We start from the raw sequence: 70819 nt of genomic DNA on the forward strand, positions 1-70819 counted from the left end.
TAATTGTTCGACAAAGATCTCGTTCCATTTTTCTCACAGTTTCGCCCTTTACTTTCCTCGAGTTTCTTTACTACCTCCTTCCTGAAATGAGTCATCGCACCAGTCGAAACAAAACATTCTATAAAACATTCTAGAATCATTTATTTCTCAGTGCGTGAACGAAATTGTTGATAATAGAATCTCCCGAGGAGGCAACGTGGACAGGTCGCGTGGACCATATTGGAACGTGGCCCACATGCTGTTGCTAGGAGGCGCTGTTGGAGACCGGAAGAGTTGAAACGATGATGATGGGCAACCCGAGATTGAGAGGAGAAATATAAGGTTCATGTTGTGGCCGCACTTTATTGTTTCACCTGCGACATTGGCGCGTCTCCCGTCGGGAGAAAGGAAAGGAGATATTACTTTTTCTTCATTGTGAAGGTAAGAAAGCGGTGACGAGCAATTGGTACTGTGTAACGTTAACAGTTAACGTTATCAACTGTCATTCTTCCAGGGCACATCTGTACTAAAACGTCTTGATGCCGTAAAATCGACTATCTCTTAGATTATACCTTCAAAACTGCCGGTATCAAGCTTGCTCTGTAAAAGCCGGATACAAAAAGAAACCCATTCCCACCTCAACTGTGCTGTCACTGTTCTGTGATGAATCAGCGAGGTAGCTACTGTAATTAGGCGACTGAAGACCACTAGGTTACTGGCACGATCCCCAGGTTGAATTAAAACCTAACCGAGGGATGGCCATTTACTCTATAGAGAAATTGACACTTATTACAAAGCTGTATTCATTGAAATTATGTTTTAATTTCATCCATACAACCGCTGTGCGCTTAGGCTAACGCCCAGTGTCACACTACCTGTCTGTGAAGGATCTGTGCTGTCCATTTGCTGACAGACGTTTCAGAAATAGAAACTGCATTGATTAGACACACGATTCCTCATGCATTTCCATGAGACGCGGAAATGGAAGTCAGTCACCAGCAAGGTCTGATAGAAAGGAATGGCAGGAATGTGATGAGTGTGATAAAACCACTAAGGGCAGACAGACCCTCTATTGTTGTAGGCGATTTGTCCTGCTCTTCCACGTATCCCAGATGGTTTCCTCTAGTGATCCACACCCATTGCAGTCTCAGCTCACATGTCCATTGACGTCCATATAATTCCACACTCTCCATTTGATTTAACAGCTGGGTGACAAGGCTACATGGTGAGTGTTTCCTATTCAGAGTGTGGATGTGTGGGTGTCCAGAGATGGAAAGCTATGAGGAGTTCTGTCTGCGGAGTTTGGCCATACTGCAGGAGGAGGGGAAATTCAAGAAGACAACATGTGAGCCGCATTGGTCCCTGAAGGCTCGCTCTGTCATCCGCTTCCATGGAAGAGCTGTACTTTCGCCTCTGGTAAGGAAGAAAATAAACAGACACAATAACTCATGCTGAAGGGACAACACAAGATGTAGCTAAACCAATTAAAGTTTCTAAAGTTTCTTTATCAAAAATAGTTTTTAAGAGGTTTGCAAGTAGCTTGATATCCAGAGCAAGAGCAATAATTACAAAATGTTTGTTTGGTTTCCCTAGAGAGTCTGTATATCTGTCACTGTCCCGCTATGGCTGCATGTTTGCTCTATGCTGCATAGTAACAGAAGGCTTTGCTTACTCTATTCAGTTACAATGAGGAGGATGTTATGATACATATTTTAGACATACAACACAGACATGCACAGAGATACATAATCGCACGGTTTAAAATAAAGGTAACATTTAAGGAAAAACACTTACTTTTTTGAGGCCTACATGATATATCTAAAACACGTAGGCTGACTAGTCCCAATTAGATCAGCAGTTGGCAAGGGAAAGAGAGGGGATATCATTGATGACGAGGAACACCAAGGCTATCTGATGTTAGTCAGGAGAATCCATCTGCTGGTGACTGCTGACAAAATGAGTTTTCAGGGACAGCCACATGATGGAGAGGCCAGGGTGAGGCTGAAGATTTCTCTGCCACTCAAACAAAGGACACACAAACATATAGTGGAATAACTGAAAATAAATCACAAACAATCAACATACATTTTGTGAATTGGAAACAAAGAGTTCTTGACTTATCTTTTCTCATGTGTTATTGCTTGAGCCTGATCACGCAGAAAGTTAAATTGGAGCTCAAAAGGTTTTACATTTTTTGAATCAGTGTTAAAAATAGAGTCTGTATTTTCTTTTTCCAGTTGAGTGCTGAGCAGCGCAGTGAGATATGTGACCACAGACGGAGGGCAGTCCAGCTGGAGGTGAACAGGCAGAACCAGCAGAGGAACAACCTTTTGGCCCGGGTTCAGGACATACTGGAACAAGCTCAGGTCAGTAGCACGGTATTGTCCTGGTCACATGCCTGTGTGGTCTGGATCAGGATCCAGAGGAAAAAGAAATATAAGTTTGGGAAATCAATATGATATTGTGTAGGCTTAACAGTGTGCATTGAAATTAAAAAGTTAGTCTATCAGTCCATTACATGGAAATGTTAGTTAATATGCTATGACAGTCATACAACAAACAAGCCACTTTATTTGTATCTTTCTATAAACATGCTTCATCTAAAATTCTCAAATATGCCCATATGGGAAATAGGTCTGTGTGTCGGTCCCACGATAAAGCACAAAAACTGAATTACAGGCTTGTCCCAGAATCTCTCGTGACATTTGCAGACTTGAATACAGGTTGTCTGACTCAACACTTTCTCCGGTAGGCTGTGCTATTATTACCTGAAGGTGGCCCTTTTTTGTCATCTCAACGTCCAAAGCTATATTGTCCACTTGTAAATCAGCTCTGGTTATGAAATTTTGTCTTTGAATAATTGTAATTGGCCAGTCACTGTTTGTTGTTACTACTGCCTCTGTGATGTGTCTGTACCAACATCAAGCATTCAGACTGAGCTATTTATTAAGAGATCTGGACACATTTCAAGTGTGTCAGTAAAAGAACTTCAGGTGATTATAGGTGTGGAAATAGCATGTAAGCATTAAGTGTCTTGGTTAAGATCAATCTCAGGTTTGCTTAGATTTTTCGTGATGGAAGTGATGAGCCTAGGGCCAGGTTAGGTTTACAAATTGGGTTATTCTGAATTTGGATAATATACTTTACAAGTGCCTTTTTCATTTTAGGCACCTCACATTTAGTTGAGAGACAACACTGGACTGTCTGATATTTATTTTCCTTTTCATTGTTTGTATGCCAGTGATGAATGAACTGCTTTAAACCACTGCAGTTTTGGAGAAAAAGGGCATATAATACCATCAGGTAGTCATTCTTTATTGTTACTTATTATCTCTGCACAGACACATAAAGCACCAAGTGAAGAGGTTGAAAAGCTGCCAGTTTCTAAATCTGCAGCAGTCAGTGGCTACACCCTGGTCACCGACTCTCCTGGACTTCCCAGGGACCCTGGATTTGGGCCTCAGACAAAGGATTGGCCTGCCACTCCATGCTCCGAGACCCCCATCCTCAACGGCTACAAGGCAGTGGAGGAAGTGATGGTGGAGAGGGAAGAGAAGAGTGAGGAGGAAGAGGAGGAGGAGGACATTAGTTTGGACAGCCTTCTTAAGAGATCAAGAGAGTATGTGAAGAGAGAGCAGAGTCAGCAGGGGTCAAAAGTTGTCCACACTGTCACCAGGACTCCCCCACCTGAGACTGTCTCTGACAAGGAGAATAAGAGCGGCAGTCCCATGGGGGACACGGGCATTGAGTTTGGATTCAGTCTGCACCATAGCCCTATTGGCCCACCTCAGACCCAAATCCAGCATCAAACTCTGCCCGACCCCAGTCCACAACAGTCTGGCTGCCTCTCACCTAGTCTACCTGACCGGTATACTCGTCTCCCCAGTCCAGAGTCCAGCATTAGTCCCCGTCCACAGAGACGCAGACCTCGGCCAGTTTCTACAGGGAACATCCATATTTCGTTTCCCATCGGGCCAGCAGACCTTATCCCCCGAAGCCCAGGAAGGTCAGGGGAAGGAGCTGACATGGCAGATCGGGGAGAAGCTCTCTCAGGAGCCACAAAGTCCTCCGATTACTGGGGCTCAGTGGGGAGTGAAGGTGGGTGCGGTGTTAGCAGGAGTGACAATCGTCGATCCAGCCACTGTGGTACCAGTCCAGTGCAGGAGACCTGTAGCCCTGTTTGCACCTCAGGGCCAAAACCGAAGGGACACCTTGACCATTTCGCTGCAGGATTTCGCCGGCGCTGCCATACCCTGGACAGCCAGCTGCATGCCTACCACTCTGGAGTGGAGCACATAGACCGCAGCCAGGAAAGGGTTCCTCGCTTCATGGCAGGAGTTACACGGTTTGCTCCAAGTTGGCGCACCCCTGCAGCCCCTTTAAACCAGTCGTATGAGGTAGATAACCCCTCACCACCTCTGCTGAGGCCCCGCATGACTCCTGACCTGGCTCAGGTCACGCTCAGGATGGAGCCTGATGACCCTCAGGGGACGAACAATGGGAGGACAACACCAACTGTCCTCAGAAATGCAGCTGAGGCACAGGGCAGCAAGACAGGTGAGTCTCTTTGGAACAGCTCCTGTAATGCACATTGTGTTCACTAGTTAAATTGTGTCATTTCCACTGAGATCACTGTTTCTCCCACTGCAGCTTTTAGGTGAAATATTGTATGAGAGAGAGGCAGGGGAAGTAAAGGAAAAGGATACAACCTTTCAAAGATAAATAATTTTATGTGTATTTATTCATGCACATCAACAGAGGAGACCCAGAGGAGAGCGCAGGCTCTGGAGGACATGCAAAGGCGTCTGGAGGAGGAGCATGCTTTGCAGATGTCTCTGCTCCTGGCTGAGCAGGAGAAAGAACAACAGCGCCTCTGTCTGGTCAGCACATGGAATCACACATTAACTATTCTAAATAGACGTAGATCAAAATCAGATCAAAAAATGTAATGTTTATATGTTGTTAAGTGTGAATTTATTTTCTTTTGCTTAAGACAATAATGTACTTTGTGCACGTGTATGTGTGTTTGTGCATTAACATTATATGTATATGTATATAAGTACTGAAGTGTGTTTACTGTATTGTGTTTAGGAGCTCGAGGAGGCAGAGAGAAGACTGAGTGGGGATGCTTGTGGGTGGAGTTGTAGGTCTGTGAGTGACAGCTGTCCTATTGTGAGCCCCGCCTGCCCGGGACTAAGCCCTGCCCACACACCATCTGAGCGATCACCTGGACACAGTATAGGTACCGCTTCACCAAGCTCACTTATTACTGCGTTGCAGTTTGTAGGTCAGTGGTGACGAAAGACTACATGCCCAAAGACAGAAGAGTGTTGTAGTTCATTAACTCTCTCATTTTTCTTTGCTCTTTTTGAAAACCTAAATCATAATACTGGAGCTTTCAGTCCATATACCAAGCTAAATTTGTATTTCCAACTATACAGGACAGTAATGTTTGAGCAACTCTTCATTAAACACTTAAACAGGATAAATTGGCTGCATCAAAAGAAGATATGTTTATGAATGTGTCCTTAGGATAAAAAGGAGTTCATCCGTTCTTTACAGACTGATGCTTCACAGGTAAAAGATAACACTATTATTTTGTATGCATTTAACAATTACACTTCCCACGAAACCTCATCAGAGCTGTAGATGTTAAATGCTAAAAAAGTAGTCACACAAGGAAAGGTAGCAGGACTTTTGGCTCTTTATCACCACCAAGTTATGCCAACTTAAAAAAAAAAGATAGTGAAGTGAAAGGTGAGTGTACTTTATTGCAGTTAAGGATGGGGCAATAATGGTTATAGTTTTATATCTTGGTAAAGGATATGATTAGTTTTAGTTTTTATTGCAAACCATCTATTTTACATTTATTTTTATGAGGAACTTCTACTTTTTACATTTTCAGTAAGAGTGTTTTTTAAACTCAAAAATGATATTGTTACATGCCTGACTGCAGTAATACATACTCTTATAATTCACAGACTGTGTCTTGTTCCCAGGAATTTCTCAGTAAAACAGCAGTAACTACTAAAAGTGTAGTGCATATGGTACCAATTCTAGCTGTATGTTAAAATTGAACGTATTTGTTTGTTTCTCTAGGTTTTCCTAGTCCTGTAAGTTCCAGGGTGTCCTCTCCCTCTGTCCAGCCTCCCGTCTATCTGTGGGGGCCCACATGGGCAGTTAGCAAACCTCGAGCGAGGCTTAGTCTGGTGGGTATGCCCAAGTAGATAGTGTGTGTTTGTACAATAAATGGACGTTTATTTCTCAAACCCTCTCTATGTCCCCCTCTTCATATTCCCATCTTCCTGCGTCCTTGTCATGTGCTCCAGGTTCTGACCGTAGAGCAGCAGAGAGCGTTCTGTCGAATTGGTGCCATCGTTCGCGGCTTCCTCACACGCAGACTGCTCAAAACAGAGAAGGTCAAACACCTGCGCCAGACCATCGTGGTGAGATTACCCTCTCACATAAACACAAAACACACACACACACTAAAAATGTGAACAACCAGTCGAAAACACTAATGTGAGTGTAATCAGAGTTATTTAATAAGTGAATCACCATGTTAATGATTGGGAAAAACCTGTATGTTTATGAATGTGTGCGGTATATACGTGTGCTTAGGATACACAGGAGTTCATCCGTTCATTCCAGACTGAAGCTCGACAGAAGCGAGGCAGCTACTCAGCACAAGATCGCTCCCTGCAAGAGAGAGTTAGAGCCCAGGTACGAATGTGTAGTTACTGTCTGTAGACAGCAGAGGTCCACCTTTCTTTGTGTTTATGTGTGCATCTTTTGTCCCTCAGTTACGTGCAGCCCTTTATGACATCCATGACATCTTCTTTGAAATGCCTCTGGAGGATCGATTGGCATTGCTGCAGCAGGACAGGGAAGTCCGAGCAGAGAGGAAGCTACGAGACATGGTAACCTGAAAATACAGGCCTGTAATCAATCACATAGCCATACTGAATGAGAAGAAGGTGACATTTGTTGCTCTTCAAATTCAGACATCTTTTCAGTCTTTTGTCTGTCAATATACTGAACTTGAGTACTTGCGCTTGGTGAGCAGTGAAGGAAGTTCATGTTTTTTTTTTGGGTGGGGGGGGGGGGGGGGGGGGTAAAATGCCAAACATGCATTTGTCTGGAGGTATAAATCAAGACATTCATGGCTTGTTATAGTCAATAATATAGTTTTAGTACCAGCACAACTGCACAACTGGTGGCACACAAATAATCATGATGAGCTTTATTTATGTAGCACCTTGATCATGAAATTTACAAAGTGACTTAGAGTTAAGCTTATAACATGCTTTGTCTTTTTCTGTCAATGTCTGTTCTTCTATCATAAACTATGTCCTGCAGGAGAAAGCCAAGTGCCCCAAGGAGCGAGTGGTTCTGTCCGCTGCCACACAGAGATCTATGGACAGGAAAAAGAGGTAAGATAGGAAAGAGGAACACAGCTGTACATAGCCTTTAAATCTTAATGTGATCCAGCAATCACAAGTCTTTTTGTTGTGTGCATTTCTTTCAGGGTTGGTGAATCCCCAGCACAGGCTAGGAAGATGCAGCAGAAGCCAAAGAGCCCCACTACCAACAGGTGCCAAACACAGCAGTGACAATTTGTTATCACATTTAAAAATATATATATTTCGTGCCTTATATTGTCTGGTTTCATTCTCTATCCTGAATTTTCCTGCATTTATTGTCTCCAGAAAATCCACTGCCTACATACAATCTTTTTTCCTTTCCCAGAGTCCTGAAGCCGAGCCAAGGCCAAAACTCTCCTGTCCCAGGTCAGCTGAACCGCCAGGGGTGAGTTTCTACTTCCAATTGTGCCTTATCTTGCTATCATAAATCACATAAACTGCCATATGTAATTTAGTTGGAGACATTCATGACTCCTCTACTGAGAAAATGTTAATTGTCTCCCGCCCTGACTAACAATGCAATTGCACGCGATGCAATAAACTTCATATGCTGTTCATATTTCACGGATCAGCAAAAACCATGTAGTGGATGACGTTTTACTTTGCCGACTTGCACATTAAGTTTTGCCGATTTAGATAATGAACCTGCACTATCACCTCTCGCTAAAGGCAACAGTGTACATAAATGTATGGATTTCAGCTTTTCTGGATGTCTGTAAAGTCATCACTGTGTGACAGTGGCTGTTTCCTCTCAGGAGCTGGTACAGAAAGACCCCAGAGGAGAGAGTGAGGCGCTCAGACAACCTGAAGAAGCAGCACTCTCTGGGTTAACGGGTGACTCAACATCCCCTGACCTGTGAACTTGAATTTTTAGTATTTTAATACAAAACTTGTGCCACTGAAACTCCAGTCAGCGCTGCTAATAACACGATTGTCTTCAGTCTACCTTCTGAAATTCAATTCAAAGGATTGTATTCACTACCACGCTCACTGATATACACCATCACAATGCCATTGTTTTTGACTGTTGTAGCTTGCTGAAATAGTTTTTAGTGGCAACAACTGATTGTTACACACAAAACTCATATGTAGCTTGATACTTGTGTGGAGTATTTAATGATTGGGTAGGTACATCTTACAATTTTTTAAAGACGTATCTGTACTTAAATGTAAGCTCGAAGAAGGTCAGAGTTAAAGGGAAATAAGTCAAAATGTTTTATCTGTGCCTAAAGAACTATTCCTGCATGCATATATTTACCCATTGTGTTCATAAACATCTAGTGCTAATAGCTGTAAGTGAATTTACAAAGTCAGTTTCATACTGACAGTCATATAATGTAGTTGCCATGAATATACAGAGGATTTAAGTGTATAATTCAGTTACTGGAGGTTTTTGTTCAAGGGCTTTGAGTACCTGTTTGTGCTTTGTTTCTTTATTTAATGGTGCTGAGTTTACAGTACTCATTTCAGTGTATTTCAACATTTGGCTTAAATCAATGCCAAATAAAAAAAACAAAAACTAAATGTATTTGTTTACACACTGGCGTGCTACATTAATGTAGCTTCACATAACACTAAGTAAGAGAGTAAAAGTAAATTGTGAACACCATATAAAATGCATGCCAATTTCTCTAAACTTTTCCCTTATTTTCCACTGCCCATGTCAGGAATAAGGGGTCAGACTCTGAATAAAAGAATACTTACGTGAACATATTATCTAACCACATGGTAATGAATTGGTACACCCACTGGTTCACTGCGATACCACATTGACTTTATACTTCTGCGTCAGTCGTGTTCATTGTGTTGATGTTGTTTACCAACATTGCTGTACTCTTTCTTTTTTTTTTATTGAAACGCCAAATTGTCATGTTTTTTTATGACCAGAATAAATTCTGCAAGTATTTGAATTGTCTGGACTCTGATTTTGATAAAATGGAGCGATATTTAAAGTGAAACTGCTTTGACTCAACAAGTCACACAAGGGAGTAAATGGCAGTTAAACATCTCATGATACAGTGCTGTTGACAGTAATATCATTTAATCATATTTTTGGGCCTCTAAGGCATCAGCCATTCTCAGTGTTCTTAATGTCCAAAAGACTGGCACAAATTTAAAACATATTTACAACTACTTGGGCACCAAATAGATAACAGACGTAGTGTGTGTTACTAAAAATACTTTGGTACTGTAATGTAGATTTGTGTCAGGGAAGCTTTTAAGAGCATTAAGAGCAACAAAAAGCATTTGTTTATCTTACAATAGAAACTGATGGGAGAACCAAGAGTGGCTGTCGGATCATTTTACAACAGAAACAATAAAGAAGCCAAACTACATGTGGCACTTTCACTTAATAGTGAACTTTATTGACGTTAATTGGACATATACCATATCAAATATTTATATGCATTTGGAATCAATGTAGATTAAAACAAAACAATTGTTAGGTAAATAACTGAGTGTAAGCCACTGGTTTACTACTATACTACGACTCTATTATATATGAACACACAAAAAACATTATTTTGCAGTAAGCAACACTTTTGTCCTTGAATATGAAAGAAAAGAATAGCAATTTAAGACCATTCTTTGAAAAACCTGTCTATTCTAGTCTATTATCTATAAAATCGGATCAAATCCAACCTACAGTAGCTGTAATCAAGGTTCAAGGTTTAATCTAGACACTCAAAATCATTGAAACTGCAACTCCCCCATCCCAATCACCCAATCATCTCATAAAATTAAAACATTGACTAAAAACATGATAATGTATTCAAGAACAAGAAAACAACTGTTACATCATTAAAAACAAAAAGTCTCTGGGACATCATAGTGACCTAGTGGCTAAGACCTCTACCATGAAAACCACAACGTTCCTGGTTTGACCCCCCCCCCCCCCACACACACACATCTTAATCTTTAAATCAAATCAAATTCATTTCAAGAGCATGTTTAAAAGCAGTCCTGCTCAGATTGAAGTGAACAGCACAACAACAGTAAGTAATTTTATCAATTAAAGGCAAAATGGCTTACCAAAAAGGATCTAAAATCGATCTACATGCAATTCACAACAAGCAAACTCAAAGTACATATCAAAACAAAACTCAAAGAGTACAGGGATAACAGCTTGACAAAATGGTTGAGACTTCACGTCTCCAATCAGCGTGCCTACAGGGACCGTCAGTGGGGAATCTCTGCCGTTTCTCTCCACCGAGCAAACCTGAAACGTCCACCAGAGAGATAAACAGCGAGGTTGTGAACAGTAAAGACAAACAGTAGGGCTGTCATAACATCTATCCTATCATGTTTTTGAATGCTTGGTTTGCATCATTAGTTTCATTTAAAACGTACCTGCACAAGTCAGGGACTGTCATGGTGCAGCTGCTGGGCTGGGTGGATCATCGCTAGCGTAATTAAAAGCATTGTTAGCATTCTTGACAATAATAATCAGGGAATTGTGTCGACATTTTAACAAATGTTTTACCAAATCAGTGACGTTTCTTCGTCTGGGCTTTTCTTCAGTTCATTGTAATATTTCTTCACCTGCTCAAGCTCGCTTGCAACATCTAAAAAAACAAAAATCACATTGTTTACAATGAGTGCAGTATTCCTTTACACTATTAGAAATGTGTTGACTAATTCATTTCAGTAAGCTTTTACAGTATCTTTAATGATTATCATTTGTTTTTTTTATATGTTCCCTTTACCTGGGATTGAGACATCATCTGTCTTGAGTGACAGCTCGATTGATTTCTGCATTGTTTTCTCCAGTTCCTCCAGGATTTCCTCCTAATTCAGCATCAAAATCTTTATCACTTATCACTCACACAAATACATAGTGTACTATTGTGTCGATTAACTGAATCCTACATGTCCAACAATTAAGTGTTTAGAGGGCTGCTCAGACTGGACAGAAGGATTAATAGCTACATAAGCATGTTTCTGTCTTACATTAATAACAATATATATTTTTATATTTTGTAGCAATAACAGCTTTCAGAATGATGCACATTCCACTTGAATATAGAAAAAGCCTTCATGTAAATGATGACCCAGGATCAGGGATAAAGACAAAGATGTGCAGCACAGAATGTTTTACCATATGATCGTATAATGTATCATAAAATGTGACAAACCTTCAAGCGTCCCAGCTGGCTCAACATAGCATCTTTAGCCTTCTCAAACATGGTGTTCTTTGAATCATATACGTGCGTCTCAATAGTATCCCTCATTTTTTCCTGTGAGCCCTTTCCTCTGAATGTTTTTGCTTCTACAATAAAACAGAAAATGTCAGCACAATCATGATAAATGTAAATGTGTATTATTATAGTGTCAGGTTGTACATGTCAAGATCTTCTATCTTACTTTCATAGCATTCTTGCATGGCTTCCTCAACTGTCATCGTCAGACTGCTGTAGATTGTTTTCTTACGCTCCCGTATCTTTCTGTTGAGTGTTGTCTTAATTTTCTTTTCCTTAGAGAGAGAAAATAAAGTACAGATCATTATATTTTTTCAATAAAATCAAGGTAATACAAATATGGCTAATCTATGTCTTTTTTTTATGCCTTATTTTTTGAAAGCACAACCTGTGGTGTTAAGAGTTTTTATCTGCATTGCTAATAACATTACTGTATTGATAGTGCTCTTCACATACAGTGTATATGAATATGTTAATAGCTCAAAATATAAATTTTTTGTGCTTAAATCTTCCTTCCAGTCCTCAGTCACAAACTTGATGTTTGGGTTGATTTGGACAAACAGTTTGATAATGGACTAATGGAAAGGATGGTACTATTTCATCTTTTACCTCTGTCTCGAGAAATATCAGCTGCAGTTCGACGTCTTTGCACTTTTGAATCAGCTTCTTTGTGTCAAGTGAAAACGTATTGATGACCCCGTTAAAAGGTCCACAAATTCCTTCATTTCTGAAAAATGTTAACACATTGAAATGTTCATAAAGGCATTGACAAGTTTGTATTAGCATGTATTATATTACATCATTTGTACTGTATAATGTAGAATTTGTTAATTCTAGACATTCTCCATAGCTTTTGAAATGGACCAACAAAGGGTTTTATGTCCTCATTAAGTCATTTCTTACGGGAAGGTCTTCTTGAATTCCTCATCAATGCTGTCAGTCAGGGATGAAGCTAACTTCATATTGAGGTTTATTTGTTTCCTGTTTTTTGGTTTGTATTTGCCACTGTTCTCAACTACACACCTCAATGTCCCGTGGAAACCTTTCTTTTTCTGAGACTAAACAAAACAAAAACAGAAAAAATGTAAAGAAGGCTAACGTAATCATATCAAGAGCAAAATCAGTTGTTTTGATATAATTATAATTAAAGTACATACAGGATACAAGATGGACTTCAAGACTCTTCCACATGAATCTTTTGATTTTTCAACCCCCTCAGTAAGGCATTTTTCAAATGTCTTGTATGCCTCTTCCATGGGTTTTCTGACTTTATCAAGTTCATGCCTCATGTTTTCTTCAAGGTCTGTGCACACATCTGCTTTTATGCCAGCCTGAAATCAAACACAACACATTCAGTATTTAAAGCAATGAAACTACTGTATACTGCTCCCGGATTGGTTTTTCTTTCAAGACAGTATGTATTGTTTCGTTATGTATTTATTTATGAAATTCTGTTGAACTGGAATACAACAACTCTTTAATTACTGCATTTATGCAGCCTCTCTGAAACAACAAAAATAAAGGCAATCAACAACCTTGATGGCGAAAATGTACTATGAATATTATTATTTTCTATATCTTCTATATCTTCAATATTAATGATAATTTTGACACTTAAAGACAATGAAATAGGTTTTATTACTTGATCTTACCATTTCTCCACAGCCGGCCCCTTGAATCAGAGAGAGAATCCCATGAGCTCCAGACACATAGTTTAATGTCTCTGAGTGACAGTCATTGAGTTCTTGCAGAAACTCCTGAAGTTTGGGTATTTCTGTAAAAAATTGGTTTGCATCTTACATATTTACATACATATTACATACTGAAATGTAAATGTCATAATCCAATTAGTCGTTCTTGTTTGAATTAAAGTGGTTTAATTAAACTAAAACAAAATATGTATTGGGGCTATACATTTTCTGTTATCCACAGTGCACATATATGGAGACTTCACCTACCAGTTTCATCTGGGTTTAGATGTTTTTTCTTTACAAACTCTTTGGAGCTCACTGTGAACACTTCCAAACAGCCATCACTGAAATGTTTCTGAAAAAAACATTGTGAATTATTTTAAGGCAGTCTTAAAGTTGTATACAATCTTTGTGTTGGACTTTCTGTCAGTGTATAAAACTCACCTTAACCTCTTTTAGGGTTTTGAATTTCTTTCCCACCTTTTCCTTGGCTTGCATGTTTCTTTTAAATATGAGAGCAGGAACATCAGCTGCTGAACTATAAGAAAAGATCTGAATCAAGTGGTACCTCATACAATATTTGGAGCTGAAATTCCAATATTTTTGCATAGACTCTTCTTCTCTCATCTTAGAATAAAAGTCTTGTCTTTTGTTGAACCTGTAACTAATGATTCCACCATTTATATCGAAAAGGGTAAGACTCTCCAAGTAACAATTAACTGGAATTAATTAACTAGAAGTGTACCTATTGAACAGTATCTCCATTTCCATATAAAAGCACAAAATTACATAAAAACATAAATTACATGTTGCTTCACTTCTTAGGAATTTACAGTTAAATATCAGTTCCTTTCTAAGGAAGTTTTGGGGCCCATGAAATATAATGTTACAGCTGCAAATACAGAAAACACAAACGGAGAAACTCATTCACTTATTTGAGAACAGTGCTTCATTTTCTGCAAATGTAGAAAACACAAGCAAATACAAAAACAGTACAATCAAGAACCAATAAATAGAGTGTGTTTGCATTCGCAGTATTCTGGTTATGAGTGTTTTTTTTCCATGACCATATCCTTGTTTCAGAAACCTGGATAATCTAGATCTGATAAGAACCAGGCTACAATGGCATGTAAACACCTGATCCAGGTTTATGATCGTTCTCTGTCGTTCTCACAGGTGTGTCATCAACTCAAGTTACATAGTAGTTGGTCAGTAAATCAAGAAATACGACGGCAAATGAAGTCATGTAATGATGATAAACAAGCTGAAATAAAGGAAAAGTCTGACTTCAGTAATACAATGCAGATCATACATTGTATTCTTGCTCTTGCTTTCCATTACAAGTGATCAGATGGAGAAGCTGAATCCAGCATAGTTCAGGCAGCCAGAGAACAAAATGTGTTGAGGCAACAAAGTCTGTATAGAAATGAATGGCTGAGATGTTGAGGGATCAAGACACACCTGCTTGCAGACAATCAGAAACCTGGATACTGTTATGATCATGGAAACAGGGTTCACTTACGGATCATCCAAATCTTCAATATGATCAGACTTGGTGCAGATAAAGTGAATCTGCTGACACTGGCCACCATTTCCCATAAGGCTACTGGCATCTTCCAGGATCTCCCAGGGTTCTTTCTCTGCTGCTGCTCGATTAATGTCAGTCACAATCCACACAGTAGAACAACTTCCAACAATCTGAAGGGGCATAATCGCAAGTTAATTATGAATAATAAATTATCAGTACTTTGTAATTACATGATGTTACTGGTTCTGGATAACGCAGTGATACATAAGAAGCAGCATTACATGCAAATAAATTACCTCTTTCCACATTTTATCTCTGTTCTTGTTACAGTCCCCATTTCCAGGAAGATCCACAAGTGTGACATGCTGGAGAAGATCATTTCCAGGCACCCTGACAGTCACACACTTCACTAGTGGCCAATACCACCTCTTAACATCTTTATCTTCTCCGTCTTTTGAGTCACTTTTTGTGTATTTGACTAATTTTGCAGACAGCTCTTTAGCCTGCAATAAATAATCGACAACGCAAAAGGAATTTTATTTATATGCACATTCAAACTGCTTTACAAATTGTAGAACAGGATAAAATTAGAACAGGTGAAGATAAAAAAGAGGAGCTATTAATAAACCCTATCGTTTAAGGTAACAACAAAGGCAAAAAGTCAGATTAATAAATAGTAAACCCGTGTTTGATAAAAGTGGAGATAAAAGTGCAATTTTGGGTATTAGTGAACAGTTAGGTTTTAAGTTTGGATTTTAAAATGATCAGATTTTGACAGTGACTAAGACTATCCGGGAGGTTATTGCAAGTATGTTTATCATCGTAGCATAATGCCACTTCTCTGTGTTTTGTGTTGACCATTGACAATCAGCAGACCCCAGTCTGATGATCTACGTGTTCTTGTAGGTTCATATGGATAAAGCATGGAAGAAACATAATTAGGTCCTAACCCCGTAAGTGGTAATATTTTAAAAACAATAGAAAGACTAACTGGTAACCAGTGCAGAAAATAGATACAATGTCTTCATATTATTTTGTTTTTCATAAAACTCATTCTCATCAAGTTTTAGTTGCATATGTGCTTTTGGGTAGAGAGGACTGAGAAAGGACTTTTGCAATAGTTGAACCTGCTTGAGATGAATGTATGGATAAGCTTTTCAAGATCTGTTTGGAGTTATTTTACTCTAGCAATATTTTTTAGATAATAAAAGGCTGACAGTGTAATTGATTGGAAGTTACTGCTAAATCCAGGTCCAACATAACACCTACATTTCTGACATGTCTCACGGTTTTTAAAGATAGAGAGTCAGGGTGTGCAATATAAGGCGTGTATGTCTTTCATTATGGGGACCAAAAACAGTCACCTCAGTTCTGTCTTTATTTAGCAAGAGCCATTCATTTGTTCAATGCACTGACAAAGTGAGTCAATGGGACCACAGCCACCCAATGTAGATTTGAGTGTTGTCAGCATAAGTGTGGAAATTGATGTTGATACTTTCCAAAGGTGAGCATACAGAAATGTGATACGGCATTGAAGATATTGAGGACAAGTGGACCAAGTATAAGTATTCTTTATATACTGATTTTACTTTTTGTTGGAAATGAAAAACACAGTTGAACTAAACCAACCTGGAATGGCTAGGCAGTAAGTATGTATTACATAAACCTCAATAATTGTAAATTCATAACATTTAATTCTGTCAGACAGGCAGAAATGCTTTCTATGAAGGGATATATATCTAGATATACCATATATATGAGAGAAAGAGAGACAGAGAGAGAGAGAGATTATTTTTCTCTTACTTACTGATTCGCATGTCAAAATTTTCCTCTTGGAAAGTAGAAATTCTGGAATTTCTTTAAAATATTTGTTATCCATGAGATTTTCAGGGGATTCACTTTTCCATTCTTCTCCATACAGCGCTGACAGCTTTTCAACAGTATCCTGATAATCATCAACATCTTGGTTTTCCTGATCTGTATTATCCCTAAGGAAATTAATCAGGGACCACAACTCGTCTCTCCACTCCTAAAAAGTAAAATAATTATGTTAAACTTTGTTTAAGTAAATGGCATGTAATGTAAACAGCAACTTAAATTTTTGATACTTCATATCTTTTCAAATAGCTTCAAAACATAAACATATTCAGCTAATTTTACCTCTTTTGTAATGAACTCAATGTCTGTCTCATACTTTGAGTCCTTCAAGTTAGCCTCCACTTTAATCATGACTGAGGTACATGCACTGACACTTCCAGAGGGCAAGAGCTTCTTCTTTCCAATGACAGCATTTATCAAAGAGCTCTTTCCAGCCCCAGTTTTACCAAAGACACCGACCAGCTCCCTCTTGTCTGTCTCCAAATCACTGATTTTATCCCTGTTGTAGAAGAGTTTAAAATGGGTTGATGGTGATTATTTGGAAATTAAATAAACACTGAAAGAATGTGCCAACATCAGGAAAACGTCCGATGAACAGCCTACTAAAGCATAATGCAAAGCGGCTACATTTTTATATCAACAAGTGTTCTCATGACTACTTGTAAGTGAAAGGGGTCCCTAACAGAGATGACACCCCACACAATTATCACCTGAATTTGCACTTCCCTTCAGCTCCACAGAGCTTTATACCATCTTTTAACTCTTTTAATTGTTTTGGTTTTTTGGCACGCAGCTTGGACACAGCAGGCAGCTGATTTCAGAGAAAAAGCTCTGATAAATCACTGCAGTACATGCCCACCACAAAATAGCAGACAGACAAAAAGTTGGCAACTAGCTGGTGAACTTGGGGCATTTTGCAGCTAAAGAGCCAGATGTTTCCCTCAGGATTTGGGTGTCATCAGAAACAGAGCTAGGAGAGTGAATATTAGACTTAAATTTGTCAGGTGACGCTAATGCTAATGTTACTCCATATCTTAATCTTATCTAAGATTAAGTAAAATGTGACTTAATCTTACTAAAAGCCACCAACCCTGCACAACTCTCTTTTCTAGATGCAGTGATTGACAGCTGTCCAGACAATTCCTCTGTTGACATCATTAAAACCTTTCAGCCTTATGCAAGTAATGTAGCAAACAGGATATGTAGCTTTTGGTTGTGGTTACTAACAACAAAGGACCTGCTTCTTACTGGTGCAACCGGTCCCTAAATTTAATGGTGTGTTTTGATTGAAACCGAGGCAAATTTCTAAAGGCGATACAATTGCCTATGAAGTCAATGGGAAGACACAAATCTGAGAACAAAAATCAGACACAACACTAAAGAGCAGTCTAAAATCTCTTTGTGAAACTGGCCCATACAACAAAGAATATGGAAGAATATGGAATATGAAAAATGTAATACTTACTTCAGGAAAGCATTGAGCTTTTTGTTGTTTTGCTTAAGTAGTTCATCAAGGACCCTTGCCATGATGAATTTCACTTTAGACAGAATGATTTTCTCTGTCAGAGTGAAAATAAAGAACTATTCATCAGTGCATCCAGTAAGCAGAAATGAGGCCAAGTCAATTTAAAATGCCTCAGATTGATCATCAGGATTATACTATGGCAGTTTACAACATGATAAAAAGGTTGTCTGGGTTTAAAACATCATCCAGTTAAAAGACGGTTAGTAGTTAGTACCAGAATCATATGTATTGTTGCTATGAATACCTGCGGTTTAATATACATTCATGGCATACATAACATGCATGCTGCTAACTGAGGTGTTCTGATTTTAATAGACCAATGAGGGAGTATCTTCTGTGGCCAAGATAAAGAAACAGACATTTGCTATACAAGTAGTATAGTAGTATAAGTTTTAACCCTAGGTTGTAGGTTGCCATTGTTTAGAAAATAATTTAAATACCTGGTATACTGTCATGTCGTCGTTTTCTAGGTGGTGATTGAAATTTGCTGGACTCGCCCTGAGGATCCAACTTTCTCTTTCCTTATTGGATTTTTAGTAAGTAAAGAAAGAAGCCCAAATGAAAAGTTTGTTGCTTGTGCCTCTCACAATATTAAAACCTGGTCTCAACATAGTTAATTCAAGCAAAATATTATTGCCATAAAAACTTAAATTTACATCACATGTAATCAGTAACATACTGTGTATCTCACCTTTATCACTTGTGTCACTGGTGGACGGAAAAACCTGAGCATGAACATGAATATTTGAATTTAAAACAGTGTTCGATGAAGAAATTATTTTCACACAGGCTTTGTCCTCTAAAGATCGACAGGCTTGAACACAAATCTTTATAATTCACTCAGCGTTATTTGCATTTATGTTGTCATCCAATCTAGAATGAGCCTGGCAAAATCCTGGGAAGTGGAGTCCAGAAAAGGGCTAACAAGTGATCACAGCAGCATGCTTTTTTCCCTCAGTCAACAACTGTGATACAATGAGACAATTCTTCAGTCAAAGATGACTTTGTCTCAGGACACTTGAGTGCCTCAAATGCATATTAATGAACAATAGAGGCACATTCACTGATTACATGTCTGTGAAATTCAATGTGATCCTTACCTGAGCAGAATCAGCTTCTTCATGGTTCTGTTGACCCTGCAGATAAAACTTACACTGTAAGTGCAGTGCCATGTGAGCACACATCGAAAACATAATGTGTAAGATTGTAATAAATGCCTTAGATGATACTTAATTGTGTGAAACTGAAAAAAACAACTGTTTCCTGATTTGTTGTGTTTTGTTCTGTGTTTTCTTCAAGGGATATTCGTGAGACCAAATACAGTATTTGCGTAAATTATCTGTGTAAATCTACAGTGCAGAACATTACCTGTAACAATGCGAGTCTCTTCTTGAATATTGCCCTTGGTCCCACTTTTGGGATCAACTCAGTGATATCTTGATCATCAAGGCAGTAAAAACTTTCCTTTACAATGCCATGATCTGTAATTAAGAAAAATATTTAGCTGAATCTTAGTCATACAATATTGAGAATTATTTTCAACTTTCTGCAGAAATCTATTTTATACAAGAGTGAAATAGGTGTGGTCACAGCTGTTAATTTTATATTTCTATGAGCACTACAGCCTCACAGAGCTAATATCGTGTTGGTATGAGCTGAATGCATATTGATTTGATTGTATTTTAACTATCTGTCACTTTTCAGTCTTGATTTCAGTGCTGCTTGAGCTGAGATAGTCATCTCAATAACCCTCAGGATGCTAATGAACAGCAGTTGCTCTCAAGTTGATTAAATGTTCCTTCTAATTGTAAGAAAATGGACAAGGTTTTTACCTTAAATTGAACACAAACAAGAATTGCCAGGATTTAACACTGATCTCTCCAATTTTCTTAAAACTGTCTGTCAAGGATATGTCAGCATTGTACTGCAGAACAATGTTGCATTTCTTATGTCTGTATTAGTAGATGATTACATGTTTCAGTATTGGTAGGTCATTCCAATATTATATAATATCTGTGCCCAACAAATGAGTATGGTAATACTTTACCTTTAAATGTGTCTATGAGCTGACTGAGACGCCAGTCAATTAATTTGTTACGAACAAAATCATCCATGATCAAGAACAGCAACTGGAAGGAAAACAAATAATCACAATCTTTTAATCAGTCATTACTGTTGACAGGTATGATCAATTAAATTCTGTTGAAGAAAAAGAAGGGGTTATGAAACTGATAATGGCAGACTGAAGAAGTGGAATTACAATACAAATAACTGACCAGCTGTAATTTCTTTTTGCTCTTCTGTTTACTTATCTGTCTGCACTCTCAGTTTTATGTTATTGTTGTCTGCTGTAGGCTCAAACTTTAAAAAAGTGGGTCACAAATGCAGCACTGGACTTTGCCTCCAACAAGCACTTCAATGCTCTTCCTCTCTTGTCTTCTGTACTCTGACTAAGTTGTGAAATCAAAGCTGCAGAGCATCTTGTCTGGACAAGTTGCAAATTCCTTACCTTTTTTTTTTTATTGTATATGTGGTAGGTAGCGCTTTTCCCTCCCCTTCCCGGTTTAGCCACACCTTTCAATCACCCTGATATGCAACAACCAGGTGCGACTAATTGCCAGCTCCCTTTTTAAATGTGAGTGCGAGCAACCTGCAGCAGGCTTGCCTCGCTCCCCTGGCCTCATGATTGTCTGGAGGACTGATGCTCAATAAGGAACAGGAAAAAGATGTCGGCCCCTGCCTGACCTAGATGCTATATGTGCAAAGGAGGAGTTTGGGCAATTGCTGTTTTTGTCCCTTAATTTTCTTTGGATATTCTCAGTTACCTGATTTTGTTACTTTGTTTCTTTAATATGAATTTGTGATCTGTGGTTTTCTTTAGTTTGCTTCCTGGATTTATTGATTTTCCCCCTGCATTTAAGTTAAGCAGGGGTTGTATGGTGTGAGGAGGTATGAGCTGTCTTGGTTGGGAATTTGTAACATTTTGGGGTTTTTGTTAGTTTCCAGTACTTGTTGGCTGTTTTGTGCCTACAGGTGGTGAGTCAGTAGGTGGAGGGTTCCCCCTCTCTGGTTTCTTTTGGTTGCATGCTATCTCAAATTCCTGTGCCCTTTCTTTTAATACATAGTGTAGATATTTATTGCATGATTAATTTGCTGTGTATTCTAACGTGTCCTTTTTGTTGCTTTGCAGTGTGTGTGATCCTCTCCCCTCCTTGGTGGTGGTGACTCCCCTTCCCCTCACTCCTGTAGGTTTCCCTGACACCCCTGCCTGTACTGGTAACGACTTAGTATGGTGGTATGTTTTAGAGGATTTTAAAATATCTTATCTTTTCTTTTGTAATAAACTGTCTTAACTGACCACACTTTTGGACCTGATTATTAACACCCCAACTAAATTTTGTCTAAATAAAGGACCATCAATTTTAAACTGGAAACTCATGTCTCTGCTTATCTTATTATAAGAATCTGTAAAGTGAATGATTATTCTCTGGGTGAAATTCCCAGGGTGGCGTTGTTGCATATATAAATATTAACATGAAGATAATAGTTACTCTGACATATCTGGTGACTTGCATACTCCTGTTGGAATATTCGCGATTAAAAGGGCCTATTGCAGACAAACACTTTTCCACTCTTTAAAACAACTGTTGAGAGCAGACAATTGTGATAGAAATCAAGCCCTGATAGATGGATTATCTTGATAAAACATTTTATATTACACCGACAACAGGAAAAGTTGTGTCACTGCAAATGTACAGCAGATCAAAAAAAGATTTGCAGCATGTTTAGTTTAGCATATTTATTAGTAACTTGTAGTTTTACAAAATGAATCAACAAGGACTGGTGCTTCATCTGACCTGAGCTCGTTGTTTAACAAGGTCTCCACCTCTCGCCCGCCGACTCTCCCCTCTGCCCACAAATCAGCTTCAGCAAGATCAATTCAAATTTGTACTTAAATTAAACAAAGTAGGTGTGTTTGTTGCTAAGTGACCACACATTCAAATTGAGGCTCAGTCCATTGGACAAGAATTTTACCCATTCCATTACCTGTTAGTAAACGAAACTTAACTTCCGCCTGTTAGGAAACGAAACTTCACTTACCTTACGGTATCATATATCATAAGTATCATCAGCAAAATGTACTTAATGCATCAAAAGTAAAAGTACTGGTTACTCGTTGTGCAGAAAATCTTGCATTTCATTTTAAGAGTATATCATATGCGTTTTTACCCTAATCTTACTCTGAAAAGTCTGATAAATGTGCTGGAGTGTGAAGTACAATATTCCCCTCTGAAATATAGTGGAGTTGAAGTATGAAATGAACCAACAAGGACAAGCACAAAATAGTGAAGAAAAGCACAGTAGGCTTTTACATATCATCTTACTGTTTAACTTAGTGTCTCAATAATAAATTCAGTTGTGAATGTAATGCACTGACATCTGTGTACTTACATTTTGTTTGTTCGTCTTCAGTGCAGGAACTTGACTCCTCTGGTGCTTGATCTAACCTGAGCTCCTTGTTATACAGGGTCTCCACCTCTCGCCCGCCGACTCTCACCTCTGCCCACAAATCAGCTTCAGCAAGATCACTTCAAATGTGTACTTAAATTAAACAAAGTAGGTGTGTTTGTTGCTAAGTGACCACACATTCAAATTGAGGCTCAGTCCATTGGACAAGAACTTTACCCATTCCATTACCTGTTCGTAAACGAAACTTAACTTCCGCCTGTTAGGAAACGAAACTTCACTTACCTTACCGTATCATATGGGTCATTGGGTGGGTCAAATTTTAAATAATCCATATACAAAATACTAAAATATGCAGTTTCTGTGTAAATTTACTTTACACCAAATCTAAAAAAACTAGGAGAAAAAAATGCTTGAAAATAGTTTTAAAAATACCAAATAAGTCTGGAGTACCCCCTAAAATGCCAATTTTCTCTTGTCCCACCCCCCTGATGACCAAATTGAATCTCAAATAAAACAGTCAAAATTAAATTTAAATCTAATTTTTTTGGTATTATTTGTTTCATTGCTGTTTCTTGTAACTGTGGGAACATTTTTTTTAATAAACATAATATTTCAAATAATAATTATTATTTATGGAACATGTGTCCCACAACATGCACGCAACCCTGTTACCATAACCTTTTTAGCATGGTAGAAGAAGAAGAAAGCAGCGAATCACACGATACGCTGGAATTGACATCATCAAACAGTTTTCCAAAAGAATGGACAGAGCAAAGGTATGTCCTCTTTTTTATTTTTCATATTTTTATAACATTGTTAGACTTGATTGAATGTCTCACTCTACCTCATACAACCCTGTTATTCATATCATCAGGATAAGACATTTTTTTCATTTTTTTTCTTTACTTTTTTACACAAGTAAGTGTGTCCTCTTGGTCAGCAGTAACAGCTAGCTAAAAAGCTAGCTTGTACTCCTGAGAAAAAGCTAACATTAGCATGGATTTGCAACCCTGTTACTTGCAACCCTGTTACTGTGATTAGAGTAACAGGGTTGCACTACATTAACAGGGTTGCATTTCCTCGAGTTTACTCAGACTTCAGAAACTATTATTTATGATTCAATTCAATAATTTACATTATCTGAAATAGAATTTAGTTAATCTACATATTGTAAACACTTTCCTGAATTTTACAGACTGTATTGTTTCCTTTAATTTCCTAATGGTAGTCCAAATTGATTTTGGTTGCAGGAACTACCTTGATGGGATGATTAACTTGACATAAATCAAACTGTATTCAAACAATGAGTTACAATTCATAATAGGGGACACTAAATTAAGTTAGATAAATTGCTTTTCTTACAGTATGGCCCACCATTGAGTGCTACTGAAAAGCAGAGACGCTACCGTGCAAAGCGTGATGCTGATGTACAGAGGAGACAACAGTACTTACTAAAAGAAAGAGAGAAATGGAAAAAAGATGTAGAAACAGGAAAGAAGTTGCTTCAAAAAGACCGCAGTGAGAGAGGACAGCGTGCCCAACAAAAAAAGTGGAGAGAGGCTCATGAGTGGAGTAAAGCCAGGAGAAAGTTACCTGAAGGGTTATTAACCCCTCCAATCACCCCTGAACCTCCAGTCACACCAGAAATCCCTGTTAGGGCAGAATATCCAGAATCTAGCTCCAGCTCTCAACCTGGGACTTCAAGGTAAGGATACAATAAGGTTATTGAGGAATGTAAGTTAGTGTAAGCACAAAATGGTAAAAGCTGCTAATGCCCATTTTGCTGCAGGTGAAATTGTTATGGAACAAAATTAATTCTTATATGTTTCTTTTAGGCAAAGTGATACTGGGAGAAGAAGAAAATGGGCTGCCCAAAAAAAATCTAAAAGGAACCAAGAGGAACTAGAAGAAAAGTTGAGAAGAGCAGAACAGAAAACAGAAAAATACAGGAAACGGCTTCAACGATTAAAAATGGCTCGTCCATCTCCAAGAGCCAAAGTCAACAAAATACTTAGGGAAGCTTCGCAGACATCCCTAAGAAGAACCCTGCTGTTCCATACAGCAGTAGCTGAGGAAGTGCGTACGAAGTACAAAAAATCAAAGAGAGAGAGTCACAGACAACTCATTGCGGCAGTAATCACCAGCAAAATCCTGTAGAAGTACAGGCTGCAGAAATTGGCACAGGAGGTACTTGGATTTTCAAGGAGAAGATGGAAGAACCTGGGAAATGAAAATGTCTGTGACGACAAGAGGAAGGAATACACTGGAATTGGTGCGAGACTAAGAGAAAAGGTTACGTCATTTTTTGTACGTGACGATGTGAGCAGGATCACTACTGGAAAAAAGCAAACTGTCACAAAAGGAAAAAAGAAAATGCAGAAAAGACTACTTCTGGATTCAGTGAAGAACCTGCATTTGAGGTTCCTCGCTGAGCAGACCAACATCCAGCTGTCATACTCACTGCTTTGCACACTTCGTCCCTATTGTGTTGTGCACCCAACATTGGCAGATCGTGAAACATGTATGTGCAAACAACATGAAAATCTTGGCTTCATTGCTAAAAAGCTTCATCAGATGCACATCATTGATACATTCAATTTGGAGAGCCTGACAGAAGCCATCACGTGTGACATCACAAGCAAGCAATGTATGTATGGAGAATGTGACAAGTGCAGCAATAAGAGCTATCCACTCACAGGCCATTACAAAGCTATAGATAGTGTCTCCTACCTTCAGTGGGCAACTGTTGACAAAAAGCACAAAGATGATTCTGGAGTAACCTCAAAAGTCACTTTGAAAAAAGAATATGAATCCTCACAAGAAGAGCTGGTGGAAACATTTGCCACTTTGCTCCAGAAGTTTAAGCGTCATCTCTACAACATCAGGCAGCAGTATGCTTTCTCACGGGCCCTGAAGCAGAACCTCCCTGCCAACGAATGTGTACTTCATGTTGATTTCTCAGAAAACTATGCTTGCAAATACAGTGCAGAAGTGCAATCTGTTCATTTTGGTGCATCCCACCAACAGGCCACTTTACACACTGGTGTTTATCATGTGGGGGGAGAATCGGCCCCTACATCCTTCTGCACCATATCGGCATCAAGATTGAAGGGACCACCTGCAATATGGAAACACATGGACCCCATTCTGAAGGAAATCAGAGAAAAATTCCCAGATGTGACAACTGTGCATTTTTTGAGCGATGGGCCCTGCACACAATACAAACAGCGTAGAAACTTCTACCTTTTTTGCACTGAAATTTTTAAGAAGGGGTTTACAAGGGGAACTTGGAATTACTTTGAAGCCAGTCATGGCAAAGGAGCCCCAGATGGCATAGGTGGCACACTGAAGAGGAGGGCTGACAGGCTTGTCAGCCAAGGAGTTGATATTCCCACGCCAATGTCCCTTTACCAGGCTCTGAATGATGGACAAACAAAGGTGAAATTGTTTTACATTCAGGAGCAAGATGTGGATGATGAAGTGAAGGAAATGCCAGCTGACCTTCCAGCGGTACCATCCACAATGAGGCTTCACCAGGTATTCACTTCACTATTTCTCCATGATTCTTATTTAGGTAAAGCACTTTGAACTAACTTGTGTATGACTGATCTTGCCTTGTCTTGCCAGGTGATTACTCTTTCACCTGGGAAAATGTTGTACCGCAACATCAGCTGCATGTGTTCTGCAAATGGGAATCTGGAATGTAATTGCCAAAAAACCAAAAGCTTCAGCTTTAATTCCACAGATGACCACACAGAACACCTAACACATAGCACACCCGAAGAAGAGCACTGGCATACTCCAGAGGTTGTGGGTAAATGGTGTGCCCTGCTGTATGAGGGCTACATCTACCCAGGGATCATCCAAGAGGTGAATGAGACCCACTGCCAGGTGAAATGTATGCACAGAGTGGGGGTTAACCGCTTTTTCTGGCCGTTGAGGGAGGATCGCCATTGGTATCCCTTTGAGGATATGCTGACCATCATTCCACCACCGCAAAATGTTACATCACGCCACCTGGCCATTGCAAAAGACCAATGGAATTCTCTGGTCAGCCATGAGAAATAAAGTGGAAAACTAGAAAAACGATGTTCTAAAGCAGATGGCAAGTTTTAGCCTGTTAAGTGTTAGAGTGAAATGTTTTTAGCTCAGTTAGAGTGAATATGTTGATAGGCTAGGGCAGCCAGCCATCAATAGTAAGGATTAAAAGCAATGTGGTGTTGTTGTTGGGTGTTGTTAATAGAGAAATAGTGCTGACAAAGTATTAAAAGTTATTCAAAGTATACTTTGGTGTCTTGAGCATTTATTTGGCACTTTTATATAATGATCTATAATCAGAAATAATGTAGCTAGTCATCCCTCTTACTTTATGCAACCCTGTTACCCTAATTTCAACCCTGTTACCTTATCATTATAATTGAAAATAATCACAAATTACTTTCTCAGCTCAAATGGTTTGACCCATTTTCCTTTAAAGAGTTCATGTAATTATATGCAAAATGTGTTAGAGTAAATATTGTAAAATAAATACTGAAATTGGTAAAGTGAAACATGCCATTATTGAAAAGTTGGGCGAGACAGACTTTGAAAGTTGCTAAAAATTCATTTAAAACAAGTCATATGTGAAACCAAATGGTTATTCAGAGAGAATGTTACTTTCTTTACTTAATGGAAAAGGAATTATATTTCAGAAATCCATTAATGTACTTTTTTCAGGTTGGTAACGTTGGTAACAGGGTTGCACAAAGTATTACAAACACCCAATAAATCATGTAATAAACATTGTACCTTTGATCTGTAAGCTGAGACAATCAAGCCTTTGAAAGTTTATTACCTATTATTGATGAATATGTAGCAGAAATTTAAAAAAGGGAAGGTTTATTTTTCAAGAATTTTGAAGCCCAAATGTCCTCTAATTCTGGAATGACCCATATATCATAAGTGTCATCAGCAAAATGTACTTAATGCAAGTACTGGTTACTCGTTCTGCAGAAAATCTTGCATTGCATTTTAAGAGTATATCATGTGTTTTTACCCTAATCTTAATCTGAAAAGTCTGATAAATGTGCTGGAGTGTGAAGTACAATATTCCCCTCTGAAATATAGTGGAGTTGAAGTATAAAGTAACATAAAAAGGAAATAAGTTCCTTAAAACTGTATGTAGTAAATCCCACCGAAAGATGGTCTGACACTTGACTGATGATTTCAGATTTATTACCAATATCAAAACCACCGTAAGAGCTTGTTACATAACACAAAAACAACAAATATAGCATGTCAGTCACCTTTCCATACCATTTTAGAATATTACAACCTAGCGCACATTAAGCTAACACTAACTTAAATAAACAAACGGTTAGAAAGACTTATTACAGTTCAAAATTAATTCAAGACACAAACAACCTCTGAATATTACAGTATTATAACAGATACTAACCTTGTGCCTCTTCGGGGGTACTAATTAGTGATGTGTCGGTCGCGAACGAGCCGGTTCAAAGAGCCGGCTCTTTTAAGTGAACGATGGCAGCCGGCTCCCGTCCGCAACCGAGACGGGTTTTTTTTGTAAAGTAATACAAGGCAGAATGATATGACGATTATTAATATTTGTGCCAAAGGCTCGGACAATGATGCTTACCTCGTTGTTAGGCAACGCCCTCTGCAGGCAGAGTTAAGTTTCGTTTTCCCACTTCTCACCCGCGATCCATGGAGATGGCAAAACAGCTGGTTGAGCTCGTTTAACACAGTTCAGGTGCGTCAATGACAGCAAAACCACACCAACTGTAGCGATTTCTCTTAAGTGCCTGTGCATCTGCCTTTAAAGTGCCTGCTTCAGAAATAAACCATTTAAAGCATATCCCTGTCCTGACAAGACACCCCATATTGTTTGCAAATTTCCTAACCAGTGGAGCTTTCCTACAATAATAGAAAATGTAATTTTTACTTTTGAATACTTCAGTACAAAGGATGTATTGAATAATTTAAGTGATATATGTGTACACATACAAATCATAAGTCAAAACAGCACAAAATTTGGCTGAATTATAAAAGGTATAAGTGGTAAAATGAAGAGCCGCTTGGGAGCCGAAAGAGCCGGCTCTTCTTGGTGAGCTGTGCCAAATGATCCGGCTCAGGAGGGGAAATTCAAGGAGAATACATGTGAGCCACATTGGTCCCTAAAGGCTCGCTCTGTCATCCGCTTCCATGGAAGAGCTGTACTTTCGCCTCTGGTAAGGAAGAAAATAAACAGACACAAGAACTCATGCTGAAGGGACAACACAAGATGTAGCTAAACCAATTAAAGTTTCTAAAGTTTCTTAATCAAAAGTAGTTTTTAAGAGGTTTGCAAGTGGCTTGATATCCAGAGCAAGAGCAATAATTACAAAATGTTTGTTTGGTTTCCCTAGAGAGTCTGTATATCTGTCACTGTCCCGCTATGGCTGCATGTTTGCTCTATGCTGCATAGTAACAGAAGGCTTTGCTTACTCTATTCAGTTACAATGAGGAGGATGTTATGAGTTTTCAGGGATAGCCACATGATGGAGAGGCCAGGGTGAGGCTGAAGATTTCTCTGCCACTCAAACAAAGGACACACAAACATATAGTGGAATAACTGAAAATAAATCACAAACAATCAACATACATTTTGTGAATTGGAAACAAAGAGTTCTTGACTTATCTTTTCTCATGTGTTATTGCTTGAGCCTGATCAGGAAGAAAGTTAAATTGGAGCTCAAAAGGTTTTACATTTTTTGAATTAGTGTTAAAAATAGAGTCTGTATTTTCTTTTTCCAGTTGAGTGCTGAGCAGCGCAGTGAGATATGTGACCACAGACGGAGGGCAGTCCAGCTGGAGGTGAACAGGCAGAACCAGCAGAGGAACAACCTTTTGGCCCGGGTTCAGGACATACTGGAACAAGCTCAGGTCAGTAGCACGGTATTGTCCTGGTCACATGCCTGTGTGGTCTGGATCAGGATCCAGTGGAAAAAGAAATATAAGTTTGGGAAATCAATATGATATTGTGTAGGCTTAACAGTGTGCATTGAAATTAAAAAGTTAGTCCATCAGTCCATTCCATGGAAATGTTAGTTAATATGCTATGACAGTCATACAACAAACAAGCCACTTTATTTGTATCTTTCTATAAACATGCTTCATCTAAAATTCTCAAATATGCCCATATGGGAAATAGGTCTGTGTGTCGGTCCCACGATAAAGCACAAAAACTGAATTACAGGCTTGTCCCAGAATCTCTCGTGACATTTGCAGACTTGAATACAGGTTGTCTGACTCAACACTTTCTCCGGTAGGCTGTGCTATTATTACCTGAAGGTGGCCCTTTTTTGTCATCTCAACGTCCAAAGCTATATTGTCCACTTGTAAATCAGCTCTGGTTGTGAAATTTTGTCTTTGAATAATTGTAATTGGCCAGTCACTGTTTGTTGTTACTACTGCCTCTGTGATGTGTCTGTACCAACATCAAGCATTCAGACTGAGCTATTTATTCAGAGATCTGGATACATTTCAAGTGTGTCAGTAAAAGAACTTCAGGTGATTATAGGTGTGGAAATAGCATGTAAGCATTAAGTGTCTTGGTTAAGATCAATCTCAGGTTTGCTTAGATTTTTCGTGATGGAAGTGATGAGCCTAGGGCCAGGTTAGGTTTACAAATTGGGTTATTATGAATTTGGATAATATACTTTACAAGTGCCTTTTTCATTTTAGGCACCTCACATTTAGTTGAGAGACAACACTGGACTGTCTGATATTTATTTTCCTTTTCATTGTTTGTATGCCAGTGATGAATGGACTGCTTTAAACCACTGCAGTTTTGGAGAAAAAGGGCATATAATACCATCAGGTAGTCATTCTTTATTGTTACTTATTATCTCTGCACAGACACATAAAGCACCAAGTGAAGAGGTTGAAAAGCTGCCAGTTTCTAAATCTGCAGCAGTCAGTGGCTACACCCTGGTCACCGACTCTCCTGGACTTCCCAGGGACCCTGGATTTGGGCCTCAGACAAAGGATCGGCCTGCCACTCCATGCTCCCAGACCCCCATCCTCAACGGCTACAAGGCAGTGGAGGAAGTGATGGTGGAGAGGGAAGAGAAGAGTGAGGAGGAAGAGGAGGAGGAGGACATTAGTTTGGACAGCCTTCTTAAGAGATCAAGAGAGTATGTGAAGAGAGAGCAGAGTCAGCAGGGGTCAAAAGTTGTCCACACTGTCACCAGGACTCCCCCACCTGAGACTGTCTCTGACAAGGAGAATAAGAGCGGCAGTCCCATGGGGGACACGGGCATTGAGTTTGGATTCAGTCTGCACCATAGCCCTATTGGCCCACCTCAGACCCAAATCCAGCATCAAACTCTGCCCGACCCCAGTCCACAACAGTCTGGCTGCCTCTCACCTAGTCTACCTGACCGGTATACTCGTCTCCCCAGTCCAGAGTCCAGCATTAGTCCCCGTCCACAGAGAGGCAGACCTCGGCCAGTTTCTACAGGGAACATCCATATTTCGTTTCCCATCGGGCCAGCAGACCTTATCCCCCGAAGCCCAGGAAGGTCAGGGGAAGGAGCTGGCATGGCAGATCGAGGAGAAGCTCTCTCAGGAGCCACAAAGTCCTCCGATTAGTGGGGCTCAGTGGGGAGTGAAGGTGAGTGCGGTGTTAGCAGGAGTGGCAATCGTCGATCCAGCCACTGTGGTACCAGTCCAGTGCAGGAGACCTGTAGCCCTGTTTGCACCTCAGGGCCAAGCCCGAAGGGACACCTTGACCATCTGGCTGCAGGATTTCGCCGGCGCTGCCATACCCTGGACAGCCAGCTGCATGCCCACCACTCTGGAGTGGAGCACATAGACCGCAGCCAGGAAAGGGTTCCTCGCTTCATGGCAGGAGTTACACGGTTGGCTCCAAGTTGGCGCACCCCTGCAGCCCCTTTAAACCAGTCGTATGAGGTAGATAACCCCTCACCACCTCTGCTGAGGCCCCGCATGACTCCTGACTTGGCTCAGGTCACGCTCAGGATGGAGCCTGATGACCCTCAGGGGACGAACAATGGGAGGACAACACCAACTGTCCTCAGAAATGCAGCTGAGGCACAGGGCAGCAAGACAGGTGAGTCTCTTTGGAACAGCTCCTGTAATGCACATTGTGTTCACTAGTTAAATTGTGTCATTTCCACTGAGATCACTGTTTCTCCCGCTGCAGCTTTTAGGTTAAATATTGTATGAGAGAGAGGCAGGGGAAGTAAAGGAAAAGGATACAACCTTTCAAAGATAAATAATTTTATGTGTATTTATTCATGCACATCAACAGAGGAGACCCAGAGGAGAGCGCAGGCTCTGGAGGACATGCAAAGGCGTCTGGAGGAGGAGCATGCTTTGCAGATGTCTCTGCTCCTGGCTGAGCAGGAGAAAGAACAACAGCGCCTCTATCTGGTCAGCACATGGAATCACATATTAACTATTCTAAATAGACGTAGATATCAAAAATGTAATGTTTATCTGTTGTTAAGTGTGAATTTATTTTCTTTTGCTTAAGACAATAATGTTGTACTTTGTGCACGTCTATGTGTGTTTGTGCATTAACATTATATGTATATGTATATAAGTACTGAAGTGTGTTTACTGTATTGTGTTTAGGAGCTCGAGGAGGCAGAGAGAAGACTGAGTGGGGATGCTTGTGGGTGGAGTTGTAGGTCTGTGAGTGACAGCTGTCCTATTGTGAGCCCCTCCTGCCCGGGACTAAGCCCTGCCCACACACCATCTGAGCGATCACCTGGACACAGTATAGGTACCGCTTCACCAAGCTCACTTATTACTGCGTTGCAGTTTGTAGGACAGTGGTGACGAAAGACTACATGCCCAAAGACAGAAGAGTGTTGTAGTTCATTAACTCTCTCTTATTTTTCTTTGCTCTTTTTGAAAACCTAAATCATAATACTGGAGCTTTCAGTCCATATACCAAGCTAAATTTATATTTCCAACTATACAGGACAGTAATGTTTGAGCAACTCTTCATTAAACACTTAAACAAGATAAATTGGCTGCATCAAAAGAAGATATGTTTATGAATGTGTCCTTAGGATAAAAAGGAGTTCATCCGTTCTTTACAGACTGATGCTTCACAGGTAAAAGATAACACTATTATTTTGTGTGCATTTAACAATTACACTTCCCCCGAAACCTCATCAGAGCTGTAGATGCTAAATGCTAAAAAAGTAGTCACACAAGGAAAGGTAGCAGGACTTTTGGCTCTTTATCACCGCCAAGTTATGCCAACTTAAAAAAAAAAGATAGTGAAGTGAAAGGTGAGTATACTTTATTGCAGTTAAGGATCGGGCAATAATGGTTACAGTTATATATCTTAGTAAAGGATATGATTAGTTTTAGTTTTTATTGCAAACCATCTATTTTACATTTATTTTTATGAGGAACTTCATACTTTTTACATTTTCAGTAAGAGTGTTTTTTAAAATAAAAAATTATATTGTGTGGTTAAAGCTTGTTTTATGCAGCTGACATCACCCCATTTGCAGGATATCAAAATAAAAGAGAGGATCAACCTCAAAATTCACAATCAATTAAAAACAGAAAGTACCAAAACTTATCAAAACAAGAATTAAAACATTGTATATTTTTATAGCACTGTTTTTCCTTATTAAATTCTTCTTTTTTCACATTTCAAAACACAAAACCTTTAAATGAAGAATGAAATTTCAAAATATAAAAACTCCTTCCTAAGAGTAAATGCCAAGAGGTTCTGAACCTCAAAATCAACACACCAACAATAAGCCAGGTGAAATTGCTTAAAAACAACTATCAAAACAGTGATGACTTAATAGGGTAAAAAGCAACGATTAAATGGAAACTCTGAAAATATAAAGCTTAAATTCAAAAATTCAATGATTGAAAAACATGAATTAATATAAAGAGGATAAAATGATAAAAACATCAAGTAACCAACAATCAAGATAAAAATATGAATTGAAGAACATTTTTGAGTCAAAATCAGGATAAATGTAAAATAGAAAATCAAAAATCATAATAGCATAAAACTTTAAACACTTAAATCTTCAAAACCTTACTCAAGAAAGAAATACATCAGGATCAACATTCAACCATTCAGATCGGCAAGTCAGAGTTCAGTTGTCACAGCCCTGGGGAACAGCGTCGACCACTTGGGCAGGCTGACTGGAAGAGAAGGGTGCATCCGGGGGTTGACTGAATCCATCACCCCGGACTAGTTGAAGTGCAGGAGGCCTGTCGTTTCTTGATGATATGTTGTCGAAAATTACACTGTCATCAGAAGTGAACCAGCATGGGGTCAAGCTCCCACTGCCAACATACCGGTATGAGAGCCCCGCACGGACTCCAGGCAGCAGGTCAGCACTCACTTCGTCAGAATAGGAGACACGGTTGTCAGCCTCCAGCCATCCAGTCATGTCCTCAGTCAGAGAGCATCCCTAGTCCCAGTTGTCTTCAGGATTCACCGTGTGAACAGTCGTAGCATAGTCCATTATAACATTGTCATTTTCCAATCTGGCATGTTGAACATCACACCGTCCCGCCTGCAGCAGCAGCGAGAGGTGGCTCCTCTGTCTTGCGGTGGCCAAACACCAAATATCAGCCTCAGCTGATGTTCCAAACAACAGTCTCTACACAGCAGTACTCTTCCCCCTTCTCTGCCCCAAACCATGTTGTCTTGAGGAAGATGCATGCTGGATCCATCAGGAAGCCGTGCAGGCTTATTACGGTGAGGGCCGTGCCACCTCACAATAGCACACGCAGTGCGACAAAGCACACAATCACCAGGTGTATAAGACGTCCAAATTAATGGTTCCTGTTGCTCTTCTCTGAGATAGCCCTGCTTAGCCATACCCTCCCCTGACATGGCTTTCCCCACCATGTGAGACGATATGTCCTCTCCTTGAGCCAGGACCACCAATCCACAGAATGTATGTGCACGTGCAGTGAGAGGCAGGGCCATGTTTGTTTACTTTACTTTTCTAATTTGCCTGAAATGAACTGGACCGAATTTCTCAAGTACAGCTATGTTGTTTTTAGTTACCTCTAAGATGGTGTCTTCCCCCTCAGTTTTGGATTTTAGGGCTTCTTTGTTAGGATTAACCTTCCTCCTGCTCACCCAGACTTTATCACCCACCTGAAAAGGAAGAGTACTCGGGTTAGGTTGAGACTCTGTGTCCTTTTTCCTAAGTTTCGGAGCCTGAATGTGCTCGTACATCAAAACCAAAGTTTCAGGGGTATCCCAATTGTTTGGTAGGTTCTTTATGATCCAATCCTTTGCAGCTCTGACAGCTCTTTCAGCAACACCATTAGTTTCAGGCATGTAAGGCACAGACCAGATTTGTCGTACACCTCTTGACTCTAAGAGTTTTGTAACAGTAGCGTTTTTAAAATGTGTACCATTATCCATTCTCATGGATTGAATCGAGGGATATTGAATCAACAGCTCTGCTAGTTTTGTTGCCACTGTTCTGCCTGTGGCTGCTCTTAGAGGGAAGACACGCTTTTCACTTGAACCATTGTCTGCACAAATGAGGAGACAGATCTGGTGTGTAAAGGCCCTGCCACATCCGCACTGAAGTGTGTGTGGGGTGTGTCTGTGACGATGTGCCGCGGATGTGTTTCCGTTTTCTTGAAACCTCCAGCTCGCGCACATTGGGGACAGCTTTTCCTCAAACTGATCACCTCCCCCATAGCTGCAGGTATATCCACCCCTTCGCTCTTTAGCCATTTCACCCCTCTGTCTCCCCCGACATGACCCAACCCCTCGTGTACCTTCTTTAACACTCTCTCGGCGGTTGGATTGTGGTACTTTTGACTAGATTACTCTTTCCATCTTTCCATTTTACTTTTAGTTTTCTTCTAGCATTAGCTATTATGCTCCATTGTTCTGCATGAGTTAGAGGCTTTCCCTTCGTGGTTTCAAAGTCTCTTTGTTCCCACAGCTCTAACTCTTCTCGCCCTGTTTTAAAACAGTAGTCAGAATCAGTAACAATAGCAAGCATTTTTACATTTTTCTTTTTACAAAACAACAAAGCCTCAAGGATGGCTGACTGAGCTAACTGAGCTGACCCTTGTATTCTCCCTCTTTTGCTCCACACTGTATGTTCACCCTTTTTGATTACATAAGCCCATTGAGACATCTCACCATCAGTATTTTGTTTGCTACCATCAGTGAACACATGCCATTCAGTTTCAAATTCTTTTACTGGTTTTGGGTTTGCCGGTCTGGTCACAATCTGACCATTTTGTTTAAAGCTGAATTGCTTGTCAATCAACATCAGATAACCATTTTGCCCATCTTGAGTTCAATGCTCTCGCATCCACAAGTTTAGCTTTTGAGGCTGTGCTGCGTGAGGGAAAAGGAGAAAAAATGCAAACAGGTGCTTCCTGTGCAAGGTCTCTGAGTGCGTTGTAAAACCTGTAGTTCCTGTCAGTGTCTTTTCCTGTTCTGTGTATTTCTGCTCAGCAGGTTTAAATGTGTAAGAAAACATTATACACGGAACCTCTGACCCTTGATTTTTACAGATTAACGATATTCCTTCTTGCTCAAGATGCGTATTTACAATTAGACCTTTTGACCGATCTCTTTGCTCAAGGTCGATTGCGTTTAAAATAGCCACTTTAAGTTTGTTCCAAGCCGCAACATGTTGTGCTGTGAGCACTCCTTTTCCTGTTCTCAATGCTCCTTTTAGTCTGTGTAACGGCGCTGCCAATTGTGAGAAGCCTCTCACATGGTTCGAAACATACTCTCCCTTTCCTAGACAGATCTCTAGATGTTTAACCCTTTATCAGGCACTCATTGAAATACTTACAACACAAATTTTCAACCCTAGAGTGTCAAAATGCAAAATTTCAACCCTAGAGTGTCATTGCAGGACACAACAAGACTTTTTTACTTTTGTGACTTTTTTACTTTTGTGACATTTTTACTTTTGTGACATTTTTAAAAATATTCAAGTTTTATGTTGAAAATCAAGATCAATGAAGTTACCATATATGGTTCCTTGCCGGATAAAGGGTTAAGAGTAGATGGATCTGATAGGGCATTAATGCTCTCTTTGTACTCTGACGTCACCGCCTTTCCAGTTTCTGTCATGCTAAAACCTAGAAATTTCAAAGAATGTTTAGCCACTTCACACTTTTTAAGGCCTATTTTAAAGCCAGCCTTAGTGAGACGGTCAATCACTTCTCTCAACAGCTCCAGGTGTTCCTCCTCACTATCATTAGTGAAATAGATGTCATCGATGTCAATTTTTACATGGAGGCCCTCTAGCACACTCCCCACCACTGATTGGAACTCATTAGGAGCAGAGCTGTATCCCTGAGGAAGACGGCTCCAATCCCAACTCGGTCCTTTCCAGGTGAAAGCTGTCTTTGCTGTTGAGAGAGGGCAGATGGGAATAGACCAGAATCCGTTCAAATCAAGAGTGGTTTTCCACTTCTTATTCTCCAATGTCCTCATTGTAAGGGAGGGGTTTATCAGAGACCGGGTGTCTGTGCATGATCTTGCAATTAAGGCTATTAGATTGTGAACTAACCTTAATGTTTCGTCGGGTTTTCGAACCCCCATGATCGGGGTGTTTGTGACAGCATTTTCGAGGCGAGTGATTGTTCCTAATTTCTCTAGCTCACTAATTGTTTTGCTGAGCTCTTCTATGCACTCTGGAGGCAGCGGATGCTGTGGCTGAGGAGGGGGAGTTCCCCCTCTGATTGTGTGTGTTCATGCACTAGACCACAATCATTTTTGAACCAAGATGGATTTGCGAGATCTAGAATTTCTCTTAATTTGCACACAAATCTTAAAATTTATACTTATACTTAAAATCAATCTGCACCACATTATTAAAGCGGTCTTCAAAATCACAATTTTGGTGAGAAAACGCTGATCCACTGGGAGCAGAACTTCTAATGAGATGACGCTCACCTCTCAAATTATTCAACTCTTCAACCGCTTCTGGCATAAGATCGTCGTCTCGGACTTCAGTGTCTGGATTATTAGGTTTAACAGGAATTATCAGCAATCCGCCTATTTCGTCTGGCGTAAACTGCTCTACTCTTTGTCTGCTGACTCTGAGATTCTGGCTCTCGTTCGCAAGCGTCAGGATTTTGTGCAGCATTTGCCTGGTAATGATGATTTACCATTTCTCCTGAACGTGGGGGAATAGGGGGAGAACTAATCTCCCTGTTACAATTTTCAGTTATAGGTTGGTAAATAGGTGGTGTCTCATTGCCTGTTGGCTTGGCACGGTATCTGTTCACTCCCGACCGCCCGAAGCGGCAGCCAACACCCACGGGGCGCCTCACTCCCGCAAAATTACACTTTTACAAACACTCGAATACTGTTCATCCGCCGAGGAAAACGAGGTTCAAGCTCAGCTATAAATCTATGGACCCAGAGTTCCCTTTTAACTCTGTCGAGGTCCCTGTTCGGGCGCCATGAAGAGGTTCTTAGATGTTACAATACCCCCACCCAACGCGGATATCACATTGAGTGACGGCTGTTCTACGACCTAATCTTTAGGTTTTCCAACGGACTCCCAAAATCTACACGCAAGACCACTTTAGCCTGCTTAGGGAGTCTAGTTACGTTCCTGGAATATCATAACACTAGGGCCTATATAGTTGACTATGTGCCAACGACCGGATATTTGGCAGGAACATCTGTGTGTGATAGGTGTTTGAAGATTGGTGGTACCCCAGTAAGACCCTGAAGGAAAAGATCAATGCTGGGGGAGGTCCACACTGAAGGGTGGCGGACACTCACCTGGTTTCACACTGGGCCGCCTCAAATGCCCAAATCCCTAATTCACAATTTAGAGATAAATTTAGGAAATCCCTCCCTGTGTCCCAACTATTTAGAAACTTCAACAGTAACCACCAAACAATCCACAGCAGCAGCAAAACATCAGACAACTGAGTTGAACCTATTCAACATGTCCTTCCATGTTAAACATCATAATATATACATAGCAGCTTCATTAGAATTCATCAATCAAAGCCAAATTATTGTCTACTGTCAGCCTATCTCAAGGAGAGGAGTCTTCTTACCTGAGGGAGGCTACTTAGATGATCTCAGAGAGGAGCAACACAGGACTTTGGTTGGAATGTACAAAGTACAACCCAATTTTATTTCATCAAAAAGAGTACATGGATACAAAAATGTCCAAAAAGAAGAAAATAAAACGATCAAGTAACAAAGTCTCACAAACAACTGAGGCAAAAGCCCAAGCAGTCAGTCAGTCAGAGGTGACAGGTCTCCTCAGCTCACACATGCGCCCTCATGTCTTCTTCTGCATTCCCTTTTATATCCCTTGCCCCCCTCCAAGGGGTTAGGGGTTCAAAAAGGTTATTTTCTAAGAAACACATTGTTACATCACAATAAGATCATAAATTACATACCTAATCTTCCTTGCGTGTGTGGTTTCTCACCTCATAGGGTGTTAGGCAGATGCAAAAACAAAGCTTGTATCTGTGCCTACCAGGCGCCTATTTAGGCACAAATAATCATGATGAGCTTTATTTATATAGCACCTTCATCATCAAATTTACAAAGTGACTTAGAGTTAAGCTTATAACATGCTTTGTCTTATTCTGTCAATGTCTGTTCTTCTATCATAAACTATGTCCTGCAGGAGAAAGCCAAGTGCCCCAAGGAGCGAGTGGTTCTGTCCGCTGCCACACAGAGGTCTATGGACAGGAAAAAGAGGTAAGATAGGAAAGAGGAACACAGCTGTACATAGCCTTTAAATCTTAATGTGATCCAGTCTTTTTGTTGTGTGCATTTCTTTCAGGGTTGGTGAATCCCCAGCACAGGCTAGGAAGATGCAGCAGAAGCCAAAGAGCCCCACTACCAACAGGTGCCAAACAGAGCAGTGACAATTTGTTATCACATTTAAAAATATATATATTTCGTGCCTTATATTGTCTGGTTTCATTCTCTATCCTGAATTTTCCTGCATTTATTGTCTCCAGAAAATCCACTGCCTACATACAATCTTTTTTCCTTTCCCAGAGTCCTGAAGCCGAGCCAAGGCCAAAACTCTCCTGTCCCAGGTCAGCTGAACCGCCAGGGGTGAGTTTCTACTTCCAATTGTGCCTTATCTTGCTATCATAAATCACATAAACTGCCATATGTAATTTAGTTGGAGACATTCATTACTCCTCTACTGAGAAAATGTTAATTGTCTCCCGCCCTGACTAACAATGCAATTGCACGCGATGCAATAAACTTCATATGCTGTTCATATTTCACGGATCAGCGAAAACCATGTAGTGGATGACGTTTTACTTTGCCGACTTGCACATTAAGTTTTGCCGATTTAAATAATGAACCTGCACTATCACCTCTCGCTAAAGGCAACAGTGTACATAAATGTATGGATTTCAGCTTTTCTGGATGTCTGTAAAGTCATCACTGTGTGACAGTGGCTGTTTCCTCTCAGGAGCTGGTACAGAAAGACCCCAGAGGAGAGAGTGAGGCGCTCAGACAACCTGAAGAAGCAGCACTCTCTGGGTTAACGAGTGACTCAACATCCCCTGACCTGTGAACTTGAATTTTTAGTATTTTAATACAAAACTTGTGCCACTGAAACTCCAGTCAGCGCTGCTAATAACACGATTGTCTTCAGTCTACCTTCTGAAATTCAATTCAAAGGATTGTATTCACTACCACGCTCACTGATATACACCATCACAATGCCATTGTTTTTGACTGTTGTAGCTTGCTGAAATAGTTTTTAGTGGCAACAACTGATTGTTACACACAAAACTCATATGTAGCTTGATACTTTGTGTGGAGTATTTAATGATTGGGTAGGTACATCTTACAATTTTTTAAAGACGTATCTGTACTTAAATGTAAGCTCGAAGAAGGTCAGAGTTAAAGGGAAATAAGTCAAAATGTTTTATCTGTACCTAAAGAACTATGCCTTCGCTATCTGTAATATTTAAGCATGCATATATTTACCCATTGTGTTCATAAACATCTAGTGCTAATAGCTGTAAGTGAATTTACAAAGTCAGTTTCATACTGACAGTCATATAATGTAGTTGCCATGAATATACAGAGGATTTAAGTGTATAATTCAGTTATTGGAGGTTTTTGTTCAAGGGCTTTGAGTACCTGGTTGTGCTTTGTTTCTTTATTTAATGGTGCTGAGTTTACAGTACTCTTTTCAGTGTGTTTCAACATTTGGCTTAAATCAGTGCCAAATAAAAAAAAAAATCTAAATGTATTTGTTTACACACTGGCGTGCTACATTAATGTAGCTTCACATAACACTTAGTGAGAGAGTAAAAGTAAATTGTGAACACCATATAAAATACATGCCAAATTCTCTAAACCTTTCCCTTATTTCCCACTGCCCATGTCAGGAATAAGAGGTCAGACTCTGAATAAAAGAATACTTACGTGAACATATTATCTAACCACATGGTAATGAATTGGTACACCCACTCGTTCACTGCGATACCACATTGACTTTATACTTCTGCGTCAGTCGTGTTCATTGTGTTGATGTTGTTTACCAACATTGCTGTACTCTTTCTTTTTTTTTTATTGAAACGCCAAATTGTCATGTTTTTTTATGACCAGAATAAATTCTGCAAGTATTTGAATTGTCTGGACTCTGATTTTGATGAAATGGAGCGATATTTAAAGTGAAACTGCTTTGACTCAACAAGTCACGCAAGGGAGTAAATGGCAGTTAAACATCTCATGATACAGTGCTGTTGACAGTAATATCATTTAATCATATTTTTGGGCCTCTAAGGCATCAGCCATTCTCAGTGTACTTAAAATCCAAAAGACTGGCACAAATTTAAAACATATTTACAACAACTACTTGGGCACCAAATAAATAACAGACGTAGTGTGTGTTGCTAAAAATACTTTGGTACTGTAATGTAGATTTGTGTCAGGGAAGCTTTTAAGAGTTCTAAGTAGTAAGATTTGGACAAGTACAATGTTTGAAAAACATTTGTTTATCTTACAATAGAAACTGATGGGAGAACCAAGAGTGGCTGTCGGATCATTTTACAACAACAGAAACGATAAAGAAGCCAAACTACATGTGGCACTTTCACTTAATAGTGAACTTTATTGAGGTTAATTGGACATATACCATATCAAATATTTGTATGCATTTGGAATCAATGTAGATTAAAACAAAACAATTGTTAGGTAAATAACTGAGTGTAAGCCACTGGTTTACTACTATACTACGACTCTATTATATATGAACACACAAAAACCATTATTTTGCAGTAAGCAACACTTTTGTCCTTGAATATGAAAGAAAAGAATAGCAATTTAAGACCATTCTTTGAAAAACCTGTCTATTCTAGTCTATTATCTATCAAATCAGATCAAATCCAACCTACAGTACCTGTAATCAATGTTCAAGGTTTAATCTAGACACTCAAAATCATTGAAACTGCAACTCCCCCATCCCAATCACCCAATCATCTCATAAAATTAAAACATTGACAAAAAACATGATAATGTATTCAAGAACAAGAAAAAAACTGTTACATCATTAAAAACAAAAGGTGTCTGGGACATCATAGTGACCTAGTGGCTAAGACCTCTACCATGAAAACCACAACGTTCCTGGTTTGAACCCCCCCCCAACCACACACATCTTAAATCAAATCAAGTTCATTTAAAGAGCATGTTTAAAAGCAGTCCTGCTCAGATTGAAGTGAACAGCACAACAACAGTGAGTAATTTAATCAATTAAAGGCAAAATGGCTTACCAAAAAGGATCTAAAATCGATCTACATGGAACTCACAACAAGCAAACTCAAAGTACATATCAAAACAAAACTCAAAGAGTACAGGGATAACAGCTTGACAAAAATGGTTGAGACTTCTCGTCTCCTATCAGCGTGCCTACAGGGACCGTCAGTGGGGAATCTCTGCCGTTTCTCTCCACCGAGCAAACCTGAAACGTCCACCAGAGAGATAAACAGCGAGGTTGTGAACAGTAAAGACAAACAGTAGGGCTGTCATAACATCTATCCTATCATGTTTTTGAATGCTCAGTTTGCATCATTAGTTTCATTTAAAACGTACCTGCACAAGTCAGGGACTGTCATGGTGCAGCTGCTGGGCCGGGTGGATCATCGCTAGCGTAATTAAAAGCATTGTTAGCATTCTTGACAATAGCTCATAATCAGGGAATTGTGTCGACATTTTAACAAGTTTTACCAAATCAGTGACGTTTCTTCATCTGGGCTTTTCTTCAGTTCATTGTAATATTTCTTCACCTGCTCAAGCTCGCTTGCAACATCTAAAAAAACAAAAAACACATTGTTTACAATGAGTGCAGTATTCCTTTACACTATTAGAAATGTGTTGACTAATTCATTTCAGAAAGCTTTTACAGTATCTTTAATGATTATCATTTGTTTTTTTTATATGTTCCCTTTACCTGGGATTGAGACATCATCTGTCTTGAGTGACAGCTCGATTGATTTCTGCATTGTTTTCTCCAGTTCCTCCAGGATTTCCTCCTAATTCAGCATGAAAATCTTTATCAGTTTTCACTCACACAAATACATAGTGTACTATTGTGTAGATTAACTGAATCCCACATGTCCAACAATTAAGTGTTTAGAGGGCTGCTCAGACTGGACAGAAGGATTAATAGCTACATAAGCATGTTTCTGTCTTACATTAATAACAATATATATTTTTATATTTTATAGCAATAACAGCTTTCAAAATGATGCACATTCCACTTGAATATAGAAAAAGCCTTCATGTAAATGATGACCCAGGATCAGGGATAAAGACAAAGACGTGCAGCACAGAATGTTTTACCATATGATCGTATAATGTATCATAAAATGTGACAAACCTTCAAGCGTCTCAGCTGGCTCAACATAGCATCTTTAGCCTTCTCAAACATGGTGTTCTTTGAATCATATACGTGCGTCTCAATAGTGTCCCTCATTTTGTCCTGTGAGCCCTTTCCTCTAAATGTTTTTGCTTCTACAATAAAACAGAAAATGTCAGCACAATCATGATAAATGTAAATGTGTATTATTATAGTGTCAGGTTGTCAAGATCTTCTATCTTACTTTCATAGCATTCTTGCATGGCTTCCTCAACTGTCATCGTCAGACTGCTGTAGATTGTTTTCTTACGCTCCCGTATCTTTCTGTTGAGTGTTGTCTTAATTTTCTTTTCCTTAGAGAGAGAAAATAAAGTACAGATCATTATATTTTTTCAATAAAATCAAGGTAATACAAATATGCCTAATCTATGTCTTTTTTTTATGTCTTATCTTGTTTTTGAAAGCACAACCTGTGGTGTTAAGAGTTTTTATCTGCATTGCTAATAACATTACTGTATTGATAGTGCTCTTCACATACAGTGTATATGAATATGTTAATAGCTCAAAATATATATTTTTTGTGCTTAAATCTTCCTTCCAGTCCTCAGTCACAAACTTGATGTTTGGGTTGATTTGGACAAACAGTTTGATAATGGACTAATGGAAAGGATGGTACTATTTCATCTTTTACCTCTGTCTCGAGAAATATCAGCTGCAGTTCGACGTCTTTGCACTTTTGAATCAGCCTCTTTGTGTCAAGTGAAAACGTATTGATGACCCCGTTAAAAGGTCCACAAATTCCTTCATTTCTGAAACATGTTAACACATTGAAATGTTCATAAAGGCATTGACAAGTTTGTATTAGCATGTATTATATTACATAATTTGTTCTGTATAATGTAGAATTTGTTAATTCTAGACATTCTCCATAGCTTTTGAAATGGGCCAACAAAGGGTTTTATGTCCTCATTAAGTCATTTCTTACGGGAAGGTCTTCTTGAATTCCTCATCAATGCTGTCAGTCAGGGATGAAGCTAACTTCATATTGAGGTTTATTTGTTTCCTGATTTTTGGTTTGTATTTGCCACTGTTCTGAACTACACACCTCAATGTCCTGTGGAAACCTATCTTTTTCTGGGACTAAAAAAAACAAAAACAGAAAAAATGTAAAGAAGGTTAACGTAATCATATCAAGAGCAAAATCAGTTGTTTTGATATAATTATAATTAAAATACATACAGGATACAAGATGGAATTCAAGACTCTTTCATATGAATCTTTTGATTTTTCAACCCCCTCAGTAAGGCATTTTTCAAATGTCTTGTAAGCCTCTTCCATGGGTTTTCTGACTTTATCAAGTTCATGCCTCATGTTTTCTTCAAGGTATGTGCACACATCTGCTTTTATGCCAGCCTGAAATCAAACACAACACATTCAGTATTTAAAGCAATGAAACTACTGTATACTGCTCCCGGATTGGTTTTTCTTTCAAGACAGTATGTATTGTTTCTTTATGTATTTATTTATGAAATTCTGTTGAACTGGAATACAACAACTCTTTAATTACTGCATTTATGCAGCCTCTCTGAAACAACAAAAATAAAGGCAATCAACAACCTTGATGGCGAAAATGTACTTCACATAGACTTGATTTGAAATAGAGCTTGATTTACTTCAGCTTACTTATTTGCGATGAATATTATTATTTCCTATATATTATATATCTTCAATATTAATGATAATTTTGACAGTTAAAGACAATGAAATAGGTTTTATTACTTGATCTTACCATTTCTCCACAGCCGGCCCCTTGAATCAGAGAGAGAATCCCATGAGCTCCAGACACATAGTTTAATGTCTCTGAGTGACAGTCATTGAGTTTTTGCAGAAACTTCTGAAGTTTGGGTATTTCTGTAAAACATTGGTTTGCATCTTACATATTTACATACATATTACATACTGAAATGTAAATGTCATAATCCAATTAGTCGTTCTTGTTTGAATTAAAGTGGTTTAATTAAACTAAAACAAAATATGTATTGGGGCTATACATTTTCTGTTATCCACAGTGCACATATATGGAGACTTCACCTACCAGTTTCATCTGGGTTTAGATGTTTTTTCTTCACAAACTCTTTGGAGCTCACTGTGAACACTTCCAAACAGCCATCGCTGAAATGTTTCTGAAAAAAACGTTGTGAATTATTTTAAGGCAGTCTTAAAGTTGTACACAATCTTTGTGTTGGACTTTCTGTCAGTGTATAAAACTCACCTTAACCTCTTTTAGGGTTTTGAATTTCTTTCCCACCTTTTCCTTGGCTTGCATGTTTCTTTTAAATATCAGAGCAGGAACTGCTGAACTATAAGAAAAGATCTGAATCAAGTGGTACCTCATACAATATTTGGAGCTGAAATTCCAACATTTTTGCATAGACTCTTCTCTCATCTTAGAATAAAAGTCAGAATTGTTTTTTGTTGAACCTGTAACTAATGATTCCACCATTTATATCGAAAAGGGTAAGACTCTCTAAGTAACAATTAACTGGAATTAATTAACTAGAAGTGCACCTATTGAACAGTATCTCCATTTCCATATAATAGCACAAAATTACATAAAAACATAAACTACATGTTGCTTCACTTCTTAGGAATTTACAGTTAAATATCAGTTCCTTTCTAAGGAAGCTTTGGGGCCCATAAAATATAATGTTACAGCTGCAAATGTAGAAAACACAAGCAAATACAAAAACAGTACAATCAAAAATCAATAAATAGAGTGTGGTTGCATTCGCAGTATTCTGGTTATGAGTGTTTTTTTTCCATGACCATATCCTTGTTTCAGAAACCTGGATAATCTAGCTCTGATAAGAACCAGGCTACAATGGCATGTAAACACCTGATCCAGGTTTATGATCATTCTCTGTCGTTCTCACAGGTGTGTCATCAACTCAAGTTACATAGTAGTTGGTCAGTAAATCAAGAAATACGATAGCAAATGAAGTAATGTAATGATTATAAACAAGCTGAAATAAAGGAAAAGTCTGACTTCAGTAATACAATGCAGATCATAAATTGTATTCTTGCTCTTGCTTTCCATTACAAGTGAACAGATGGAGAAGCTGAATCCAGCATAGTTCAGGCAGCCAGAGAACAAAATGTGTTGAGGCAACAAAGTCGGTATAGAAATGAATGGCTGAGATGTTGAGGGATCAAGACACACCTGCTTGCAGACAATCAGAAACCTGGATACTGTTATGATCATGGAAACAGGGTTCACTTACGGATCATCCAAATCTTCAATATGATCAGACTTGGTGCAGATAAAGTGAATCTGCTGACACTGGCCACCATTTCCCATAAGGCTACTGGCATCTTCCAGGATCTCCCAGGGTTCTTTCTCTGCTGCTGCTCGATTAATGTCAGTCACAATCCACACAGTAGAACAACTTCCAACAAACTGAAGGGACATAATCGCAAGTTAATTATGAATAATAAATTATCAGTACTTTGTAATTACATGATGTTACTGGTTCTGGATAACGCAGTGATACATAAGAAGCAGCATTACATGCAAATAAATTACCTCTTTCCACATTTTATCTCTGTTCTTGTTACAGTCCCCATTTCCAGGAAGATCCACAAGTGTGACATGCTGGAGAAGATCATTTCCAGGCACCCTGACAGTCACACACTTCACTAGTGGCCAATACCACCTCTTAACATCTTTATCTTTTCTGTCTTTTGAGTCACTTCTTGTGTATTTGACTAATTTTGCAGACAACTCTTCAGCCTGCAATAAATAATAGAATTAAATTAAGACAACGCAAAAGGAATTTTATTTATATGCACATTCAAACTGCTTTAAAAATTGTAGAAGAGGATAAAATTAGAACAGGTGAAGATAAAAAAGAGGAGCATTTAATAAACTCTATCGTTTAAGGTAACAACAAAGGCAAAAAGTCAGATTAATAAATAGTAAACCCGAAGTGGAGACAAAAGTTCAATTTTGGGCATTAGTGAACAGTTAGGTTTTAAGTTTGGATTTTAAAATGATCAGATTTTGACAGTGACTAAGACTATCCGGGAGGTTATTGCAAGTATGTTTATCATCGTAGCATAATGCCACTTCTCTGTGTTTTGTGTTGACCATTGACAATCAGCAGACCCCAGTCTGATGATCTACGTGTTCTTGTAGGTTCATATGGATAAAGCACGGAAGAAACATAATTAGGTCCTAACCCCGTAAGTGGTAATATTTTAAAAACAATAGAAAGACTAACTGGTAACCAGTGCAGAGAATAGATGCAATGTCTTCATATTATTTTGTTTTTCATAAAACTCATTCTCATCAAGTTTTAGTTGCATATGTGCTTTTGGGTGGAGACGACTGAGAAAGGACTTTTGCAATAGTTGAACCTGCTTGAGATGAATGTATAGATAAGCTTTTCAAGATCTGTGTGGAGTTCTTTTACTCTAGCAATATCTTTTAGATAATAAAAGGCTGACAGTGTAATTGATTGGAAGTTACTACTAAATCCAGGTCCAACACAACACCTACATTTCTGACATGTCTCACGGTTTTTAAAGATAGAGAGTCAGGGTGTGCAATATAAGGCGTGTATGTCTTTTATTATGGGGACCAAAAACAGTCACCTCAGTTCTGTCTTTATTTAGCAAGAGCCATTCATTTGTTTAATGCACTGACAAAGTGAGTCAATGGGACCACAGCCATCCAATGTAGATTTGAGTGTTGTCAGCATAAGTGTGGAAATTGATGTTGATACTTTCCAAAGGTGAGCATGGGGGGACCATGAATAGACTGAACAGAAGGGGGCCAAGTACTGATCCTTGTGGTAATCTCAGTGGCCTGACCTGACTGGTAGTAAGGTTGCCAATTGAGATAAAATTACTGTCCTGCATGTAGAGCTAGAACAAGTTCAGGGAAGTACCAGAGAGCTTGGTGACAGGTCCTAAATTACATTGTCACTGTTTGGGTACAATGATGGAAGCAAAATCCTGACCGGAGTTTGTCAAGCAGTTATATATATTAATTAAGTTACTGGTAGACAATGTTCTCAATGATATTCCTATGAAGGATAAATGTGATACGGCATTGAAGATACTGAGGACAAGTGGACCAAGTATAAGTATTCTTTATGTAATGATTTTAATTTTTGTTGGAAATGAAAAACACAGTTGAACTAAACCAACCTGGAATGGCTAGGCAGTAAGTATGTATCACATAAACCTCAATAATTGTAAATTCATAACACTTAATTCTGTCAGACAGGCAGAAATGCTTTCAATGAAGGGATATATATCTAGATATACCGTATATATGAGAGAGAGAGAGACAGAGAGAGATTATTTTCCTCTTACTTACTGATTCGCATGTCAGAATTTTCCTCTTGGAAAGTAGAAATTCTGGAATTTCTTTAAAATATTTGTTATCCATGAGATTTTCAGGGGATTCACTTTTCCATTCGTCTCCATACAGCGCTGACAGCTTTTCAACAGTATCCTGATAATCATCAACATCTTGGTTTTCCTGATCTGTATTATCCCTAAGGAAATTAATCGAGGACCACAACTCGTCTCTCCACTCCTAAAAAGTAAAATAATTACGTTAAACTTTGTTTAAGTAAATGGCATGTAATGTAAACAGCAACTATAATTTTGAAACTTCATATCTTTTCAAATAGCTTCAAGTAAACATAAACATATTCAGCTAATTTTACCTCTTTTGTAATGAACTCAATGTCTGTCTCATACTTTGAGTTCTTCATGTTAGCCTCCACTTTAATCATGACTGAGGTACATGCACTGACACTTCCAGAGGGCAAGAGCTTCTTCTCTCCAATGACGGCATTTATCAAAGAGCTCTTTCCAGCCCCAGTTTTACCAAAGACACCGACCAGCTCCCTCTTGTCTGTCTCCAAATCACTGATTTTATCCCTGTTGTAGAAGAGTTTAAAATGGGTTGATGGTGATTATTTGGAAATTAAATAAACACTGAAAGAACGTGCCAACATCAGGAAAAACGTCCGATGAACAGCCTACTAAAGCATAATTCAAAGCGGCTACATTTTTATATCAACAAGTGTTCTCATGACTACTTGTAAGTGAAAGGGGTCCCTAACAGAGATGACACCCCACACAATTATCACCTGAATTTGCACTTCCCTTCAGCTCCACAGAGCTTTATACCATCTTTAACTCTTTTAATTGTTTTGGTTTTTTGGCACGCAGCTTGGACACAGCAGGCAGCTGATTTCAGAGAAAAAGCTCTGATAAATCACTGCAGTACATGCCCACCACAAAATAGCAGACAGACAAAAAGTTGGCAACTAGCTGGTGAACTTGGGGCATTTCACAGCTAAAGAGCCAGATGTTTCCCTCAGGATTTGGGTGTCATCAGAAACAGAGCTAGGAGAGTGAATATTAGACTTAAATTTGTCAGGCGACGCTAATGCTAATGTTACTCCATATCTTAATCTTATCTAAGATTAAGTAAAATGTGACTTAATCTTACTAAAAGCCACCAACCCTGCACAACTCTCTTTTCTAGATGCAGTGATTGACAGCTGTCCAGACAATTCCTCTGTTGACATCATTAAAACCTTTCAGCCTTATGCAAGTAATGTAGCAAACAGGATATGTAGCTTTTGGTTGTGGTTACTAACAACAAAGGACCTGCTTCTTACTGGTGCAACCGGTCCCTAAATTTAATGGTGTGTTTTGACTGAAACCGAGGCAAATTTGTAAAGGCGATACAATTGCCTATGAAGTCAATGGGAAGACACAAATCTGAGAACAAACATCAGACTCAACACTAAAGAGCAGTCTAAAATCTCTTTGTGAAACTGGCCCATACAACAAAGAATATGGAAGAATATGGAATATGAAAAATGTAATACTTACTTCAGGAAAGCATTGAGCTTTTTGTTGTTTTGCTTAAATAGTTCATCAAGGACCCTTGCCATGATAGTTTTCACTTCAGACAGAATGCTGTTGTCTGTCAGAGTGAAAATAAAGAACTATTCATCAGTGCATCCAGTAAGCAGAAATGAGGTCAATTTAAAATACCTCAGACTGATCATCAGGATTATACTATGGCAGGTTACAACATGATAAAAAGGTTGTCTGGGTTTAAAACATCATCCAGTTAAAAGACAGTTAGTAGTTAGTACCAGAACCATATGTATTGTTGCTATGAATACCTGCGGTTTAATATACAGTCATGGCATACGTAACATGCATGCTGCTGAGGTGTTCTGATTTTAATAGACCAATGAGGGAGTATCTTCTGTGGCCAAGATAAAAAAACAGACATTTGCTATACAAGTAGTATAGTAGTATAAGTTTTAACCCTAGGTTGTAGGTTGCCATTGTTTAGAAAATAATCTAAATACCTGGTATACTGTCACGTCGTCGTTTTCTAGGTGGTGATTGAAATTTGCTGGACTCGCCCTGAGGATCCAACTTTCTCTTTCCTTATTGGATTTTTAGTAAGTAAAGAAAGAAGCCCAAATGAAAAGTTTGTTGCTTGTGCCTCTCACAATATTAAAACCTGGTCTCAACATAGTTAATTAAAGCAAAATATTATTGCCATAAAAACTTAAATTTACATCACATGTAATCAGTAAAATACTGTGTATCTCACCTTTATCACTTGTGTCACTGGTGGACGGAAAAACCTGAGCATGAACATGAATATTTGAATTTAAAACAGTGTTCGATGAAGAAATTATTTTCACACAGGCTTTGTCCTCTAAAGATCGACAGGCTTGAACACAAATCTTTATAATTCACTCAGCGTTATTTGCATTTATGTTGTCATCCAATCTAGAATGAGCCTGGCAAAATCCTGGGAAGTGGAGTCCAGAAAAGGGCTAACAAGTGATCACAGCAGCATGCTTTTTTCCCTCAGTCAACAACACTGTGATACAATGAGACAATTCTTCAGTCAAAGATGACTTTGTCTCAGGACACTTGAGTGCCTCAAATGCATATTAATGAACAATGGAGGCACATTCACTGATTACATGCCTATGAAATTCAATGTGATCCTTACCTGAGCAGAATCAGCTTCTTCATGGTTCTGTTGACCCTGCAGATAAAACTTACACTGTAAGTGCAGTGCCATGTGAGCAGACATCGAAAACATAATGTGTAAGATTGCAATAAATGCCTTAGATGATACTTAATTGTGTGAAACTGAAAAAAACAACTGTTTCCTGATTTGTTGTGTTTTGTTCTGTGTTTTCTTCAAGGGATATTCGTGAGACCAAATACAGTATTTGCGTAAATTATCTGTGTAAATCTACAGTGCAGAACATTACCTTTAACAATGCAAGTTTCTTCTTGAATATTACCCTTGGTCCCACTTTTGGGATCAAGTCAGTGATATCTTGATCATCAAGGGAGCAAAAACTTTCCTCTACAATGCCATGATCTGTAATTAAGAAAAATATTCAGCTGAATCTTAGTCATACAATATTGAATATTATTTTCAAATTTCTGCAGGAATCTATTTTATACAAGAGTGAAATAGGTGTGTTCACAGCTGTTAATTTTATATTTCTATGAGCACTACAGCCTCACAGAGCTAATATCGTGTTTGTATGAGCTGAATGCATATTGATTTGATTGTATTTGAACTATCTGTCACTTTTCAGTCTTGATTTCAGTGCTGCTTGAGCTGAGATCCTCATCTCAATAACCCTCAGGATGCTAATGAACAGCAGTTGCTCTCAAGTTAATTAAATGTTCCTTCTAATTGTAAGAAAATGGACAAGGTTTTTACCTTAAATTGAACACAAACAAGAATTGCCAGGATTTAACACTGATCTCTCCAATTTTCTTAAAACTGTCTGTCAAGGATATGTCAGCATTGTACTGCAGAACAATGTTGCATTTCTTATGTCTGTATTAGTAGATGATTACATGTTTCAGTATTGGTAGGTCATTCCAATATTATATAATATCTGTGCCCAACAAATGAGTATGGCAATACTTTACCTTCAAATGTGTCTATGAGCTGACTGAGACGCCAGTCAATTAATTTGTTACGAACAAAATCATCCATGATCAAGAACAGCAACTGGAAGGAAAACAAATAATCACAATCTTTTAATCAATCATTACTGTTGACAGGTATGATCAATTAAATTCTGTTGAAGAAAAAGAAGGGGTTATGAAACTGATAATGGCAGACTCAAGAAGTGGAATTACAATACAAATAACTGACCAGCTGTAATTTCTTTGTGCTCTTCTGTTTACTTATCTGTCTGCACACTTCATACAGACTTTGTAGCTGCTCTCTTTTCTCAGTTTTATGTTATTGTTATCTGCTGTAGGCTCAAACTTTAAAAAAGTGGGTCACAAATGCAGCACTGGACTTTGCCTCCAACAAGCACTTCAATGCTCTTCCTCTCTTGTCTTCTGTACTCTGACTAAGTTGTGAAATCAAAGCTGCAGAGCATCTTGTCTGGACAAGTTGCAAATTCCTTACTTTTTTTTTTTATTGTATATGTGATAGGTAGCGGTTTTCCCTCCCCTTCCCGGTTTAGCCACACCTTTCAATCACCCTGATACGCAACAACCAGGTGCGACTAATTGCCAGCTCCCTTTTTAAATGTGAGTGCGAGCAAATTGCAGCAGGCTTGCCTCGCTCCCCTGGCCTCATGATTGTCTGGAGGACTGATGCTCAATAAGGAACAGGAAAAAGATGTCGGCCCCTGCCTGACCTAGATGCTATATGTGCAAAGGAGGAGTTTGGGCAATTGCTGTTTTTGTCCCTTAATTTTCTTTGGATATTCTCAGTTACCTGATTTTGTTACTTTGTTTCTTTAATATGAATTTGTGATCTGTGGTTTTCTTTAGTTTGCTTCCTGGATTTATTGATTTTCCCCCTGCATTTAAGTTAAGTAGGGGTTGTATGTTGTGAGGAGGTAATTGTTGTTTTCTTTTGTTTCTTTTTTTTTTCTTTATAGAAACCAATATCTGTGAGCTGTCTTGGTTGGGAATTTGTAACATTTTGGGGTTTTTGTTAGTTTCCAGTACTTGTTGGCTGTTTTGTGCCTACAGGTGGTGAGTCACTAGGTGGAGGGTTCCCCCTCTCTGGTTTCTTTTGGTTGCATGCTATCTCAAATTGCTGTGCCCTTTCTTTTAATACATAGTGTAGATATTTATTGCATTATTAATTTGCTGTGTATTCTAACGTGCCCTTTTTGTTGCTTTGCAGTGTGTGTGATCCTCTCCCCTCCTTGGTGGTGGTGACTCCCCTTCCCCTCACTCCTGTAGGTTTCCCTGACACCCCTGCCTGTACTGGTAACGACTTAGTATGGTGGTATGTTTTAGAGGATTTTAAAATATCTTTTCTTTTTTTTTTTGAAATAAACTGTCTTTTAACTGACCACACTTTTGGACCTGATTATTAACGCCCCAACTCAATTTTTTCTAAATAAAGGACCATCAATTTTAAACTGGAAACTCATGTCTCTGCTTATCTTATTATAAGAATCTGTAAAGTGAATGATTATTCTCTGGGTGAAATTCCCAGGGTGGCGTTGTCACATATATAAATATTAACATTAAGATGATAGCTACTCTGACATATCTGGTGACTTGCATACTCCTGTTGGAATATTCACGATTAAAAGGGCCTATTGCAGACAAACACTTTTTCACTCTTTAAAACAACTGTTGAGAGCAGACAATTGTGATAGAAATCAAGCCCTGATAGATGGATTATCTTGATAAAACATTTTATATTACACCGACAACAGGAAAAGTTGTGTCACTGCAAATGTACAGCAGATCAAAAAAAGATTTGCAGTATATTTAGTTTTACAGATTTATTAGTAAATTGTAGTTTTACAAAATGAATCAACAAGGACTGGTGCTTCATCTGACCTGAGCTCGTTGTTTTACAAGGTCTCCACCTCTCGCCCGCGGACTCTCCCCTCTGCCCACAAATCAGCTTCAGCAAGATCAATTCAAATGTGTACTTAAATTAAACAAAGTAGGTGTGTTTGTTGCTAAGTGACCACACATTCAAATTGAGGCTCAGTCCATTGGACAAGAACTTTACCCATTCCATTACCTGTTAGTAAACGAAACTTAACTTCCGCCTGTTAGGAAACGAAACTTACCTTACCTTACCGTATCATATATCATAAGTATCATCAGCAAAATGTACTTAATGCATCAAAAGTAAAAGTACTGGTTACTCATTCTGCAGAAAATCTTGCATTGCATTTTAAGAGTATATCATGTGTTTTTACCCTAATCTTCATCTGAAAAGTCTGATAAATGTGCTGGAGTGTGAAGTACAATATTCCCCTCTGAAATATAGTGGAGTTGAAGTATGAAATGAACCAACAAGGAAAAGCACAAAATAGTGAAGAAAAGCACAGTAGGCTTTTACATATCATCTTACTGTTTAACTTAGTGTCTCAATAATAAATTCAGTTGTGAATGTAATGCACTGACATCTGTGTACTTACATTTTGTTTGTTCCTCTTCAGTGCAGGAACTTGACTCCTCTGGTGCTTGATTTAACCTGAGCTCGTTGTTTTACAGGGTCTCCACCTCTCGCCCGCCGACTCTCCCCTTTGCCCACAAATCAGCTTCAGCAAGATCACTTAAAATGTGTACTTAAATTAAACAAAGTAGGTGTGTTTGTTGCTAAGTGACCACACATTCAAATTGAGGCTCAGTCCATTGGACAAGAACTTTACCCATTCCATTACCTGTTACTACACGAAACTTAACTTCCACCTGTTAGGAAACAAAACTTCACTTACCTCACGTACTTAATGCATCAAAAGTAAAAGTACTGGTTACTCGTTGTGCAGAAAATCTTGCATTGCATTTTAAGAGTATATCATGTGTTTTTACCCTAATCTTAATCTGAAAAGTCTGATAAATGTGCTGGAGTGTGAAGTACAATATTCCCCTCTGAAATATAGTGGAGTTGAAGTATAAATCGCTACTGTAGCGATTTCTCTTAAGTGCCTGTGCATCTGCCTTTAAAGTGCCTGCTTCAGAAATAAACCATTTACAGCATATCCCTGTCCTGACAAGACACCCCATATTGTTTGCAAATTTCCTAACCAGTGGAGCTTTCCTACAATATTAGAAAATGTAATTTTTACTTTTGAATACTTCAGTACAAAGGATGTATTGAATAATTTAAGTGATATATGTGTACACATACAAATCATAAGTCAAAACAGCGCAAAATTTGGCTGAATTATAAAAGGTATAAGTGGTAAAATGAAGAGCCGCTTGGGAGCCGAAAGAGCCGGCTCTTCTTGGTGAGCTGTGCCAAATGATCCGGCTCAGGAGGGGAAATTCAAGGAGAATACATGTGAGCCACATTGGTCCCTAAAGGCTCGCTCTGTCATCCGCTTCCATGGAAGAGCTGTACTTTCGCCTCTGGTAAGGAAGAAAATAAACAGACACAAGAACTCATGCTGAAGGGACAACACAAGATGTAGCTAAACCAATTAAAGTTTCTAAACTTTCTTAATCAAAAGTAGTTTTTAAGAGGTTTGCAAGTGGCTTGATATCCAGAGCAAGAGCAATAATTACAAAATGTTTGTTTGGTTTCCCTAGAGAGTCTGTATATCTGTCACTGTCCCGCTATGGCTGCGTGTTTGCTATGCATAGTAACAGAAAGCATTGCTTACTCTATTCAGTTACAATGAGGAGGATGTTATGAGTTTTCAGGGATAGCCACATGATGGAGAGGCCAGGGTGAGGCTGAAGATTTCTCTGCCACTCAAACAAAGGACACACAAACATATAGTGGAATAACTGAAAATAAATCACAAACAATCAACATACATTTTGTGAATTGGAAACAAAGAGTTCTTGACTTATCTTTTCTCATGTGTTATTGCTTGAGCCTGATGACGCAGAAAGTTAAATTGGAGCTCAAAAGGTTTTACATTTTTTGAATCAGTGTTAAAGAGTCTGTATTTTCTTTTTCCAGTTGAGTGCTGAGCAGCGCAGTGAGATATGTGACCACAGACGGAGGGCAGTCCAGCTGGAGGTGAACAGGCAGAACCAGCAGAGGAACAACCTTTTGGCCCGGGTTCAGGACATACTGGAACAAGCTCAGGTCAGGAGCACGGTATTGTCCTGGTCACATGCCTGTGTGGTCTGGATCAGGATCCAGTGGAAAAAGAAATATAAGTTTGGGAAATCAATATGATATTGTGTAGGCTTAACAGTGTGCATTGAAATTAAAAAGTTAGTCCATCAGTCCATTACATGGAAATGTTAGTTAATATGCTATGACAGTCATACAACAAACAAGCCACTTTATTTGTATCTTTCTATAAACATGCTTCATCGAAAATTCTCAAATATGCCCATATGGGAAATAGGTCTGTGTGTCGGTCCCACGATAAAGCACAAAAACTGAATTACAGGCTTGTCCCAGAATCTCTCGTGACATTTGCAGACTTGAATACAGGTTGTCTGACTCAACACTTTCTCCGGTAGGCTGTGCTATTATTACCTGAAGGTGGCCCTTTTTTGTCATCTCAACGTCCAAAGCTATATTGTCCACTTGTAAATCAGCTCTGGTTGTGAAATTTTGTCTTTGAATAATTGTAATTGGCCAGTCACTGTTTGTTGTTACTACTGCCTCTGTGATGTGTCTGTACCAACATCAAGCATTCAGACTGAGCTATTTATTAAGAGATCTGGACACATTTCAAGTGTGTCAGTAAAAGAACTTCAGGTGATTATAGGTGTGGAAATAGCATGTAAGCATTAAGTGTCTTGGTTAAGATCAATCTCAGGTTTGCTTAGATTTTTCGTGATGGAAGTGATGAGCCTAGGGCCAGGTTAGGTTTACAAATTGGGTTATTCTGAATTTGGATAATATACTTTACAAGTGCCTTTTTCATTTTAGGCACCTCACATTTAGTTGAGAGACAACACTGGACTGTCTGATATTTATTTTCCTTTTCATTGTTTGTATGCCAGTGATGAATGGACTGCTTTAAACCACTGCAGTTTTGGAGAAAAAGGGCATATAATACCATGAGGTAGTCATTCTTTATTGTTACTTATTATCTCTGCACAGACACATAAAGCACCAAGTGAAGAGGTTGAAAAGCTGCCAGTTTCTAAATCTGCAGCAGTCAGTGGCTACACCCTGGTCACCGACTCTCCTGGACTTCCCAGGGACCCTGGATTTGGGCCTCAGACAAAGGATCGGCCTGCCACTCCATGCTCCGAGACCCCCATCCTCAACGGCTACAAGGCAGTGGAGGAAGTGATGGTGGAGAGGGAAGGGAAGAGTGAGGAGGAAGAGGAGGAGGAGGACATTAGTTTGGACAGCCTTCTTAAGAGATCAAGAGAGTATGTGAAGAGAGAGCAGAGTCAGCAGGGGTCAAAAGTTGTCCACACTGTCACCAGGACTCCCCCACCTGAGACTGTCTCTGACAAGGAGAATAAGAGCGGCAGTCCCATGGGGGACACGGGCATTGAGTTTGGATTCAGTCTGCACCATAGCCCTATTGGCCCACCTCAGACCCAAATCCAGCATCAAACTGTGCCCGACCCCAGTCCACAACAGTCTGGCTGCCTCTCACCTAGTCTACCTGACCGGTATACTCGTCTCCCCAGTCCAGAGTCCAGCATTAGTCCCCGTCCACAGAGACGCAGACCTCGGCCAGTTTCTACAGGGAACATCCATATTTCGTTTCCCATCGGGCCAGCAGACCTTATCCCCCGAAGCCCAGGAAGGTCAGGGGAAGGAGCTGACATGGCAGATCGGGGAGAAGCTCTCTCAGGAGCCACAAAGTCCTCCGATTACTGGGGCTCAGTGGGGAGTGAAGGTGGGTGCGGTGTTAGCAGGAGTGGCAATCGTCGATCCAGCCACTGTGGTACCAGTCCAGTGCAGGAGACCTGTAGCCCTGTTTGCACCTCAGGGCCAAGCCTGAAGGGACACCTTGACCATCGGGCTGCAGGATTTCGCCGGCGCTGCCATACCCTGGACAGCCAGCTGCATGCCTGGCACTCTGGAGTGGAGCACATAGACCGCAGCCAGGAAAGGGTTCCTCGCTTCATGGCAGGAGTTACACGGTTGGCTCCAAGTTGACGCACCCCTGCAGCCCCTTTAAACCAGTCGTATGAGGTAGATAACCCCTCACCACCTCTGCTGAGGCCCCGCATGACTCCTGACCTGGCTCAGGTCACGCTCAGGATGGAGCCTGATGACCCTCAGGGGACAAACAATGGGAGGACAACACCAACTGTCCTCAGAAATGCAGCTGAGGCACAGGGCAGCAAGACAGGTGAGTCTCTTTGGAACAGCTCCTGTAATGCACATTGTGTTCACTAGTTCAATTGTGTCATTTCCACTGAGATCACTGTTTCTCCCACTGCAGCTTTTAGGTGAAATATTGTATGAGAGAGAGGCAGGGGAAGTAAAGGAAAAGGATACAACCTTTCAAAGATAAATAATTTTATGTGTATTTATTCATGCACATCAACAGAGAACTGTGAACTTGAATTTTTAGTATTTTAATACAAAACTTGTGCCACTGAAACTCCAGTCAGCGCTGCTAATAACACGATTGTCTTCAATCTACCTTCTGAAATTCAATTCAAATGATTGTATTCACTACCACGCTCACTGATATACACCATCACAATGCCATTGTTTTTGACTGTTGTAGCTTGTTGAAATAGTTTTTAGTGGCAACAACTGATTGTTACACACAAAACTCATATGTAGCTTGATACTTTGTGTGGAGTATTTAATGATTGGGTAGGTACATCTTACAATTTTTTAAAGACGTATCTGTACTTAAATGTAAGCTCGAAGAAGGTCAGAGTTAAAGGGAAATAAGTCAAAATGTTTTATCTGTGCCTAAAGAACTATGCCTTCGCTATCTGAAATATTTAAGCATGCATATATTTACCCATTGTGTTCATAAACATCTAGTGCTAATAGCTGTAAGTGAATTTACAAAGTCAGTTTCATACTGACAGTCATATAATGTAGTTGCCATGAATATACAGAGGATTTAAGTGTATAATTCAGTTATTGGAGTTTTTTGTTCAAGGGCTTTGAGTACCTGTTTGTGCTTTGTTTCTTTATTTAATGGTGCTGAGTTTACAGTACTCATTTCAGTGTATTTCAACATTTGGCTTAAATCAGTGCCAAATAAAAAAAAAATCTAAATGTATTTGTTTACACACTGGCGTGCTACATTAATGTAGCTTCACAAAACACTCAGTAAGAGAGTAAAAGTAAATTGTGAACACCATATAAAATGCATGCCAATTTCTCTAAACTTTTCCCTTATTTCCCACTGCCCATGTCAGGAATAAGGGGTCAGACTCTGAATAAAAGAATACTTACATGAACATATTATCGAACCACATGGTGATGAATTGGTACACCCACTCGATCACTGCGATATCAAATTGACTTTATACTTCTGCGTCAGTCGTATTCATTGTGTTGATGTTGTTTACCAACATTGCTGTACTCTTTCTTCTTTTTTTTTATTTAAACGCCAAATTGTTTTTTTATGACCAGAATAAATTCTGCAAGTATTTGAATTGTCTGGACTCTGATTTTGATAAAATGGAGCGATATTTAAAGTGAAACTGCTTTGACTCAACAAGTCACGCAAGGGAGTAAATGGCAGTTAAACATCTCATGATACAGTGCTGTTGACAGTAATATCATTTAATCATATTTTTGGGCCTCTAAGGCATCAGCCATTCTCAGTGTACTTAAAATCCAAAAGACTGGCACAAATTTAAAACATATTTACAACAACTACTTGGGCACGAAATAGATAACAGACGTAGTGTGTGTTGCTAAAAATACTTTGGTACTGTAATGTAGATTTGTGTCAGGGAAGCTTTTAAGAGTTCTAAGTAGTAAGATTTGGACAAGTACAACGTTTGAAAAACATTTGTTTATCTTACAATAGAAACTGATGGGAGAACCAAGAGTGGCTGTTGGATCATTTTACAACAACAGAAACAATAAAGAAGCCAAACTACATGTGGCACTTTCACTTAATAGTGAACTTTATTGAGGTTAGTTGGACATATACCATATCAAATATTTGTATGCATTTGGAATCAGTGTAGATTAAAACAAAACAATTGTTAGGTAAATAACTGAGTGTAAGCCACTGGTTTACTACTATACTACAACTCTATTATATATGAACACACAAAAACCATTATTTTGCAGTAAGCAACACTTTCGTCCTTGAATATGAAAGAATAGCAATTTAAGACCATTCTTTGAAAGACCTGTCTATTCTAGTCTATTATCTATCAAATCGGATCAAATCCAACCTACAGTACCTGTAATCAAGGTTCAAGGTTTAATCTAGACACTCAAAATCATTGAAACTGCAACTCCCCCATCCCAATCACCCAATCATCTCATAAAATAAATAAAACATTGACAAAAAACATGATAATGTATTCAAGAACAAGAAAAAAACTGTTACATCATTAAAAACAAAAAGTCTCTGGGACATCATAGTGACCTAGTGGCTAAGACCTCTACCATGTAAACCACAATGTTCCTGGTTTGAACCCCCAACCCCACACATCTTAATCTATAAATCAAATCAAGTTCATTTAAAGAGCATGTTTAAAAGCAGTCCTGCTCAGATTGAAGTGAACAGCACAACAACAGTGAGTAATTTTATCAATTAAAGGCAAAATGGCTTACCAAAAAGGATCTAAAATCGATCTACATGCAATTCACAACAAGCAAACTCAAAGTACATATCAAAACAAAACTCAAAGAGTACAGGTATAACAGCTTGACAGAAATGGTTGAGACTTCTCGTCTCCTATCAGCGTGCCTACAGGGACCGTCAGTGGGGAATCTCTGCCGTTTCTCTCCACCGAGCAAACCTGAAACGTCCACCAGAGAGATAAACAGCGAGGTTGTGAACAGTAAAGACAAACAGTAGGGCTGTCAAAACATCTATCCTATCATGTTTTTGAATGCTCAGTTTGCATCATTAGTTTAATTTAAAACGTACCTGCACAAGTCACGGACTGTCATGGTGCAGCTGCTGGGCTGGGTGGATCATCGCTAGCGTAATTAAAAGCATTGTTAGCATTCTTGACAATAACTCAGAATCAGGGAATTGTGTCGACATTTTAACAAGTTTTACCAAATCAGTGACGTTTCTTCATCTGGGCTTTTCTTCAGTTCATTGTAATATTTCTTCACCTGCTCAAGCTCGCTTGCAACATCTAAAAAAACAAAAAACACATTGTTTACAATGAGTGCAGTATTCCTTTACACTATTAGAAATGTGTTGACTAATTCATTTCAGTAAGCTTTTACAGTATCTTTAGTGATTATCATTTGTTTTTTTTATATGTTCCCTTTACCTGGGATTGAGACATCATCTGTCTTGAGTGACAGCTCGATTGATTTCTGCATTGTTTTCTCCAGTTCCTCCAGGATTTCCTCCTAATTCAGCATGAAAATCTCTCAATCAGTTTTCACTCACACAAATACATAGTGTACTATTGTGTAGATTAACTGAATCCCACATGTCCAACAATGAAGTGTTTAGAGGGCTGCTCAGACTGGACAGAAGGATTAATAGCTACATAAGCATGTTTCTGTCTTACATTAATAACAATATATATTCTTATATTTTATAGCAATAACAGCTTTCAGAATGATGCACATTCCACTTGAATATAGAAAAAGCCTTCATGTAAACGATGACCCAGGATCAGGGATAAAGACAAAGACGTGCAGCACAGAATGTTTTACCATATGATCGTATAATGTATCATAAAATGTGACAAACCTTCAAGCGTCTCAGCTGGCTCAACATATCATCTTTAGCCTTCTCAAACATGGTGTTCTTTGAATAATCTACGTGCTTCTTAATAGTTTTCCTCATTTTGTCCTGTGAGCCCTTTCCTGTGAATGTTTTTGCTTCTACAATAAAACAGAAAATGTCAGCACAATCATGATAAATGTAAATGTGTATTATTATAGTGTCAGGTTGTACATGTCAAGATCTTCTATCTTACTTTCATAGCATTCTTGCATGGCTTCCTCAACTGTCATCGTCAGACTGCTGTAGATTGTTTTCTTACGCTCCCGTATCTTTCTGTTGAGTGTTGTCTTAATTTTCTTTTCCTTAGAGAGAGAAAATAAAGTACAGATCATTATATTTTTTCAATAAAATCAAGGTAATACAAATATGCCTAATCTATGTCTTTTTTTTATGTCTTATCTTTTTTTTGAAAGCACAACCTGTGGTGTTAAGAGTTTTTATCTGCATTGCTAATAACATTACTGTATTGATAGTGCTCTTCACATACAGTGTATATGAATATGTTAATAGCTCAAAATATATATTTTTTGTGCTTAAATCTTCCTTCCAGTCCTCAGTCACAAACTTGATGTTTGGGTTGATTTGGACAAACAGTTTGATAATGGACTAATGGAAAGGATGGTACTATTTCATCTTTTACCTCTGTCTCGAGAAATATCAGCTGCAGTTCGGCGTCTTTGCACTTTTGAATCAGCCTCTTTGTGTCAAGTGAAAACGTATTGATGACCCCGTTAAAAGGTCCACAAATTCCTTCATTTCTGAAACATGTTAACACATTGAAATGTTCATAAAGGCATTGACAAGTTTGTATTAGCATGTATTATATTACATAATTTGTTCTGTATAATGTAGAATTTGTTAATTCTAGACATTCTCCATAGCTTTTGAAATGGGCCAACAAAGGGTTTTATGTCCTCATTAAGTCATTTCTTACGGGAAGGTCTTCTTGAATTCCTCATCAATGCTGTCAGTCAGGGATGAAGCTAACTTCATATTGAGGTTTATTTGTTTCCTGTTCTTTGGTTTGTATTTGCCACTGTTCTCAACTACACACCTCAATGTCCCGTGGAAACCTGTCTTTTTCTGAGACTAAACAAAAGTAAAAACAAAGAAGGTTAACGTAATCATATCAAGAGCAAAATCAGTTGGTTTGATATAATTATAATTAAAATACATACAGGATACAAGATGGACTTCAAGACACTTTCATATGAATCTTTTGATTTTTCAACCCCCTCAGTAAGGCATTTTTCAAATGTCTTGTATGCCTCTTCCATGGGTTTTCTGACTTCATCAAGTTCATGCCTCATGTTTTCTTCAAGGTCTGTGCACACATCTGCTTTTATACCAGCCTGAAATCAAACACAACACATTCAGTATTTAAAGCAATGAAACTACTGTATACTGCTCCCGGATTGGTTTTTCTTTCAATTCAGTATGTTTTTTTCATGTATTTATTTATGAAATTCTGTTGAACTGGAATACAACAACTCTTTAATTACTGCATTTATGCAGCCTCTCTGAAACAACAAAAATTCAGGCAATCAACAACCTTGATGGCGAAAATGTACTTCACATAGACTTGATTTGAAATTGAGCTTGATTTACTTCAGCTTACTTATTTGCTATGAATATTATTATTTATATATACTTATATATCTTCAATATTAATGATAATTTTGACACTTAGAGACAATGAAATAGGTTTTATTACTTGATCTTACCATTTCTTCACTGCGGGCCCCTTGAATCAGAGAGAGAATCCCATGAGCTCCAGACACATAGTTTAATGTCTCTGAGTGACAGTCATTGAGTTCTTGCAGAAACTCCTGAAGTTTGGGTATTTCTGTAAAAAATTGGTTTGCATCTTACATATTTACATACATATTACATACTGAAATGTAAATGTCATAATCCAATTAGTCGTTCTTGTTTGAATTAAAGTGGTTTAATTAAACTAAAACAAAATATGTATTGGGGCTATACATTTTCTGTTATCCACAGTGCACATATATGGAGACTTCACCTACCAGTTTCATCTGGGTTTAGATGTTTTTTCTTTACAAACTCTTTGGAGCTCACTGTGAACACTTCCAAACAGCCATCGCTGAAATGTTTCTGAAAAAAACGTTGTGAATTATTTTAAGGCAGTCTTAAAGTTGTAGACAATCTTTGTGTTGGACTTTCTGTCAGTGTATAAAACTCACCTTAACCTCTTTTAGGGTTTTGAATTTCTTTCCCACTTTTTCCTTGGCTTGCATGTTTCTTTTAAATATGGGAGCAGGAACATCAGCTGCTGAACTATAAGAAAAGATCTGAATCAAGTGGTACCTCGTACAATATTTGGAGCTGAAATTCCAATATTTTTGCATAGACTCTTCTTCTCTCATCTTAGAATAAATGTCTTGACTTGAACCTGTAACTAATGATTCCACCATTTATATCAAAAAGGGTAAGACTCTCTAAGTAACAATTAACTGGAATTAATTAACTAGAAGTGCACCTATTGAACAGTATCTCCATTTCCATATAATAGCACAAAATTACATAAAAACATAAATTACATGTTTCTTCACTTCATAGGAATTTACAGTTGAATATCAGTTCCTTTCTAAGGAAGTTTTGGGGCCCATGAAATATAAGGTTACAGCTGCAAATACAGAAAACACAAACGGAGAAACTCATTCACTTATTTGAGAACACTGTGCTTCATTTTCTGCAAATGTAGAAAACACAAGCAAATACAAAAAACAGTACAATCAAGAACCAATAAATAGAGTGTGTTTGCATTCGCAGTATTCTGGTTATGAGTGTTTTTTTTCCATGACCATATCCTTGTTTCAGAAACCTGGATAATCTAGCTCTGATAAGAACCAGGCTACAATGGCATGTAAACACCTGATCCAGGTTTATGATCATTCTCTGTCGTTCTCACAGGTGTGTCATCAACTCAAGTTACATAGTAGTTGGTCAGTAAATCAAGAAATACGACGGCAAATGAAGTCATGTAATGATGATAAACAAGCTGAAATACAGGAAAAGTCTGACTTCAGTAATACAATGCAGATCATAAATTGTATTCTTGCTCTTGCTTTCCATTACAAGTGAACAGATGGAGAAGCTGAATCCAGCATAGTTCAGGCAGCCAGAGAACAAAATGTGTTGAGGCAACAAAGTCGGTATAGAAATGAATGGCTGAGATGTTGAGGGATCAAGACACACCTGCTTGCAGACAATCAGAAACCTGGATACTGTTATGATCATGGAAACAGGGTTCACTTACGGATCATCCAAATCTTCAATATGATCAGACTTGGTGCAGATAAAGTGAATCTGCTGACACTGGCCACCATTTCCCATAAGGCTACTGGCATCTTCCAGGATCTCCCAGGGTTCTTTCTCTGCTGCTGCTCGATTAATGTCAGTCACAATCCACACAGTAGAACAACTTCCAACAAACTGAAGGGGCATAATCGCAAGTTAATTATGAATAATAAATTATCAGTACTTTGTAATTACATGATGTTACTGGTTCTGGATAACGCAGTGATACATAAGAAGCAGCATTACATGCAAATAAATTACCTCTTTCCACATTTTATCTCTGTTCTTGTTACAGTCCCCATTTCCAGGAAGATCCACAAGTGTGACATGCTGGAGAAGATCATTTCCAGGCACCCTGACAGTCACACACTTCACTAGTGGCCAATACCACCTCTTAACATCTTTATCTTCTCCGTCTTTTGAGTCACTTCTTGTGTATTTGACTAATTTTGCAGACAGCTCTTCAGCCTGCAATAAATAATAGAATTAACTTAAGACAACGCAAAAGCAATTTTATTTATATGCACATTCAAACTGCTTTACAAATTGTAGAACAGGATAAAATTAGAAGATAAAAAAGAGGAGCTATTAATAAACCCTATCGTTTAAGGTAACAACAAAGGCAAAAAGTCAGATTAATAAATAGTAAACCCAAAGTGGAGATAAAAGTTCAATTTTGGGCATTAGTGAACAGTTAGGTTTTAAGTTTGGATTTTAAAATGATCAGATTATGACAGTGACTAAGACTATCCGGGAGGTTATTGCAAGTATGTTTATCATCGTAGCATAATGCCACTTCTCTGTGTTTTGTGTTGACCATTGACAATCAGCAGACCCCAGTCTGATGATCTACGTGTTCTTGTAGGTTCATATGGATAAAGCATGGAAGAAACATAATTAGGTCCTAACCCCGTAAGTGGTAATATTTTAAAAACAATAGAAAGACTAACTGGTAACCAGTGCAGAGAATAGATGCAATGTCTTCATATTATTTTGTTTTTCATAAAACTCATTCTCATCAAGTTTTAGTTGCATATGTGCTTAAAGGGTAGAGAGGACTGAGAAAGGACTTTTGCAATAGTTGAACCTGCTTGAGATGAATGTATGGATAAGCTTTTCAAGATCTGTTTGGAGTTCTTTTACTCTAGCAATATTTTTTAGATAATAAAAGGCTGAAAGTGTAATTGATTGGAAGTTACTGCTAAATCCAGGTCCAACATAACACCTACATTTCTGACATGTCTCACGGTTTTTAAAGATAGAGAGTCAGGGTGTGCAATATAAGGCGTGTGTTTCTTTCATTATGGGGACCAAAAACAGTCACCTCTTTATTTAGCAAGAGCCATTCATTTGTTCAATGCACTGACAAAGTGAGTCAATGGGACCACAGCCACCCAATGTAGATTTGAGTGTTGTCAGCATAAGTGTGGAAATTGATGTTGATACTTTCCAAAGGTGAGCATGGGGGGACCATGAATAGACTGAACAGAAGGGGGCCAAGTACTTATCCTTGTGGTAATCTCAGAGGCCTGACCTGATGGGTAGTAAAGTTGCCAACTGAGATAAAATTACTGTCCTGCATGTAGAGCTAGAACAAGTTCAGGGAAGTACCAGAGAGCTTGGTGACAGGTCCTAAATTACATTGGCACTGTTTGGGTACAATGATGGAAGCAAAATCCTGACTGGAATTTGTCAAGCAGTTATATAAATTAATTAAGTTACTGGTAGACAATGTTCTCAATGATATTCCTATGAAGGATAAATGTGATACGGCATTGAAGATATTGAGGACAAGTGGACCAAGTATAAGTATTCTTTATATACTGATTTTACTTTTTGTTGAAAATGAAAAACACAGTTGAACTAAACCAACCTGGAATGGCTAGGCAGTAAGTATGTATTACATAAACCTCAATAATTGTAAATTCATAACACTTAATTCTGTCAGACAGGCAGAAATGCTTTCTATGAAGGGATATATATCTAGATATACCGTATATATGAGAGAGAGAGAGACAGAGAGAGATTATTTTCCTCTTACTTACTGATTCGCATGTCAGAATTTTCCTCTTGGAATGTAGAAATTCTGGAATTTCTTTAAAATATTTGTTATCCATGAGATTTTCAGGGGATTCACTTTTCCATTCGTCTCCATACAGCGCTGACAGCTTTTCAACAGTATCCTGATAATCATCAACATCTTGGTTTTCCTGATCTGTATTATCCCTAAGGAAATTAATCGAGGACCACAACTCGTCTCTCCACTCCTAAAAAGTAAAATAATTACGTTAAACTTTGTTTAAGTAAATGGCATGTAATGTAAACAGCAACTATAATTTTGAAACTACATCTCTTTTCAAATAGCTTCAAGTAAACATAAACATATTCAGCTAATTTTACCTCTTTTGTAATGAACTCAATGTCTGTCTCATACTTTGAGTTCTTCATGTTAGCCTCCACTTTAATCATGACTGAGGTACATGCACTGACACTTCCAGAGGGCAAGAGCTTCTTCTCTCCAATGACGGCATTTATCAAAGAGCTCTTTCCAGCCCCAGTTTTACCAAAGACACCGACCAGCTCCCTCTTGTCTGTCTCCAAATCACTGATTTTATCCCTGTTGTAGAAGAGTTTAAAATGGGTTGATGGTGATTATTTGGAAATTAAATAAACACTGAAAGAATGTGCCAACATCAGGAAAAACGTCCGATGAACAGCCTACTAAAGCATAATTCAAAGCGGCTACATTTTTATATCAACAAGTGTTCTCATGACTACTTGTAAGTGAAAGGGGTCCCTAACAGAGATGACACCCCACACAATTATCACCTGAATTTGCACTTCCCTTCAGCTCCACAGAGCTTTATACCATCTTTTAACTCTTTTAATTGTTTTGGTTTTTTGGCACGCAGCTTGGACACAGCAGGCAGCTGATTTCAGAGAAAAAGCTCTGATAAATCACTGCAGTACATGCCCACCACAAAATAGCAGACAGACAAAAAGTTGGCAACTAGCTGGTGAACTTGGGGCATTTTGCAGCTAAAGAGCCAGATGTTTCCCTCAGGATTTGGGTGTCATCAGAAACACAGCTAGGAGAGTGAATATTAGACTTACGCTAATGCTAATGTTACTCCATATCTTAATCTTATCTAAGATTAAGTAAAATGTGACTTAATCTTACTAAAAGCCACCAACCCTGCACAACTCTCTTTTCTAGATGCAGTGATTGACAGCTGTCCAGACAATTCCTCTGTTGACATCATTAAAACCTTTCAGCTTTATGCAAGTATTGTAGCAAACAGGATATGTAGCTTTTGGTTGTGGTTACTAACAACAAAGGACCTGCTTCTTACTGGTGCAACCGGTCCCTAAATTTAATGGTGTGTTTTGACTGAAACCGAGGCAAATTTCTAAAGGCGATACAATTTCCTATGAAGTCAATGGGAAGACACAAATCTGAGAACAAAAATCAGACTCAACACTAAAGAGCAGTCTAAAATCTCTTTGTGAAACTGGCCCATACAACAAAGAATATGGAAGAATATGGAATATGAAAAATGTAATACTTACTTCAGGAAAGCATTGAGCTTTTTGTTGTTTTGCTTAAGTAGTTCATCAAGGACACTTGCCATGATGGTTTTCACTTCAGACAGAATGCTGTTGTCTGTCAGAGTGAAAATAAAGAACTATTCATCAGTGCATCCAGTAAGCAGAAATGAGGCCAAATCAATTTAAAATGCCTCAGATTGATCATCAGGATTATACTATGGCAGCTTACAACATGATAGGGTTGATGAGGAGAGACGGTATTCATCCCACTTTGGATGGAGCGGCTCTCATATCTAGAAATCTGACCGACTTTATTAGTGAACCAAAATCGTGACAACCCAGAGTCCAGACCAGGAGGCAGAGTCGCAGTCCTACACGCTTCTCTGCGCTTCCATTAGAGCAGTTACCCACCCAAAACCCCATAATGACTGTGTCTGCCCCCCGACCACTTAAATTAATTTAACCAAAGTTAAACAGGAAAGGAGTCATTAATAAAAACTTAATAAAAATTAAGACCTCTACTGCTATTGGCCAAAACAATAGGAAAATTAAGTGTGGACTGTTAAATATCAGATCTCTGTCATCTAAAGCTGTATTAGTAAACGAGCTAATATCAGAGAATCATATTGATCTACTGTGTCTGACAGAAACCTGGCTCTGTCATGAAGAGTATGTCAGCCTGAATGAATCCACTCCGCCCAGTCATACAAATACTCACATCCCTCAAGGCACCGGCCGAGGAGGTGGAGTTGCAGCCATTTTTGACTCAAGCCTGTTGATGAACTCTAGACCTAAACTGGATTATAACTCATTTGAAAGCCTCGTTATGAGTCTCTCACTCCCAACCTGGAAAACACTGAAGCCAGTCTTATTCGTTATAGTCTATCGCGCTCCAGGTCCATACTCTGAATTCTTATCTGATTTCTCAGAGTTTTTATCAGGTTTAGTCCTTAAAACAGACAAAGTCATTATCGTAGGGGATTTTAATATTCATGTGGATGTTGATAAGGATAGCCTTGGTACTGCATTTATCTCTTTGTTGGATTCGATCGGCTTCTGTCAGAGGGTACAGAAACCCACTCACTGTTTTAATCACACCCTCGACCTGGTTCTGACATATGGACTTGAAATTGAACATCTAACTGTCTTTCCACAGAATCCTTTATTATCGGACCATTATTTAATAACTTTTGAATTCCTATTACTGGACTACACGCCATTAGGCAAAAAAGTCTGCACCAGATATCTATCTGATAGTGCTGTAGCTAAATTTAAGGAAGTGATTCCATCGGCATTAAATTCAATGCCATGTCTCAATACAACTGAGGACTCCTATGCTAACCTTCGTCCCTCTCAAATGGACAATCTTGTTGACAGTGCTGCAGGCTCAATGCGATTGACACTTGACCCTATTGCCCCTCTTAAAAAGAAGATAATAAAACAAAGAAAGTCAGCTCCATGGTATGACACCAAAACCTGCAAATTAAAGCAAACAGTGCAG

The 70819-nt window shown here is 38.8% G+C and overlaps 5 protein-coding genes across 5 annotated transcripts in view; 2 read left to right on the top strand and 3 right to left on the bottom strand.

The window, feature by feature from the left end:
• The first annotated feature begins 285 nt into the window (after positions 1-285).
• Positions 286-8234, top strand: LOC139300742 (centriolar coiled-coil protein of 110 kDa-like). The gene is made up of 14 exons (XM_070923924.1): positions 286-420; positions 1185-1395; positions 2217-2345; positions 3321-4536; positions 4738-4859; positions 5071-5221; positions 6079-6188; positions 6309-6425; positions 6601-6702; positions 6783-6899; positions 7339-7412; positions 7508-7573; positions 7729-7788; positions 8159-8234. Exons 2-14 carry the CDS (start codon positions 1231-1233, stop codon positions 8232-8234), a joined length of 2505 nt encoding a protein of 834 aa, XP_070780025.1. The 5' UTR covers positions 286-420; positions 1185-1230.
• Positions 8235-10517: 2283 nt separating this feature from the next.
• Positions 10518-28148, bottom strand: LOC139299901 (nuclear GTPase SLIP-GC-like). The gene is made up of 24 exons (XM_070922850.1): positions 28132-28148; positions 20272-20353; positions 19593-19705; positions 19482-19511; positions 19325-19378; positions 18916-18949; positions 18665-18745; positions 18165-18258; positions 16982-17198; positions 16629-16850; positions 15118-15324; positions 14816-14991; positions 13738-13831; positions 13561-13648; positions 13255-13376; positions 12760-12933; positions 12506-12660; positions 12212-12329; positions 11769-11877; positions 11540-11673; positions 11111-11192; positions 10888-10969; positions 10755-10807; positions 10518-10623 (listed from the first exon to the last, which is right to left on the bottom strand). Exons 2-23 carry the CDS (start codon positions 20336-20338, stop codon positions 10774-10776), a joined length of 2487 nt encoding a protein of 828 aa, XP_070778951.1. The 5' UTR covers positions 20339-20353; positions 28132-28148; the 3' UTR covers positions 10518-10623; positions 10755-10773.
• Positions 26094-40238, top strand: LOC139299951 (centriolar coiled-coil protein of 110 kDa-like). Its single transcript, XM_070922904.1, is given in 11 exon segments — positions 26094-26231; positions 26322-26585; positions 28826-28921; positions 29487-29615; positions 30591-31806; positions 32008-32129; positions 32334-32525; positions 39353-39426; positions 39512-39577; positions 39733-39792; positions 40163-40238. Coding segments are annotated over 11 exon segments (2433 nt in total).
• A 2280-nt stretch (positions 40239-42518) lies between these two features.
• On the bottom strand, positions 42519-52658 carry LOC139299902 (nuclear GTPase SLIP-GC-like). The gene is made up of 23 exons (XM_070922851.1): positions 52583-52658; positions 51904-52016; positions 51790-51822; positions 51636-51689; positions 51225-51258; positions 50974-51054; positions 50483-50576; positions 49300-49516; positions 48945-49166; positions 47145-47351; positions 46843-47018; positions 45834-45921; positions 45657-45744; positions 45351-45472; positions 44801-44974; positions 44547-44701; positions 44253-44370; positions 43806-43914; positions 43583-43716; positions 43154-43235; positions 42931-43012; positions 42796-42848; positions 42519-42664 (listed from the first exon to the last, which is right to left on the bottom strand). The coding sequence occupies exons 1-22, from the start codon at positions 52647-52649 to the stop codon at positions 42815-42817; spliced, it is 2484 nt and encodes an 827-aa protein (XP_070778952.1). The 5' UTR covers positions 52650-52658; the 3' UTR covers positions 42519-42664; positions 42796-42814.
• An 8805-nt stretch (positions 52659-61463) lies between these two features.
• LOC139299845 (nuclear GTPase SLIP-GC-like) overlaps positions 61464-70819 on the bottom strand; it is a 14004-nt gene continuing 4648 nt past the window's right edge. The window contains exons 8-23 of the mRNA XM_070922779.1: positions 69340-69433; positions 68170-68386; positions 67815-68036; positions 66031-66237; positions 65729-65904; positions 64653-64746; positions 64476-64563; positions 64170-64291; positions 63624-63797; positions 63380-63534; positions 63086-63203; positions 62639-62747; positions 62410-62543; positions 61979-62060; positions 61756-61837; positions 61464-61673 (exon numbers count right to left, since the gene is read on the bottom strand). Of these exons, the coding sequence (XP_070778880.1) occupies positions 61640-61673; positions 61756-61837; positions 61979-62060; positions 62410-62543; positions 62639-62747; positions 63086-63203; positions 63380-63534; positions 63624-63797; positions 64170-64291; positions 64476-64563; positions 64653-64746; positions 65729-65904; positions 66031-66237; positions 67815-68036; positions 68170-68386; positions 69340-69433 (2108 nt within the window). The 3' untranslated portion in view covers positions 61464-61639. The remainder of the gene's footprint in view (positions 61674-61755; positions 61838-61978; positions 62061-62409; positions 62544-62638; positions 62748-63085; positions 63204-63379; positions 63535-63623; positions 63798-64169; positions 64292-64475; positions 64564-64652; positions 64747-65728; positions 65905-66030; positions 66238-67814; positions 68037-68169; positions 68387-69339; positions 69434-70819) is intronic.

Source organism: Enoplosus armatus, chromosome 17 (assembly GCF_043641665.1).
Source record: "Enoplosus armatus isolate fEnoArm2 chromosome 17, fEnoArm2.hap1, whole genome shotgun sequence".
NCBI classification, from domain to species: domain Eukaryota; kingdom Metazoa; phylum Chordata; class Actinopteri; order Centrarchiformes; family Enoplosidae; genus Enoplosus; species Enoplosus armatus.

What these genes read in the sequence shown, in the direction of transcription:
- LOC139300742 (XM_070923924.1), top strand. Translation starts at nt 1,231, where the DNA reads ATGTGTGGGTGTCCAGAGATGGAAAGCTATGAGGAGTTCTGTCTGCGG. An exon ending in ATCACCTGGACACAGTATAG is followed by an intron (nt 5,222 to 6,078) that starts GTACCGCTTCAC and finishes TTGTTTCTCTAG; the next exon opens with GTTTTCCTAGTCCTGTAAGT. An exon ending in AAGAGAGAGTTAGAGCCCAG is followed by an intron (nt 6,703 to 6,782) that starts GTACGAATGTGT and finishes TTTGTCCCTCAG; the next exon opens with TTACGTGCAGCCCTTTATGA.
- LOC139299901 (XM_070922850.1), bottom strand. Translation starts at nt 20,338, where the DNA reads ATGGATGATTTTGTTCGTAACAAATTAATTGACTGGCGTCTCAGTCAG. An exon ending in AGAGACTCGCATTGTTACAG is followed by an intron (nt 19,512 to 19,592) that starts GTAATGTTCTGC and finishes CTTGAAGAAAAC; the next exon opens with ACAGAACAAAACACAACAAA. An exon ending in TCTAAACCCAGATGAAACTG is followed by an intron (nt 13,377 to 13,560) that starts GTAGGTGAAGTC and finishes AATTTTTTACAG; the next exon opens with AAATACCCAAACTTCAGGAG.
- LOC139299902 (XM_070922851.1), bottom strand. Translation starts at nt 52,649, where the DNA reads ATGGATGATTTTGTTCGTAACAAATTAATTGACTGGCGTCTCAGTCAG. An exon ending in CAACAAATCAGGAAACAGTT is followed by an intron (nt 51,690 to 51,789) that starts GTTTTTTTCAGT and finishes CTGCACTTACAG; the next exon opens with TGTAAGTTTTATCTGCAGGG. An exon ending in GAATTCAAGAAGACCTTCCC is followed by an intron (nt 44,371 to 44,546) that starts GTAAGAAATGAC and finishes AACATGTTTCAG; the next exon opens with AAATGAAGGAATTTGTGGAC.